Below are 71304 nucleotides of genomic sequence, written 5' to 3'. Positions count from 1 at the left end.
TCGTGAGGTGACGCCGGTAGCACAACCGGGATGGCAATTTGGAGAAGTAGAAACAATAACATCTGCTAAAAAATATATATATATTTTGGGGTTCGTCTGCGTGGTTTTATTATCGGCGCTCCTTACATCCAGGGTCTTCTTGTGCAGCGTGGCCCGCTGCTTGTGCAGTTTGTCCATCGCAGACTCCACCTGCAGGAGAACCGTCAGGTCGGAATGGGAGCACAGATCGTCAGTGCCGACAAAGGGGTTGGACCAGATGACGCCAAAAGGCGCACGTCATTTGGTCCAACACCATGTGAGACTAGGCTCTAAAGAAAGCTGTCTCGGGTGAGGACCAATCAACTTCAAGGACAGTGCATACATTATCAGAGTTATGTTTTTTGTTTGCATTATGACTGCAGGTATTGTGGTTTATGCAAACATGACTCCTTGTAAAAAATAAGGTGTCAGTTTTGTTGCCAGATAAAAGGGTAAAAAAACAATTATCATATTTTTCTACTGGCAAATGAGGTTCCCTCGGTGACTTTGTGTGGCCAAGTTTTCTGTACAGGACAGACCCAGGTGTTATGGGTGGACTGAGACGACTGGCAGATGCCACTACCTGTGCTTCCCACTGCGCCGACGTGCTGCATTTTAGCCACCCGGTGCACCGCTCGTTGTTGTGAGCTTCGCTCCTCCGACCTCTTTTGTCGTTGGAAGGCCACAACAATGATGGCACCAGTTATCCGCTCCACATCCTCCTGTACCACGTTGACCCGTTTCCTCTTTAGCGCCCGTTTAGCCCCCTCTATCTAGCCAAACAGAAGCTGCTTGGACATGTGGTGACTGGGCATGCGGTCTACGTGACCCAGCCAACAGAGCCTCACTCTCACTCCAACACACACACACCCAGATACTCTCTCTCCAACACACACACTCAGATACAAATACAAGATCCCCCGTATAGCCTTGACAGACAATTGGGGCAAGTGCTGTTAGCGAGCACCTATGAATACCGGCAAGGCACACGAAGAGGTGGGTGGCCAGCACCACGCCCGGCCGCCTTTGTCTCCCCAGTGGCGATGTTTACACACACCGCACCAGGTACTCATTTGAGGCTGAGTCGACCTAGAGGAGGCCCAGCACCGGTTCAGCTAATCGTCACTGGGTGATCGCCGTGAGCGGGAATCGAACTCGGCTCGCCGGGTTCGTAGCACGGCGTAGCGCCAACCACTACGCTACCGCTCCACTACACCCACACGCGCGCGCGCTACCTGTGCCCAGGTGCGCTACCTGTGCCCAGGTGCGCTACCTTCTTGCGCTGCTCGCGTTGCTTCTCGCGGAACTCCTCCAGCTTGCGCGCCTCGTCGCGCAGGCTGGTCGCCAGCTGCATGTGCGCCGAGCCCAGCCACTCCAGCTCTGCCAAACACGTGGTGGGGAGGGTGGTGGTGGGGAGGGTGGAGGTGGGGAGGGTGGTGGTGGAGGTGGTGGGGAGGGTGGTGGTGGGGAGGGTGGTGGTGGGGAGGGTGGAGGTGGGGAGGGTGGTGGTGGAGGTGGTGGGGAGGGTGGTGGTGGGGAGGGTGGTGGTGGGGAGGGTGGTGGTGGGCAGGGTGGTGGTGGTGGTGGTGGGGAGGGTGGTGGTGGGGAGGGTGGTGGAGGTGGGGAGGGTGGTGGTGGGGAGGGTGGTGGTGGGGAGGGTGGAGGTGGGGAGGGTGGTGGTGGAGGTGGTGGGGAGGGTGGTGGTGGGGAGGGTGGTGGTGGGCAGGGTGGTGGTGGTGGTGGGGAGGGTGGTGGTGGGGAGGGTGGTGGAGGTGGGGAGGGTGGTGGTGGGGAGGGTGGTGGTGGGGAGGGTGGTGGTGGGGAGGGTGGAGGTGGGAAGGGTGGTGGTGGGGAGGGTGGTGGTGGGGAGGGTGGAGGTGGGGAGGGTGGAGGTGGGAAGGAGGGTGGAGGTGGGAAGGAGGGTGGAGGTCATGGTGAGGGTGACAGATTTTGGCAAGAAGGGGGCAGGAGGGCAAGTTGATAATTATTTATTTATTTAACACTTTTGCTGAGCAGCACAAGCATAGTAAAGTAATTGTATTTTTTCATTTGCTATACAGCCAGATAATACGACAAATCGCTAACCTTAAACACCCAGTCGTTCATATAAGTTGAAGGCAGTATAGCACTATAGTAATAGAGCAAGTGCAGAATCACTGCACCGGAATTAATAGCTTGAAAGCATTCAGCGCGGGGCCCTTGAAAGTGCGGGGCCCGTAGCTACACATGTAGCTACACACGTGTAGCTACTTTTGCTACTGGGATAAATCCGGCACTGCAACCTCCTCATCCCGATAACGTGTGTTGCGCGTTCCTGACATATTCTACGACGAACTCCCGAGTTCCCTTGCCCTCTCCTTCCACAAAACTCCGACCATCATCTGCGCACGCGACCGGCAGTCTAAGTGCTGACGACTTCATTCTAGCGTAGTTCCTTTTCATTTTTTTTTGGACGAAAGCCTCAACTATTTGCCCCGTTACAGTGTGGCACGAACGCTTGCTGCTGCATTGTCTCAAACGCAACTTTGCAGGGCGACCACTTCCCGAAAGTGTGCACACCACCGCATTGGCAACACACACACACGGGAGGAGCAAATGTGCCGTGCTGCAGAGGACCACAGCGTCTCGATTTAAAGCTTTCGTGACTGCAGGGATTCATCTTCGTGGTTCTTTCGGTAAAGTCACGTAGAAGGGAAGTAATAAAATAATAAAAATAAAACATAATAAAATAATTCTCACGACGTTTCGGCCACAACGCAAGCAGCCGTCCTCAGGTGAAGACCAGGTCTGTCGGGGAGACAGCGTCTGAAACATTCAGACGCTGTCTCCCCGACAGACCTGGTCTTCACCTGAGGACGGCTGCTTGAGTTGTGGCCGAAACGTCGTGAGAATTATTTTATTTTGTTTTATTTTCATTATTTTATTACTTCCTTTCTACGTGATGACTTTACCGAAAGAACCAAGAAGATGAACCACAGCGTCTGTTCAGCGGATAGTGGCCGGAGAGCGCACGCGCTTTTGCAACGCAATCTCCCTCCCCCGCCGCCCTCTACCCCTTCCAGGAACTTGATTTCGCCAAACAACGTGGGCGCAAGCGGCCCTCTCGGGTTCCTCAACAGGAAAAGGGTCACTTCTGCAAATCATCGTCGAGGCTGTCGTGTTTTACCGGCTCTTATTTTTATTTTCTGTTCACAAGAAGCGGCGGCAGGCCACAAGGATTGCTGACTCAAGACTGCCGGCATTTCATTGGCAAGGACACTGACCAATAAAATTAACCCGTAAAAACAAAGTTTTTCACTATAAATCCCTCATATGCGTGGCGGCTAGAGTCCTCTCGTCCTCTGGCTTGAGATGGCTGCCACCTATGGGTCAGATGATTGCCTGCCACCATTAAGCAATTGGTAATAAAATTAAAATAAAAATTTCCTAAAAAGTGTAAAGTTATGGAAACATTTTTTCACTAAAATAAATTGTCACGCACAACGAGTCTGTGCAAAATGTCAGCTCGATTGGATCACGGGAAGTGGGTTAAAAAACGACCGAAACATTTGCACGGTCGTAAGCGCGCAAGCAAGCGCGCAAGCGAACTTAATATAAAGGACTTCAAAAGGGTGACGTTTGCTCAATTCGACTCGCTAAACGCGCTTGTATGTATGCTGAACTTCTTTCGCACCGTACGTAATCAACCGTGATTATCGGAGGTGCGGGTGGAAGGACAACAAACTCAACGCAGCAAGCAGCTCTAAAGAAACGAGTTTTTGATCCAGATTTAAAAGTGCAAAGCTCAATTGGCGTCCTGATATCGGCACTTGCTCACTCGCCGCTCACTCACTCAATCACTCAGCCACTCACTTGCTGTTCACTCACTAACTTACTTACCCACTCACACTTAACCATTTGCTCACTCACTAACAGAGGTCGCAACCGAGTACCCGATACCCGTACCCTACCCGATACCCGGCTACCCGTACCCGGCCGGGTACGGGTACCCGTTTGCGACCCTGGTGCGGCCGGGTACGGGTACGGGTAGGCCGTGAGTCACTGGTGAGTAACCGTTTGTCACTCATTTTCCAACGTCTTGTCTCTTCTAACAATTCAAGTTCCTAGAATCAACCCACCCGCGCCTGCAACATGGCTTCATCCCAGAGGTCGCAATCGGGTACCGTACCCGTACCCTACCCGATACCCGGCCGGGTACGGGTAGCCGGGTATCGGGTAGGGTACGGGTAAAGAATCAAAACCCGTTTGCGACCTCTGCTCACTAACCCACTGACTCAACGATTTACTCATTCACTCACTCGATCACACTCATCTACGCACTCACTCTGCCAAATATTCTCACACTGACCTGCTCACTCACTCGCTCATTCACTCATGCACTCACCTGCATAATCACTCACTTGATGAACCACTTCATCAACAGCCTGTTCGCTTGATCACTCAACCACATGCTCAGTCAAGTCGCTCTCACACTCATTCACTCACTTGCTCATTCACATACTCACCCAACACTACACTCATACTCACGTTGTTTCATGGTGTCAAAGGACTTTCGCAGAGCACTGTGATACGGAAAATATATGGCAAACACAAAACAAAATCAGCATTAACTCACCCTAGCATTTCCATAGCATCGCCGACCTACTAAATTTCCCACCAAATCCATTGCTGCTGCAATAACTACGCACACATACACACAGCAGTCTACTAAATGAGTATATAAAACCCGCATTAAATGGCTGAAAACATCTTAATGTACAGAGGGCCGCAGAACTTGGGCAAACGTTGACACACGGCTCGCCGCCTGGCTGCTTTCCGGCGAGTCTGCTGTTTCTCGGCGATTCTGAGATGCAATTTACGTGCACGACGCTCTGATGAAAACGAAAAGAGTCAAACGGCACGCAACTTGGGTATTGGGTCCCGGAGGTCACTCACTTAAGCTCTGTGTGCCCACCAGCTTTCCGGGCCAGATGAATGAGATCCTTTCCGTAGCGATCCTCCAGGTTTGCTCTGGCGGGCAGTCGATGGGCGCACACACAAGGGAGACAACTAATCAGCCGGCGTCTTAACGAGGCCTCCTTCCCGGTGTACAGAGAGGTTCTTGTTTTCCACCAGAAGTTATTCTTAGGTAAATGCATTTGGATAAAAAAAAACGGCTGCAAGCAAGCCTAATGGAGAAAGGGGTAATTTGCGTACGTTTTGCTGTTGTGAAAATCTCACAAATATGATAGGACTAAAGAATATTTGAGAATTATTGACTTGTAAGAATGTAATTGAACTTCTTTCGCACCGTACGTAGCCAACCGCGCTAATCGTAGGTGTGGGGGAAGGACAACAAACGAAACACAAAAAGCGGTTCTAAAGAAATGAGTTTTCAATCTAGATTAAAAAGTGCGTAGCTTCAGTGGCTTCTTAATGTAGAAAGGAAAAGCGTTCCAGACGGCCGCAGAAGCGGATCTGAAAGCGCGCGATGCGGTAACCACCGTCTTTGTTCGATGGCGAGCCAAAATCCGCTGCGAGGATGATCGAAGTCCGCGTGAGATGGTTTATGTTCCTTGGAGATGAACAAGGTGTTGTGGTTCATTTGTGGCAAGCACTTTGTGTGATGAGTTCGACCTTATATATTCTGTCGGCAACCGGATTTGCGACCGAATGCAAATTAATTGGAATTTAAGTTTACAAAATTGATGGAAACGGGTTTCCCAACGTAAGCAACCACAAGTTTTGATGGCTACATGTGCATAACGGTTAATTTACTGCCATATTTTTGTACTTTTATTCGCGACATTAATTCGATTTGTGCTGCTGACATCACGTCATGCGATGAAGATTTCCTTTCGGAATGCGGAATGCTCGCAGAGCTGCGCATTGCCCTGGGCGCGAGAACGGCCCGTGAGAAAGACATCACAGAACTACTACTGAGATCCCTTTAAATAACTTCTTTAAAACACCAAGAAAATGCTGCACTCTCCCTCATTTTGATGATCAAACATTCTGGGCTGAGGACCGTTAGCTCACTATACCTGAGCAGTTGAATCACGGGAGGCTAAAACCCACATTCCACTCAGCGACGTGGCCATCGAGTGTGCAGGCGGTACAACTGCATCAGCATTCAGAGAGCACAAAGGCGCAGCTTGGCTCTGGTCTATGACATACGGGGAAATTGGACAGGAGGCCACATTTATTTTGAGAATCCGAATCTTTATTAACCGTGGAGAAATCCGATGAGCTGTGAAGCTCTTTCTCACAGGGTTCCAGTCGGGGTGGGTAAGAACGTGACAACAACTTTGCTCACAACAATACAACAAAACGATAGGGAGTGCAAGGTACAGGAAAGGTATGCAAATCACTACAATTAAATAGTCAACTTTTGTTTTATTTTACCGGACAAAGCCCACTGCGCTATTCTATTTCAGAAGCGACCTGGCCACAAGTGATAGCTCAACGAAGTGGCTCATCGTGTGGAAATTCATAGCAGCCAAATACTCTGAACTCATGTCGATTAAAAATGTAGAGGGAAAAGCCGGAGGACCCGGAACAAAATCCACGCCACCACGTTGAGAGAGACATGCACACTTTAAATATGCAGGCGATGTGGGCTAACATCTCGCCATTCACAGCAGCCAAATAATTGAATTTTTTGCACGAGTGCCCACACTTCCCACCACCGATTCGAACCGTGGCACTCGGTAGCCCACCCGATTCAAGAGCCGAATGGCTCACAGGGCTATACCTAATAAATAAACGGAAGCCCTGGACCAGCACTGTGCATCCCGCTGAACCCAGATGGCCACCTCTCTGCGTCACCTGCTTTTGATGAGATCCTCCACGTCTTTGCACATTTTGCGTCCATCCGTGAGTCGGGCGACGAGGACATCGTAACCCACGGTGCTCGTGAAGTCTGCGCACTGCGTCAGGCACCATCAGCAGGAGCAGCACAGGTAGCGATAGTGTCATGACAGGAGAGTCAAACCTATGGTGCGAGTGGACTAGTGGCCACGGGAGGTAATGACAGGGGAGTCAGCCTACGGTGTGAGTGGACTAGTGGCCATGGGAGGTAATGACAGGGGGAGTCAACCTACGGTGTGAGTGGACTAGTGGCCATGGGAGGTAATGACAGGGGGAGTCAGCCTACGGTGTGAGTGGACTAGTGGCCACGGGAGGTAATGACAGGGGGAGTTAGCCTGCAGTGTGGGTGGACTAGTGGCCACGGGAGGTAATGACAGGGGAGTCAGCCTACGGTGTGAATGGACTAGTGGCCACGGGAGGTAATGACAGGGGAGTCAGCCTACTGTGTGAGTGGACTAGTGGCCACGGGAGGTAATGACAAGGGGAGTCAACCTACGGTGTGAGTGGACTAGTGGCCACGGGAAGTAATGACCGGGGAGTCAGCCTACGGTGTGAGTGGACTAGTGGCCACGGGAGGTAATGACAGGGGAGTCAGCCTGCAGTACGAATAGACTGGTGGTTACGGGAATGGTCGAGAATAGGAGCGTGGCCAGGTGACGGAAGAGGATGGTGGAGTCTGCCGGTGGAGCAAGCGTCTAGAACCAGCGAGAAGGTTTCGGGAATGGGGGCATGGCCTCTGCATTTAAGGGAAATGCGCGGGAGACTCGGGGCTGTTGCAATGGGGCTCTCCGCCTGTTCAAGTGAACGTGTCTTCAATAAAATAAACCATCTCAAGAAAGTGTGTCAAGTCGTCATTACAATAGTATGAGTACTGCTAGCAACAGCGGAACCAAGTTTACGACCTCAAGTACAACCAGCACTACGGATGCCAGCACCAAGCATTGCAACCACCCAAAATACAAAGATCCCCCGTATAGCCTGAACAGACTGCTGGGGCAAGTGCTGTTAGCGAGCACCTATGAAGGCCGGCACGGCACACGAGGGGGTGGCTGGCCAACACCACGCCCGGCCGCCTTTGTTTCCCCAGTGGCGATGTGTACACATCGCACCAGGTACTCATTCGCAGCTGAGTCGACCTAGGGGAGGCCCAGGACCAATTTAGATAATCGTCACTGGTGTTAGCCATGAGCGGTAATCGAACTCGGGTCGCCGGGTTCGTAGCACAGCATGCGAACCACTACCCTGCCATCGCCACCAGCACCAATATTATAACCAGTGCAGTCCTGCATATATTTTCTCTAAGGCTGCTCTAATATGCGTATGTTCGTAGCGGTGAGTGCAGCAAATGTGGCAATTACACTGCCACACGTCAGTATTTTAGTAACATGAGTTAAGTGTATACGCGAAGTTCCTCTTGTGTTTATATTATATATCTGTAAATACTGGGGTCTCACTTGAAGCAGGTATATAAAGTGGACTGTCATTACTAATGAAGACTTGGACAGCATAAAATTGCAGTATTTAATCTGCAATACACTTGAACAAAGTTCCTAAAAACACAAAACAATATAAAAACGGAGATTAAAAACGATGTAGCTATAAATGCAGGTCGGAGCTTCATCTAGCAGGGGATTGACAACTGTAAATTATAGCAGTACTGTAACTCCATACGTTCTGCTATAAGGAAGGTGATTGAAATATATGAAGCAAGCCATGAGGGATTGATGCAAATGATAAATGTTCGCAAGAGAGTTGAAAGTATCTGCATATGTAGCCAAGTCTAGGTTTACAAAACTGGTAATGAAAAAACATTTAGAGGGCCTGATGTGGGTCAAACCATTGTAAATCAACGTCTAGGAAAAGTTTGAAGCACGCTGAATCCCAACGTGACATCTGTGGAAATACTGAACATCTGTGAAAAAGAGCTTCAGAGCTCATCGGATTCCTCCAGTATAAACACATATTCTGATTCTGTCATTTCAACAACCCATTTTTTTCTGGAACTTTTTGGAAATGTCCGTCACTAAAACCAATATTTAACACGTAGCATTAGGAGTTAGCTTTCGCGACCAATATTATCCATAAGAGGATTGTTTTGGGTTACATCGCGTAAATATAAGACCGAAAATATGAGGACGTCTCCACAATTCTGGCTGCCGCCTGATGATGCTGGTTGTCGTAATTACCGGTGAAACGTCACGGAAACTCGAATTGTAAATGTTGTGGGTTTAATCTCCAACACTGCGGTGTGCTGATCTAGTAACTAATTGGCACGTTTTGGTTACGCGACAAACCTTACTAATTGGCTGTGTCAGGTGGTGGCGGGTTTTACGACACATTTATAGTTACGCGATCTAACCCAAAAAAACCCTCTTATGGATAAAACCAAAAATGATGCTGGCAAAACCCACAAACAGCAACAGCCATGATCGATCCACTGCTGAATGAAAAGCTTCCCAAGCCGTCGCCATCTCTCACGGTCCTACGATGTCACAATCCGCCAAGCAATTGCGGCGATGGGCACGGGGAGGCCTTCATCCAGCAGTGGACAGGACACGGCTGATGATGATACTAATGTTGAAACATAAGATAAGGGTTTAATGTAGGCCAACTGTTTATGACAAATTTTTAATGCCCGATAATTTTTTTTTTGCTCTTTGACAAACTGATGGCAAGTGTCAGTGAAGGGGGTCTGTGTCGACACTCACCCAGAAAGAGTCCTTGAACCTCATTGGCATCATGCTGGCAGCACGAGAGGACAACCGGGAACTGAGAAAGCCTTGGTCACCACGAGGGGTTATTGTTTTTTTGCATTGCAAGTAGGCGGTGACAAAGGGGAAGTAACGAATCGTTGCGCTGGGATAGGCTGCCGTTCCCGTTTCAATGAATCGACAGCCGTGACACGTTGGCAATTCCTAAATAAGATTATGTTTTATATAACATACTTTATTATGTAATTAATAACGTAGTTGCGACGTGCAGAGGGTGATGATTTTATATTCCTGGCCAAGGCAAAGATCAGCTGAGAGCGATGTCTGCACCAGTCCTGGGGATTGCCCCTTCAACAACTTGCACCAGTGTGGTGAAGTATAGTCGAGCAGCACCCCCACATCTATCACTGACAAGGCTTGGAGATGCCTCCATCCAGTGGTGGCTTGGCAGAGGCCTCTAAAATATTCATATCGACCAAGGCTGAAATACATTTGGAAAACCGTACCCAGGCGGAGGATGCAGTTTATGAACCTCTTCGCCGTACCCAATAGGACAGGAAGGTGGATGCAACACGTAGGGAGCGAGGAGTTGATGAGACGTAAATTATTTACTTCTCCATGAGATGTTTTGTTGGGTTGGATCGCGTGAATGTGTCGTTAAACTCGCCACCAACAAATTAGTAGGGGTTGTCACGTAAACAAAAATATGGCAATTCGTTATTAGTTCAGCACACCGGTGTGTTGGAGAATAAACCCACAACAATTACATTTTGAGCACGTTTCGCCGGCAAATACAACCAGCCTCACCAAGCGACGGCCAGAATTGGTCGCGAAAGCCGACGTGTTACACGATTTACTTCGATAAAACCCCAAGCGGTCTGTCTCCCCATGACTTTCCCCATCTGGAGGCATTTGTTATCTTGGCCGTCACCGATTGTCACTCGGTTGTTCCACAATGCTGCAGAATGTCTCACCCAGCTCCCTCATCTTTTCGGGATGTGCAACGCAACGAAATGCCCCCCCCCCCACACCACCCCGAGTGTCTTGGCTCGCTTGGTAATTCGCTTCTCGCGTCTCCCAGCGGTCCCAGGTTCCCCTTGGTCCACGTTTCCGTCTTCGCTGTTGTAACTTGACCCAAGACTGAAAATACTGTCAACACTAAATAATCAACGGCGGTATAATCCATCTACTGCAGCATGAAGGTCTTCCGTCATTCCCAACATGGGCTGTGTGGTCTTGATGTGAAGCTTGTGACTGCAGGAATCCATACTCTCTGGCTCTACGTGACTTTACCGAAAGAACCAGAGTATGGGCTGTGTGATCATACTCTTAGTTTTTTTCGGTAAAGTCACGTAGGTAAAAAATGAAATTAATAAAAATAAAATAATAAAAATCACGACGTTTCGGAGGCAACACAAGTCTCCGTCATCAGGTGGGACCGTCACAGCCAGATTTGCTGTATCAAGTGAGGCAGGGATTCCAAGATACAAGTTCTTAAATACATGTTAAGGGGGTGTGATGATACTTTATCACGCTGGCCAGTGTGTGTGTTGATGGCCCAAAACTGGTTCAGATATCACTTGCCGGTAATGTCATGCGTAGCCAAGGATTATAGTAGTTCGCTAACCACACCACCCCACCCAGTGTAATGATTATTATTGTCACGCCACTGCTACCCTTTATCCTTTTCTTAAAATACGCACGAGGGCCCTTTGAGGCTGAAGTGGCCTCAGTGTAAGAGATGAGTGTGCATTGAACGCGGCCAAGTGTTTTTTTTAAATGTGCGCCACGAGCTGGCTCGATGCGCAGGGGAGGACGGATACCGCCGTCGTCAAGAGCGTTGGGGGTTATGCAAACTGTGGGGCCCGTTGGCAGATGAACGGCAAAACTGTAAACTCCTCGTGCTGCGGTGGAGCACGATCCTGTGGATGAGGTGGAGACGGACAGACCGGCCCCGATTGGCGGCGCGAGTTGACAAAAGGAACTGGGCAGGAGACACGAACGAAGAAACAGAAACGAGCATCACGTGCAGCACACGCAGCCATCGGATCAATCATTTTATGCTTTAATCCAATGACGTCGCCCACTTTTGCAAAACATCACAGTACAGGACATCACCTCCAGTGAGACATTTAAAGAGTGCATTCTTGAACACGCAGCCTTTTAAAATTCCACGGGGAGGAAGTTGGGAGGCGAACAAAATCAAAAGGTTATTTTGCACGCGTACGCGTGAAAACTATATGGTGGGAGGTGGGGGGGCTAATCTGGCATCTAGGTTGGAACGCGTAGGGAAAGGCAGTGGTGAGAATGGGCCACCCGAATCCACCCCCCTCCCCCCAAATCGAGCCTTTGGCCACGTCAGGATGCTTTAGCGATGCTAAATTGTCGCTCAATTTGCATGCGGACAACTCCACCCCCGTGCGTACACAGCAAGTGGGCCCATGCAAAACAGCACCAAGTTAGGCCTTCAAAAACCAATTCCCTTGGTCCTGGGCCACAAGGCGTGCGCAGTGGACGCTGTATCCCACCCGAGTGTCGGAACGTGCACGCGCTTGTTCCGCCAAATGGTTGTGCACGTGCTTTGTTGAAATTTAAGATTTGCACTCACTTCGATCGCTGCCGAGATTTTTGCAAAGTTGCGACATTCATGGCTACAAGTCGCCCATGCATTATAACGGTCCACCGTGTAACTCTATCTAGTGCCTCACGCAATGTAAACGACCATGGACCTAATGGGGGGGAAAAAGACAAAAAAGAAAAACACACCTAATGATAGAGTTGCAACCCATTTACATCCCACTCGACAATTTGGAAAATAACTTAGGCATTCTAAAATTGCTTTCCCCCACCGGCAGTGAGTCCGACGGAAACACATCGGGCAAAAACTCTCAAGCAGAAACCAAGAGCACAGTGGACCGGCAGCATTAACAGCACGGGAGATGAAACACGGAGCATGCCGTCCAAAGACGTACGCACGCCATAAGCCTCGTGTCCACAAGACCACCTTCTCTGGAATGGCTTCCCATGTGCAGGATTCACTTGTGAACAGAGGAGGAAGTGACATCATCCTGGGGGGGGGGGGGCCCACCTCCCACTCTACTCTCTGGAAAAACCACGAAGCCGAGGGCCAAAATATTACACCGACGGCAAGAAGTCATTTGACAACCGGGCAACATTTTATTCTTGACGCAGAACAATCGGTCCGCCTGTCACGACACGGCTGTTGGGGACGTGGCTTGGCGACGCGATGACATGTTTCGGCGTGAGCCGTGCCCTGCAGGGTGGCTTCATGCTACCGCGATGTTTAAAGCGCACAGGAGGCAGCGGTGTCGTGTCCAGAGACCCGGCAGCGCAATGCACCCCCCCCCCCCAACCACTGCACTAACACGAGTGAGCCCCTGTCCCTGGTATCAATGGAATTGGGCGACTTTCGTAGCACGGGCTGGGTGAAATATAAATTCACTAAAGTACAATAGTAATTTTTACTCTCTTACCGACATATTTAATAACCTTAAACACGCATATGTGTGTGTGCCTATACATACATAAAATCAATTACTTGACTTTAACACTATTTACTTTCGTGGATCGGTTGTGGTTCAGATACGAGTGAGCAGCTCTACATTTAAATTGGTTGTATTGGGTCCTGTCCTTTAAAAAAAAAAGGGCTTCCCTTGTTTCGGTTTTGCACGAGACTCGTTAATACCGCTACGGTTCATCTGAAACAAGGCAGGAATGACATCGTTCATGAGTTCTTGCTTCTTTTCTCGTCTCCGTGCCTTCATCACGAATGGCTCTGAGTTTGGGACGCCATGAATTCCTACATCCACATCAACCTTAGTGTGTTTACAGTTTGTAGTAGCTTCAAAACAGTATAAATAATTGCAATAAGGAACAAACTACCGCTGTAATCATACCAACAAGCGTGGACAGTGCACTGCGAGATGGGTACAGGTAGCCAGAGGTCAAGAGAGTACATTTTAAATTGTAAATCCATTACAGAATGCTAATAACACCAAAACCAGTTAACGATGACTAAATACACTGGAGACTAGGGCGTCGATCACCAATCATTAATCGTGTTGCAACCAGAGTAATCTGCTACGCAATCCATTAGCACTGCTGCTGATAAGCAAGGTAGTGAATTGCAGTACGCAAATTACATTCCGGGTTACATTCTATGACTTCGCGAACGTCATCGTTTCCTCTCCCACCCCCCCTCCCAATTGCTGATCACTCGCACCGCCGCTCTGGCCGGGGTGACCACGCGAAACAAACTCTTCGGGACACACGCGTCCCGTACACAAGAGAATGTTAAAAACAACCTCTAAAATACGCGTACATATTTACGTAATCAAAACAGGAGAGAGAAACAAACAAACAAACAAAAACACTTCGAATAGTGAGAAAGCAATCACAGAATAATTCCCTAAAATACGTAAGCAGCTTCTAATCAGAAGGCCGGGGCTGTGACTCGGAGTTTTACGGAGAACCGAGAGGGCTTGAGGTTGCCGGCCTCCATGCGACGGCGGCTCCGCCAATGCAGCGGGCGCTGTGTATGGATCACGCTACGCACGCACGGACGCAGGCACTCGCACTCCATTGCACGTGTTTACAGATCGACACAAAACATTAAAACGCAGAATCGGTTGCTACTGCTGCTGCGGCCAACTTCGCGGGGGGAATTGGTGTAATAGGAAGACGACGACAAGAAGAAAAACAAAAACAACACAACATGCAGAAAACAAAAATCGCATTGCCACGTCTTGTTCACTCAACCCCAAGTCTGGACGCAGTTTGCACAACAACCGTACGCTTGCCCTCATGTTCCCTTTGTTGAAAAACAAGAGAATTTTTTTTACCTCAGCAGACTTTAGAAGACCTGGCTGCCACCTGCTGACAGGCCACCCACACTGCTTTCTTGAGCTGTTAAGTGATGCACAGCTGAGCGATGCAAGGAATCCCACAGTCACTAAAAGCTGACAATTTTTGGAATGTGGGCGACCTGACGGTCTAACCTTGCTCAGGATTAACTCTTTCCCATTCAGAGACATCTGCACCACTGAATCTCGGAACGTGCAAGCGGTCAGCGTTCATTTCAATTAGAGAGGCGTAGCGCCGCTGTTTTTAAAGACAATATAACTCACCGCAGAGAACTGTAGCGGCACAACCGCACTGACAGCTGGCGTCAAACTGTGCCACATGCCCTCCCGCGTTGGCCTTTTACTTCTGATTCCGCTCCGATGGCGTGCCCGTCGCCAACGTCATCGGAACGGAGTCGGCAAAAAAACTGATGTCGTACATGCACGTCATCGGAATGGGAAAGGGTTAGGAAGAGACAATGACAAAAACAAGAATTGGGAGTGACCACCGTAAATGTAAATTTACACCAATATTCATCGTACCTGGTTCCGTCCATGTGTTACAAATGCTGCTCGACAGCATTTGCTTTGTGGTCTGGTAACACTCAAAAGCGTATTCATTTTCCCAGAAGTGCTTGCAACATTGTGTACTTATTTGAGGCTGAACAGACATAGGAGGGGTCCAAACTGATAATTTCAAGTCCTATCAATGTGGGATAGGATTCAAGTTGGGATTTCCGGGATAAAAAGGCGCAATAAGTGCCATGCCACCCCTGCATCGAATTTACGGGGATTTTAAAGGGCTTCAATGTGGCTGCAGGTTGTTAGCAAGAGGCAATGAAGGCATTCAAACCAAGATATTATGCCAAAGAAAGACGCTATACAGGGGGCATCGGCAAAGAATGTGCAGGGAATCGTGCACCAAGTATCGGAAATCACGTGGCATTTGTGCATCGCCGGTATCCTCCCACAATCCCCTGCATGACCACGTTCGGGAAATAACTGGGTGGTATTTACACCCGCGCTCTAAAACCGCACGACGCAGCATTATAAACCGGTGAAAAACTTGTCCACCGCGAAGCGTCGGAAGAGAGGTGGGGTAGTTGTAAAGGAGTACAGCGCGGGGCAGGCGGGGGGGGGGGCGGCGGTGGCATGGGCTGCATGGCTGTGTGATGGGTGGACTGACGAACGTACAGATAGACGGACAGGCATTGAGAGGCGCCTGCAAGGTGCCCGTTCAGTTAGGGGTGAACGTGTTCCTTGCCGCGCTGGTAGCCGCCGTCGCGGCCGCGTTCTGCACCGTTCGGTTGGACATGACGCCCGTAGCGAATTCCTGCTGCGCCTTCTCGAAGCTGGCGCCCGTCTGTCGGTACAGCGAGTGCACCTGCGGCACGGGCGACAGGGGCGGGGGCAGGGCACACAGACACCGTCAGAGGGCAAAATGCCAAAGCCGAAAGAAGAAAAAATTATGCGTGGACTATTCGCGACAATAACGGTAATGCTCGAGGGCAATTGTGCAGCGTGCGTGTAATATCGCTTGTTTGCTACGCATGTGTCAATCGACACCACGAACACCTTGGCAAACGAGATGTTCCATCTCGGGGGATTAAAGAGCAGCCCATGGTAGAGACGTCGGGAATTGGACAGCAGCTCTGCCGAGGTCAACACATTTTGGCCAGCCAGGCTCGGGACAACAAGGTGGGGGGGTCCCTACGACCACGGATTTGGTTTTATAAGTTTTGGGTCCCAATTACCAATACCACTTTTTATCCTAAAGTTTTGTTTCCCAGATCATCTTTTCAAGAGTCATCATGCACCCCCCCTCCCCCCGCTCCTAATACAGACAGGCAGCCAGAGCTAAAGCATAAATGCATTCGATCATAGTGGAAAAGAGTTCAACAAAGAGTAGTAAAGGCTGGGGGACATGCATGGCGAGTCATGGTCAGGGGTAAGGCTCGTGCCAGATGGATAGTTGATAAGCAGAGGAGTTGGGCACTCACAACAGCTTTCCCCTTTACCACTTCATGCTCAATTTCACGTTTGGCTTTTACAGCAGATCCCATCCATATGACCGCTCAAGACATGGGCTAAATCTCAGCCAATTCATGCCTTTCGCAACTGGGGCCAGGACCTGGGCCAAGATCATAATCCTGTCCTGCGGTGAACTAAACGTTTAGCTTAGATTGCCAAAGTGCTCATTTAAATCAAGAGAATAATTTGGTTAATATTCACAAAACGTAATCCGTTTTCAGGACTATATTCTTGCCAAATATTTTAGGGGAGCTCATCGCCACTGCCTTCAGCTTTTTTGGACACTGCAGACAGTAACGTGTGACAATCAATTAAAGCCAATCGCAAGCCACCAGATGGACAGGCTGGTAGACCAAACATCAAATATGTATATTAAGTTATAATATGAGCCTGAAATTAAATCACCCTGACAGCCTGACAATTATAGATGCCCACTATGTCTGTACCATCGTCTTAAGATGCAGATGAAATGAGCCGACACATAAATACACGTTGTACTATATTGTCAAGGAATTGGTCAAATATCCAAATGTATGACTCTCCTCAAAGTCTTCTGACTGGGTGAAGCTTTCATCTGGAAATATAGGGAATATTTATGATAATTTATGATTATCCCTACAAGCCATAGGGCTGTCTGCACGGGCGCCCACCTTCTTGAGCATGACCACGGAGAGCACAGCCGACCCGGTGAAGAACGCGGCCAGCAACATGAGGATGATGCCGACGCCGATGCTGTGGTTCAGCGCCTCCAGAGACGCGATCCAACCGCTGTGAATGACACGGCGACGCGCAACAGTGTGTGGGCGTGAGCCCAACGGTGTGTGCGTGGTACCCTCTAAGTTCCAACCACAGCACGGGTTAACACAGCAGTCGCATATAAACCACATGGGCCATATGAGAGACGCGTCACAAGTGCGTCATATGGAAAATCATGATGACCACGTTGAAGTATTTTATCATTTTTACAGCTCCTGTCAATCCACTGGTGTATGAAGGCCACCCAATGCCACCATCGGGAGTTGCTTGACCATACTTCACCATGCTGGTCAGCATGGGTTGGTAAAAGGAGTTCAGCTCAGGGATGGATTCATATATAATTCGCTACTGATGTTCGTAGCGGCCAGGAATCTAATTCAGGTTACTGGGTTCATCACATCGCGTACTCACCGCTGCACCAAACAATCCATGTTTAAAGATAACACGCGCGGGTTGGTTAAGGTGGTCACCTGGCCCAGGACCGGTTCTGATATTCACTCACCACTGATGTTAGGTGTGGCCAGAGATTGAGCTCAGGTCGTTGAGTTCACAGTGCAGTGAGCAAACAACTGCATTACCGCTCAACCGTTCTTTGTCATTAATTAAGATGAAAGCCTGTGTCAGTCAATGTGGGAAACTGAGCCTTACATTGCAATAGCAAAATAGGAGCAATTTTTTTAAAATGTACGCCCTCCTTTCATATTAATTTTAACAGCAGACGCTGAACTTTGGGATTCACCAGGAAGTTCAATCATCCGGCGTAAGGCGGCGCAACACCACAATTTGCCAGGTGCTGGGAACAGGGAGAAAGCCACACAGGCACGTACCAGTTTCCCCAGCCCGGGATGCCAATGGACTGCATCACGTGCACCACAAACTGGCAGAAGAAGATGAAGAAGAAGAGGAAGAAATTGAAGGAGCTGTCACTCCTGGAAGGGGAGGAAAAAACAAACAAAACATTAAATATTGATTTAAAGCTTTCGTAACTGCAGGGATTCATATTCTTGGTTCTTTCGGTAAAGTCATGTAGAAGGGAAATAATAAAATAATATAAAACAATACAAATTCTCACGACGTTTCGACTGCAACACAAGCAATCATCATCAGGTGTGAAATCCACAGATGATTGCTTGTGTTGCAGTCGAAACGTCGTGAGAATTGTAATTGTTTTATATTATTTTATTATTTCTCTTCTACGTGACTTTACCGAAAGAACCAAGAATATGAAACAAAACATTGTTAAAATCGTTGACTGGACCCACTTCTCAGCATGTACAATGTGTTCTTTATTGATCATGAAGCATAAGCCAAATCATTTGCCAGGTGACTTGTCAAGACTCGAATAAATGTGTTCACAAAGGAACAAATGCCCAGCAGCAAGAATGAGAGTTAGGTTCATGTAACTCGTAGGCTTGTCGTAGCTATTATGATTTGCTGACTTTCTTAACTTTCTGCTCAAGTGGCTTGGCATAATTCCAAGCAAACCCAAGATATTGGTTGATAAAATGGTTGTGATTATTATTCAACATACGGTGAGCTGAACAAAAATTGGTAATTGGCGTGTTTAAACACTTGTACACGTGACAATTTCATTTATTTCGTTATATCAGGTGATAGAGAGTCTTGAGACGCTAATTAGGTCAGATAATCATATTTAGAAACATCACTGAAACAACCACTTTTATAAACATGCGTTTACAGTTTTTGGCTGCAATAAAGTTACACTTGATAAGCCACTTCGTTGAGCTACCATTTGTGGACAGGTCACTTCTGAAAAAGAGCTGTAAGTAGCTCAGTGAGCCTTACCTAGTAAAATAATAAGTTACGTGACCTCACTAAAAAAATATATTCTGAATTAAACGAAACAAATATTAAAAAGTAAAAACTGGGAATCTGGAGACCCTTAAGTAAGGCTTACCACCCCCCAAAAACGTGGTGCGGGTACCGACCTGAATGCCTTGTAGACCGGCCGGAACCAGCACACAAAGGAGCACGGCGTGAAGAGCAGGAACCAAAGGATGGCCATGCCAAAGTCGATGCCACGCGCCGTGTTCACGCAGAACCACGCCAAGCAGCCCAGCAGGTTCAGGAACAGCGTGACTGCGTGGACTTCAGAACCAGAATCACAATATGTATTCAAACTGCAGGAATCCAATGAGCTAATAAAGCTATTTTTCGTAGATGTCCCGCAGGGGCGGGTAAGAACCACACAACAACTTTGCCCACGATATGCAAGCTCAAGCACAGTACGTTTGCGTTGTTTGTGGGTTCTTTAATGAGTAGCCCAAATAACTCATTAGCTAGCGATGATAATCGCACTGCAGCGAGCGTATTCGCCACGTAATAATGTGCCTCCCCGCAGCAATTTCATGAATTGTCACCCTTCAGGGCAGTGATTATTTGCAAGAATCAATTCCTTTTTGTCTCATATTGACCATCTCCGATGGAATTGCTTCTCGTTTATAAATTTAAGAAAATATCACTGAAAATAAATGTTCATGAATTGTAAACACCTAATTTCAAACAGACAGAAATCAATTTGCGGATTGAGAGCACGAATAAATTATATAATTGGTAACCTGACATGTCGTTACATGCCTAGTCCAACTGTCCTCAAATAACAATGATCTCAATTGTAAGTATGAACCACGAGTGATTATTCAACATTTCTATGATGGGGAACACTCTCTATATAAAGACAATCAATCTTAATGATACCAATGAGCAGTGCAGCTTCACAAAGTGGCAATCATTTTAAGCAACTCCAGAGTAATGCTGACGATAACTATGAATGGATTGAAACATTTCGTATATATTTTAATAGTTTGTAGCTTAAATTTCGATTTAAAGCTTTCGTGACTGCAGGGATTCATATTCTTGGTTCTTTCGGTAAAGTCACGTAGAAGGGAAATAATAAAATAATAAAAATATAAAACTACAAAAATTCTCACGACGTTTCGACTGCAACACAAGCAATCATCATCAGGTGTGAAATCCACAGCAAGAAAATGTTCTTGCTGTGGATTTCACACAGAATTATTGTTTAATATTTTTATTATTTTATTATTTCCCTTCTACGAGACTTTACCGAAAGAACCAAGAATAGTTTGTAGCTTAGTTTAATTTATAAGCCTTTTGCATATTCACTGGTGAAGGATTCCTTTCTTATGGGGGTTGTTTGACCATACTTCACCACAATGACCAGTACGTGTCAAAGAAGAGGGAATATCCAGGATAAATTCAGATATCACTTGCAACCAGTGACAGCTGTGGTAGGGAATCAAACTCGGGTCAATGGATTCATCGCACAGTGCACCAACAACTGCGCCTCCACTTCACCCCAATTTGTTAATGACCAACCACTACTTACACGGCAGCTTAAATATTCAATTACTAAAAAAATAAAACGGGACTTTGGGTAAACTGTCACTGATTACTTACGACAATGGTGCTCAGGCAGCTGAATACTGGCAGCCAATTACTTTAAGAATACAGAAATCCCTGAAATGGAGTTTATTTGCTCCACTTCACTGATTAATATTGACCGCAGGTAGGATTTGGTTCTCCCTTGCAGGGAGATGGACTCAAAAAGAAAACTGCCGTGTGTCCAATGACCATGTCGTTCACAAAACGCCTATCCACGCACTGCTGTGGTCGAAACATGCTGACATTTCGAATTCAAACAAAAGATTTGGTGATACTGCATTGGCAATAGTGCACAAGCACAAATAAAAAAAAAACCCTCACATTAGTCCATAACACTGCCTTAAAAATACAAAAAATACATAATCGGTTATGTATAATAGGTGGCGTTTCAGGCAACAGCCCTTCTTCACGAACCTATGTGCCAGAAATGTCACCTATTATATACCTTTATCCTTTTAATGCCAAAGTGTTACAGACGAATGTCTTGTTTGAATAAATGTAAAATGTGTAGCTTTTGGGGCTTTCGGTCCAAGTGATCCACAATACAAGTTTTTAGGGTTAAATCGCGTATATATAAATGTGTCGTGAAACCCACCACCACCCGGCACAGTCAATTAGTGTGGTTTGTCACGTTCTGTTTACGTGACAAACGTTTAGATGACAACCTTAATAATTGGCTGTGTCCAGTGGTGGTGGGTTTAACGACACATTTACGCGATTTAACCCAACAAAAAAACCTTTATTATGGATAATATTGCTCGTGAAAGTCTACGTATTAAACGGTCCCAGTGACGCCAAAGGCTGCAGGTTTGACATTTCCCCATGCATCGTAATCTCCTTTGGATTCATATTAGAAGCGTAACAATTCACCTCTCACCCCAACCCACAATTTAATTAATTGTCAGGATGGGGGGGGGGCTTCGGGCTACCGATTCAAGAATCAATTATATTTTTTTACAATTCGCCTGTTGTGCCTGCTGGGTTCATGTGAACTAACCAATAATTATTGATTCTTACATGCAGAATTCAGGTTATCGTAAGAATCACTTTTTATTGCGGAATCGACGCGTTGTTAAATGGTAAATAGAGCTGGTAAGTAAGCATGTCATGATTCATCCCTCCCTACCTTGTCAAGATTTGATTTTAAAATGTATAATTTTTTCATCATTTGTCCTGAATCAATGGTATTGTCAGTCACGTTTGACCTATTTGTGTAAAAAAAAATTCACCTTTTCATTAAGCTTTAGGATCAAGTCAGACTACGTAGGCATGGAATGAATAGAAATGCATTAACATATCGATTGAAATGTATTCTTTCACTCACAAGACAATCTTTGACTCGTGCATGTCGGAATACATTATTTATGATACAAATGATATACTAATGCTACTTTCGGTTAATAGACAGAATGTGATAAAAGAAATAAGACAATACCAAGGACACAGTACAAACTAAACAAATTATTGTTACCTGAATCCATCTTGAGACCCTAAAACTCACATTCATCAATAACACTGTGGCCTTAAAAGGAAAGATATATAATAACCAATGTTCCAGGCATTGGCCCTTCTTCATAGCACACAGAGTGTCCCGAGAGGTAGGAGACCCTAAATCTGGACAAATCACTTAATTTCTAGAGAGTAAAACAATACATAGCTGTGCACGTCACTATAAAATAACACCCCGCGTTCTGTGGGTCACATCTTCCTTCAAGGAGGGTGTGCGAGCGAGTGAATGCCGGTGCGGAAACCTACACATCCACATGTAGTAGAGCATCCGCACGGTCTTCTGGAACTCCACCGGGATCTCGACGGGAATGTCCTGGTAGAAGCACGGCCCCACAGGACACTGCGTTGGCAGCGGGGGCCAGTTGTTCTTCTTTACTGTGGAACACGGCACAGAGCGGGGCAGCCAGCTCACAACGCTTCAAGGGTCACGGGCAGGCTGAGGCACTCGGGTTATTGCCAGAGGCGAGCGGGGAGGTGTCAATACCAGGAGATGCTACTGTTGCGTTATCCCAGGGGGTTGGCAACCAAAATAAGAAGAGCGATCCATCTTCTTGGTTCTTTCGGTAAAGTCACGTAGAAGGGAAGTAATAAAATAATAAAAATAAAACATAATAAAATAATTCTCACGACGTTTCGGCCACAACGCAAGCAGCCGTCCTCAGGTGAAAACCAGGTCTGTCGCCGTGTTGTGGCCGAAACGTCATGAGAATTATTTTATTGTGTTTTCTTTTTATTATTTTATTACTTCCCTTCTACGTGACTTTACCGAAAAAACCAAGAAGATGAATCCCTGCAGTCACGAAAGTTTTAAATCGAAATTTAAGAAGAACGATCGTTTAAGAATTCGGTGGAAAAAAACCCCCCTCTAAATTTCAATAGCCGCAATGCACGTGGGTACGAGACGGTGGTGGTCCTGAATCAAAAGGGTCACGAACCAGTTCCTTAAAGAGCGGCATGAAGCTCCAGAACCGCAGGTTGCCGACTCGTGTGTTATCCCCTCGCACGTGTGACTCTCACCGGGTCCTCTAGTTTCTTTCAACACAGCAAACATCCCAATGCAGGACCCTCCTACAATGGTGTATATATACGCACACATGCACATCTGAATTTGACTCAGTGTTGTCTACATCACGAGGGACGTTTAGAAGTCATTAAGTGTATGGAGCACATAATGATTTTTAGTTGAGGACTAGTAAACATGTGGACTGTAGCGGATTGCATGGACGGGAGTTTGAGAAACCCTGGGATAGAACGTGTTTGGTGAGGGGTATATGGGTGAATGCATTTGGTTCCAAGATCAGAGGGTTAAGATTGGTGTCAAAGTAATGGGATCTGGATTCCTGTGTATCCACACAGGAGTGTGAGTGTGTGTGTCAGGGGAACTCGTTTTCAGTGACTGTGTCACTGCATGCCAATGTATCAGTACGACTGCATCCGTGCAATAGCGAAAGCACAGCTGTGTGCCAGTGCAGTTATATTTAAACTAAACTATTTAAATTTCGATTTAAAGCTTTCATGACTGCAGGGATTCATATTCTTGGTTCTTTCGGTAAAGTCACGTAGAAGGGAAATAATAAAATAAGAAAAAATAAAACAATTATTATAAATTAATGGGATCTGGATACCTGCAGAAAAGACAGTGCTGTGTTAATATGGGAGTGTGAAAGTGCGTGTCAGTGGAACTCTTTTAAAAAAAAAATAAAACAATGATTATTGTTTTATTTTGATTATTCTATTATTTCCTTTCTACGTGACTTTACCGAAAGAACCAAGAATATAAACGATTTTAACTATTTTTTATTTTACCAGGTAAGGCCCACTGAGCTATAATAGCTCTTTTACAGAAGCGACCTGGCCGCAAATGATATCTCAATAAAAGTGGATTATCATGTTAAAATGTATAGCAGCCAAATACTCTAAATGCATGTTTCTAAATGTGGAGGGAAAAATCGGAAGACCCGGAGAAAAATCCACCCCACCACGAGGAGAACATGGCAAGCTCAAAATATACAGCAGACGTCAGGGTCGGGATCGAACCCACGACCTCCTATATACCAAGCGAGGTAGTAAACATCTCGCCACCGTGGCGCCCCTTAGGTGTGGCTGCACTAGCTGCCAGGAAGGGGGCTGCTGGGACGGGCAGCTCACCGGCTCCTGGCTGTGTCTGCATCTCACGCTCGCGTCGATCCAACTCCGCCGCCTTCTTCTCCAGCTCCTCCTGCCTCCGCAGCAGATCCGCCTGTGCCGCCGCCGATGCCGAAGGTCCCTGTGGCATCAAAGTACCGGCACAGTCACCGCACCGTACCACTACCGACACTCTCTCCTCTAAATCATGAATCAGTCATTACAAGTCGACTGATGCAGAAGCTGAACAAACTTCTTCCACTCCTTGCTTTCTGTGGCCACGGCGATCGCTTCCTGTAAGTGTACCACCACTACACAGGGCACTAATGTTTACGCAGGGCAGCTGAGTAACGTTAACGATGACAGCGGCCAGCTCTTGCCTTGACTGCAACTCTTATTATTTTTCATTAAAGCAGCCTCAATTGTTCGTCAGATACGAACTCACGACCACCTTACATAATAGGTAAATGCTAACCCCGTCGAATAAATAAAAGCATTGGAACAATGTGGCTACAATACTGCCTCTTTTGAGTTGGTGGCCTAAAACAAGGCTGTGTGCATTATAGGTGCACTACGATTAAGTGATGTCCAAGGCACCATGGGAGGACCAATCGACAAATTCAAGGAGAAACACATGCCTGAAACAGTTACAGAATCAACGAATAGACAAGATTTCCCTTCCTTGTTACATTTCACATCCAGGTCATACAGTGTTGTCACATCTTTTTTCATTCAGACGCTGTCTCCCCGACAGACCTGGTCTTCACCTGAGGACGGCTGCTTGCTTTGTGGCCGAAACGTCGTGAGAATTATTTTATAATGTTTTATTTTATTATTTTATTATTTCCATTCTACGTGACTTTACCGAAAGAACCAAGATGTTGTCACACCTGTGTGCCATAACCTCCAGAGCCCTGGGCTGTATAGGGGGGCGGCTCCTCCGTGGGCTGCATGACGGCCGGTTGGGAGGTGGGCAGCACCGCAGGCGTGGCTCCAACCAAGGCGCCCTGCAAATGGACCGTGCCACAATCACGTTTCCAACAGGTGGTGGCGCAGCAAACACTGCTCAAACGGACAGCTTGTGCGAGGTTATTTTGTCGTTGTTGATTAATGAATTAGTGAAGCATGCAGTCTGTTTAAAGTGAAGTTAAAGACCCTGTTGAGTACAATCACAGTGACTGGCCTTTTTGTACTGGCATGCAAATATATGCATTTTTAGTTCATTATTGACATAAAATATTAATATTACAGCATAAAAGTAATAACAATAACACAACCATAAAAATGCAGTCTAATAGTATAATAATAAACCGAATACAGTGATTATGAGAACATTCTAAGAATTTATAAAAGTGCTGCAAAATGCATACATTAAATGACATATATAACCAAGATTGTAATAAACACAAAATATTGTTTGATAAATAAGAGTTTTACAATATGCATACCCAGGCAGTAAAGTCATAACGCAAAAAGCATTACAATATCAATGAACAATAACATCCTCACCTGCTCTTTCGCATCCTCATACATCACTCTTAACACTGCCTGCTTACCCATCTAAACAATGCCTAAACTCTCAAACATTGAACAGAGCTCCCAATCCACTTCTACTACCACCGCCATCATCAGCTTCATTAACATTGCATTGGTATTGGATTTCTCAGCAGGCTGGTGATCTCAAAGGGTGTCAAGAACTCACGCACCGGCTTCGAGCCATCGCCAAACGGGTTGTAGTCGTTGAGGGCGGGCTGGGTCTGCCTCGTCACCTGTGTCACGGCGGGGTCCTGGGGTAAAATGACACACGTACACATATTTAAGGGGTGGATGCATGCGATAGGTGGATCTTATTAGCCAGGTTTTTCCAAAAGAAATAACTCTGCTTGGTCACCAGCAGATGAACGCTATTGAAAGGATGTTGCTACCACTTTCAGGGATCCCCGCAGATAAGAGGATAGTTTTTGTGCCTGCAGAGACTACTTTAGATTGTGGAAAATGGGAACAGGTTGAATTTGTCACGCAACTCCACGGATTGGCAAAACTAAATGTGACCAATATAATCGACTTAGCACCAGTGGTGACCTCCTCTGGATGCATCGCCTTCCACGAATAGGATAACACTGCTAATAAGAGGTTCGGCAATTTTATTAATAAAACTAAATTATGTTAAGAATCATTTTAGGTTTCAATGAGTTTTTTTTAAAGATTGTATTGTTTTCTTCCACTGAAATGTTTGTCCAAAATATTATTAATTTTGGTAATTAAGTTATTATATTCATGTATATACGTACATACTTTTAAGTTCCAAAAGATAACGATTTTATCAGTCTGATTAGCATGCCTCAATGCACGAAAGTATTATTAACAATTGGCTCATCTGGTACGCATTGTAAAGATGCTGTCAGCAGATAAACAATTATACCTCTGCAGTCTCCACAATTCCTACAGCATTCAACTACTGTACATAGTCCGTTACTCTTTAGTTCTTTCGGTAAAGTCACGTAGAAAGAGACAATAATAAATAAAATAATAGCATACGACGTTTTGATTGCAACACGAGCAATCATCAGGTACAAATGAAAGAGAAAACAAATCTAGTAAACTTAGAAATATAATGCAATACAACACAGATAATCGGCTACCATAAGTCAACACCCTACCCTACCCAACACCCTACCTAGTGTTGACTGCTATGTTAGCCGACTCTCTGTGTTGTATTGCATTATATTTCTAAGTTTACTAGGTTTGTTTTTTCTCTTTCATTTGTACCTGATGATGATTGCTTGTGTTACAATCGAAACGTCGTATGCTACTATTTAATTTATTATTTTCTCTTTCTACGTGACTTTACCGAAAGAACCAAAGAGTAATTCCTGCAGTCACGAAAGCACCAAATCATGTTTTTTTACATAGTCAGTTCACTGATGTTGGTATGATAATAAATGTAAGGTTGCCAGATTAAATGTCAGCTGGGGAGTCGACATTATCGTAATAATCATTCATACCTTTGGGGGACGACAAAACGGACACCACTAGTGGGAAGCCAAAAGTGGTCAGTTTATTAAGAGGCTGCCTCAAACTTCGAGGAAGGGTAATTTCCACCACTGGCTCATCAGAGCTGCCAACATCGATGGCAACCATCCATCCCATTGCTTGTTTGAGTGCCAACACAGTGGTGAAAATGAAAGTATTTATATTCATAAAGCAGTTGAGTTTTATAGTTTAGTTTTTCATGAGGTTATGCAATGGGACTTTTGGCAAATTCTGTTGATAAGCAATTGTTATGTGGGAGTAAACTGTAGTCCCCACGCATGTGGCTAACACACCAGACTCCGCACAGAAAGATTAAAACAAACTAGAGCCAGTCCTACAGCAACTGGAACTGAAAAAGACCCCCGTATAGCCTTAACAGACTGTTGGGGAAATTGCTGTTAGTCAGTACCTATGAAGGTCCGAACGGCACACGAGGAGTGGGTGGCCAGCAGCACGCCCGAGCGCCTTTGTCTCCCGAGTGGCGATGTTTTTACGCACCGCATCAGGTACTCATTTGAGGCTTAGTCGACATAGGGAAGGTCCAGGACCAGTTCAGATAATCGTCACTGTTGGCCGTGAGAGGGAATCGTGCTCGGGTTGTCAGGTTCGTAGTGCAGCGCTAACTGCTACACTACCTCTCCCCCACAACTAGTACACACGGATGGTTACACGCACTAACCAGGCTAAATACCGCTTAGCTTCCAAAATCTGGTGAGATCAAATGCATTCCCGGTGATTCAATCAGCAATTAAAACAATACACATACAGGAATTATCATCCATGATCTAACTACTGCTTGATGATAGCCTCTCGAAAGTCATCAGTATCTCTAAAATAAAACGGTTAACGTTATACTTTAGATTTACTACCCGGCTTCGCCCGGGACTTGGATTCTTGTCTTGGGATTAATTTCACATTCCCTTATATTTCACTGAAAAACCCTGAAAAAAAATTCATGCTTGCAAGAAAGAACAAAGCCGAAACAAATCAATTGAACTATATCGGATGTTTTTCACCGAAGGAAATTCAAGCTTAACCCACTTATACGCAAAAGGTCGATTTAGGCAACTCGGGAAGGGAATGACGTGGCGAGCTGGAAATAGTAGCGTTCCATTAGAAATCCCAGACAACATCAGCTGTGCAAATTTCATGACGTCAGAGCTCAGCGTTCGAGAGTTTTTGCTGCTTCACACAAACAGATATATTTTCGGCTTTATATTTAAGAGCGAGCTGAAAATAGTCGCGTTGACTTCGAAAATCGTGACAGCTGTGCCGCGCATTTGTGCGGAATACACGGCCTACGCTGAGGGTGGGGGGGGGATGCGTGACGTCAGCAGGAACACTGCGTAACGCTGCCGCATGCGGGTGACATCACAGATGTGACGTCACCGCTCACTTGCCGTGCAATATATTATATGCATTATTGTACCCCCCCCCCCCCCAAAACACAAAAGTATATTTATATACTTTTTGCATTGTGTACAGTCTGGAAGCTATCCACATGCCAAATTTCAAGCGTGTTGCATATCGGTAAGTATGCTAAACATTTCTAACAGACACACATTCACAAATTTCCCTTTTATATATATAGAAAGAAAACAGCAACACTGAGTGCTACTGGGCCAGTTTAATTGAGCGCTTGAGTTTGACTGCCAGTGACTGCGCTATTCAGCACACATCCTGTAATCTGAAGACCCAGATTGCTATCAATGTATAATTCCCAGGCCGCCCATGACTTCCGTGACACAATTCAGAAGAACTGAGCACTGTGCATCTATGTCAGTACTAATCCAAGGTGAAGAAAGAATCAATATTATCAAAGTGCTTCACCTGTTCTAAAGTTGATGTTAATGAGTCACGAGAGTAAACATGTCAGTGTGTGCCAGGGTCAGGGTAATCCCCAATCGTCAGCTGCATAATAGAGTACACCTTAAGGAAGTAATTTTATAAAGGAATGCAAGTTAACATATCAATGACCAAAAGGTTGCAAGGTGAACTCAAACCGTACCAGCGAGTAAAATACAAGAATACAAGGCGTTCATCCGGTCCTATTGTCACTCTTGAGCTGACGGGGAAGGAAAATAATGTAAACATTTTATGCAAGCGGCCACAGGAGAGCATCGATGCCTCTGTGATGTTAGTCCACAAAAGAGGACATGGCTCTCTGCAAGTGCCACTACAGATTCCCAGATATTTTGCAGCTAAATTTCGATTTAAAGCTTTCGTGACTGCAGGGATTCATCTTCTTGGTTCTTTCGGTAGTCACGTAGAAGAGAAAAAATAAAATAAAAACATAATAAAATTCTCCAAATCAGTGAGAATTTTATTTTATTATGTTTAATTTTTCTCAAAATTACTGAGAATTTTATTTTATTATGTTTAATTTTTATTATTTTATTATTTCCCTTCTACGTGACTTTACCGAAAGAACCAAGAAGATTTTGCAGCTACTGTTACCTGCAGGCCGCGTCACCCTTAAAACAGAACTGTAGAGCTCAATGGGCTTGACTCAGTTTATACGCTGTCAAACTGACATCTGTCAAACATCAATGACTTTGACACCATTCACAAGAGAAGATCAGACAATTGTGTACCTGTCAATACGATTCTACATAGACATCGATGACTCAATGGCATTGTGCACAGCAGCAGATCGTTCTGCTAACGTGAGCACGAATCGAGATGAACATCACTTCCTGCATTCCACGGTTCTAAGATATAACAACCAGTCGTTCACCTGCATCCCTTTAAATCCCAGGTTTCAGTAAATAACGCCGCTGAAATCATTCGCAAGAGGAGACCACAGACTGTACATAGCTTAAACTAAACTCCAAAAGCTCGGTTTACACGAGGTTATTATATATGTGCCGGTGCGACAACTCGCATCAAATGTCAACTAGTTCACAAGAGACTTCAGTACGTGCATGTGTCGGTATATCTACTATATAAACACCACTTATTCCGTGGCACAGCAGTTCACAGTATGAATCCAACGCGAACATCATTGGTATCGTGACCGTTAACGACAAGCCACTGTGTTAGTTGTGGACCCGTGATGGCCGTGGGATTTAAACATTCACAGGCTCCACGCCACACAGCTTGAAAGAGACCGCTTTAGCATCCGTATCAGTATACAGCGCGTAAGCCACACTTGATGTATAAACACCATGACTATTAGCGAAGCACAGCAACGCGTACCGGCATAAATCCCAAATAAACACCGACTGCGTGACACAGAACCCAAGCACACACACACCTCTATCACTACGCGTACCGAATTTCACGATCCTCGCAGCTCAACTAAAACCACTCAAGGTAGTTACCCATGTACTGTAATCACCTCTAGCGCACCTAATAAGTTCAATAATTAAGTCATTAAGCGTCATCTCGCTCGCCGCCCGTTGTGTAACTACCCCGGGCAAACGGGCCCTCTGGCCTGGTTGTCCATGCCGGCTGAGAAGTCTCAAACCCGGTAGGGCTACTAGGCGAGACCGTTGACCCCCCCTCCACCACCCCCGCCGTAGCCTCCGGTCAACCACGAACAAAACTGCGCGTGAACGCACCCGAAACGGACTGTTGACCTCTGGGTCGGCGAAGGGGTTACTGTCGAAGTCCGACATGGTTCGTGTCCTCGCGAGCCGCCGACGGGGAAGAAGAAGAGGCCAAAGCGACGGGACGGATCGCAACTCCCCCGTCCAGGAGCCGTCGCTGAGAAGATGTCGGACGCGCCGTGACGTCACCACGGGTGACGTCGCCGCTGGGGGGCGACGTCACGTGAGGGGGGGGGGCTCGTGAAGTGGCGCGGGGGGAGGGGGGGGGGCTAGCTTAGGATTCTTGGGTTTCAATGGGCATGTGGGTTCTTAGGTTTCAACTGGCATGTGGGTTCTTAGGTTTCAACTGGCGTGTGGGTTCTTAGGTTTCAATGGGCATGTGGGTTCTTAGGTTTCAATGGGCATGTGGGTTCTTAGGTTTCAATGGGTATGCGGGTTCTTAGGTTTAAATGGGCATGTGGGTTCTTAGGTTTCAATGGGCCTGTGGGTTCTTAGGTTTCAATGGGCATGTGGGTTCTTAGGTTTAAATGGGCATGTGGGTTCTTATGGTTCAACTGGCATGTGGTTCTTAGGTTTCAACTGGCTTGTGGGTTCTTAGGTTTCAATGGGCATGTGGGTTCTTATGTTTCAATGGGCATGTGGGTTCTTAGGTTTCAATGGGCAAGTGGGTTCTTAGGTTTCAACTGGCATGTGGGTTCTTAGGTTTCAATGGGCATGTGGGTTCTTAGGTTTCAATGGCCATGTGGGTTCTTAGGTTTCAATGGGCATGTGGGTTCCTAGGTTTCAATGGGCATGTGGGTTCTTAGGTTTCAATGGCCATGTGGGTTCTTAGGTTTCAATGGGCATGTGGGTTCTTAAGTTTGAATGGGCATGTGGGTTCTTAGGTTTCAATGGGCACGTGGGTTCGTAGGTTTCAATGGACATGTGGGTTCTTAGGTTTAAATGGGCATGTGGGTTATTAGGTTTCAATGGGCATGTGGGTTCTTAGGTTTCAATGGGCATGTGGGTTCTTAGGTTTCAATGGGCATGTGGGTTCTTAGGTTTCAATGGGCATGTGGGTTCTTAGGTTTCAATGGGCATGTGGGTACTTAGGCTTCAATGGGCCTGTGGGTTCTTAGGTTTTAATGGCCATGTGGGTTATTAGGCTTCAATGGGCTTGTGGGTTCTTAGGTTTCAATGGGCATGTGGGTTCTTAGGTTTCAATGGGCATGTGGGTACTTAGGTTAATTGGCTTGTGGGTTCTTAGGCTTCAATGGGCTTGTGGGTTGTTAGGTTTCAATGGGCATGTGAGTTCTTGGCTTCAATGGGCATGTGGGTTCTTAGGTTTCAATGTGCATGTGGGTTATTGGGGTTCAATGGGCATGTGCTGTCAATCCCAATGGAGAAATTACCTGGGAATCGCTCAATAGGGATTATGCTCAGCAACATCGCCACCTACTGTGAACGCTTGGTGGGGCGCTCCTAAAAAAAGGCTCGGGACTCAACGAGGCTCTCCCGGATAAGCACACACCCGTTCTTCGTTTTCAATTCGGAACTGTCACATTTTCCCGTGACACATACGGCCGAAGCAGTGCATTGATGACAAACTGTAAAGATAACCCTAAACCCTTAGCTGTACATAAAATTAATTTAGAAGCAGTTGCCCTTAATATTGAGTCAACTAAAGCCCAGGGAAGGTATATGATTGGGTGAAAATCTGGTCTATGATTGGATTGACACTATGTGCACAATAGAGTCGGAGAGATGTATTTTCATACATGTGGGGGACAGCAGTCACTTTGACTTTCATTTAGACCTTGGCTTACGCATGCGGTCAAACTAAGGCAGGCAGACAAACCCAGCCATGTATCAAGGGGAAGCCCAGAAAATATGGAACGTTGGACCAAAGCTGTGCTAACGTTGATCCAAAAATTTCAGCCACGTACTAACGTCCACTCAACGTTGGCATGTTTACTGGGAGGGTGATGGGGGTAATCACCTCCCTTTGAGACCACCAACCCGCACCACCCCTTCAGTGCGTGAAGATCCATTACCGGAGAAACCTGTAACTTGGGTCCTGGGCCAAGCAAAGTATATCCAATTCTATGAATCATGAAAATGTTTGTACAAAAACAGAAACCAAAAACATATTGCATGACTTCCCTCTAACTCTTGCTCGTTAATTTCCCAAAACTTAGCAAAGCCACTCAATTATCCCATGAGGTTTCTGACCGAGTTTTCAGTGAAGCGTGCCATGCTGCTGCTGGGTAGTAACAGGAAGTAACCCCCATTTAAGTATTTCACTTCATCATCAACCGTTTTCTATCCACTGTTGAACGCCTCTCCACATCATCGTCATGCATCAAGGACGTGTAAAGAAACCAGCCTGCCTTATCATCACCAGCCATGGGCAATCCACTGCTGGATGAATGCATTTCAAATCCACTGCCATGTCACAATCTTGTGATATAATAACCCATCTACCACCTGCACGATTTCATAACTCCATCTCCTCGGAAGACGTTGTTCTTGTATGCGTTCCATTCCTTTACTGCCATTCCTATCATATAATTCCAGAGCCAACTTACTCTTTCTTAACGGGTTCAATATCATTATCCAGTGTGTGTGTATTTGTCTCGATGTAATTCCAAGCAAGTCTCTCCATGCTTTTTGTGAACTTTTCAGTTCCAATCCATTTCGTTCACCATATTCATACTTCTCCTTATTGCCAATCACAAAGGTTATTCAATGTATAATCACTGTTTTAAATAGAAAATTCTGCTCCCAGTTGGCATTTATTCAGTTTATGTAATGTTGAAGGTGGAGGTGCCCCAGTTCTGGTTCAGATATCACTCACCACTGATGGTAGCTGTGGCCAGGAATCAAACTCGGGTCGTTAGGTTCATTGTGCAGTGTGTGAACTATTGTTACCGCTCCAACCAAGGGTGCCCTTTGTTAAACACCTGTGATGAGATCTATAGCTCCAATCACAACCAGGGGAGGGGTATCTCCTTCACCACCACATCATCATCTCAAGGGTGTGTAAACTGGTATCCACCTGAAGCTGCACCACTTTGTAGCGAATTAGAAGTCGTTCTTCAACCAAAATCACCCTGAATGAGCCCAATCTCGTTGGATCTTGGAGGCTAGAGGATCGAGCCGGGTAAGTGCTTGGAAGGGTGACCACCAGTGCATACCAGGTGTTGTAGGCATTCCATGTTGAGGTCTGCGAGGTGTCAGGAGATAGACAGCCGTACAGCACAGATATATTGGGTTCAATACCCGATTTAAAATGCTATTTGAATTGTATATACACTGTTAGTATTTGGATGGAAAACTACCTCGAAATATCAGGTATTATAGTTGGGGCTGTGAGGTGGCCAGGAGATGTGTATAACGAGGGATTCTTAAATATATCTGTGCAAAGCTTTCAGTGTTACCCATTGGTATGTGTGGGTTGTTTTCAGGTACTCCAGTTCCTCCCTTCATGCCAAACGCTCTTTCGTGGAATTGGTCAAACAAAGCAAGAATGTGGGATCCTGCTGAAAAAGTCCAAGACTCAGTGAGGCTCTCTCCAGGTTAAGTTGACATTATTCTATTATTGACTTCAAACTTTCGTGACCGCAGCAATTCATATTCTTGGTTCTTTTGGTAAAGTCAAGTAGATAGAAAATAAAAATAATGAAATTAAAATTAATAAATTGAAAATAATAAAAGCAAAAAAACCCACGACGTTTCGATCGCAACACAAACGGTCTTCATCAGGCGGATGATGAAGACCGATTTGTGTTGCGATCGAAACGTCGTGGTTTTTTTGCTTTAATTATATTCAATGTTTTATTTTTAATTTATTTTCTATCTAAGTGACTTTACCGAAAGAACCAAGAATATTATTATATTATTAAACTGGAACTTGTCATAGGAATGTGGAACTTCCAGAGCCAACTAACACTGTTCACACCAAAAAATTGAAAACAAATCATAGGACAGGACTACTGTAATGTGTTCACTTTATTTTAAAAATAGAATCAGTTACGCAATGCATGCTTATCTAATATTGTACATAGCTCTAAGTCATTGGTCAACGCAAACTGATGATTGCAAGTGCAATTCTGCATAAGTTTAAGAACACATGATATAGACCACACATGACTTGTACCGTTCCAGTTTAGGCCATCTTCATTCAAAAATGGTAAAGCAATCAGTGTAAGACAACTCTGTGCACATTTTACACATATCCTTGGACATATACATAAAGTAACCCGGTAAACATGGAACGTTAGGCCAACGTTGCATGAACGTTGGTCCAATGGTTCTAACCGCATGCGAACGTTGGCCCAACGTTGCCCATGGTATACTTCGGGTATATCCACAGAAAAATTGTTAACTCCAACTACACCCATCCAGGTCACCTTTGGAAAAAAAAACTAAATCTTAAATTCTAGATTTGAAGTTTTCGTGACTGCAAGGATCCATACTCATGGTTCTTTCGGTAAAGTATCGTAGGTAAAGAAAATAATAAATGCAAATTAAAAATAAAAATAAATAAAATTAAATCACGACGCTTCGATTGCAACACAATCAATCGTCATCAGGTGTGAACACCACAGCAAGAAAATTTATACTAAAGTGGGAGTGATTTTTATTGATTATTTCTTTACCTATGTGACTTTACAGAAAGAACCAAGAGTATATAAAATAAAATGTATTATCAGCTGGTTAAAGGACCCAATGTATAATAACCCCATTCAAGTTCGGGGAACACTGCTTTACCCCCAGCTTCATGGTGAAAATGTAGAAATGTAACATTTCCATGCCCAATAACAGTGTGAAAATCACTAGGGCCATGTGTTTTGGCCATTATATCGAGATGTGAATATGACCTTACGCATATACATGGTTAATATTTTTTTAGAATGACATCTGCAATGTGTTTAATATGAAATAGAAGAGAATAATTATGCCAGGGATTATTACGTAGATTAGTTTCGTTTTAGTTAATCGTGTGACCGCCACAGTGGTTATCGCCCTGCAATATGAAGTTGGAGACTGCATCAGATGCCCAGCCTGATCTAAGCCGAGTGGCAAGTAATATCTGAACTGGTCCTGGGCTTCCCTTTTCATAAACCCGCAATGACCGGCATGGTGAAGTAAACTCAAACAACCCCATGACTGACATGGGGAGGCCTTCATCCAGCAGCAGATTAACAAATAGCATGTAAATTATTACCTGCATGAGTCTACGGTACATTTAACATTCTCAACACATCCGGAACACCGCAAACACATGCATAAACATAGTGAAAAAAAACACACTTTGTAAATTGTCCAGCATGTGCTAAATGAGACGCAAACAACCAAACGTACACTGCAGTACCTACATTATAAATGCATATGCCAATCCAAAAAAACCGATTAAAAGTGGACACAAATAAACTAAGAATACCTATTCTACATACGTACAATTCATAAAATAAAAAAAAAACTGTAAAACGCAACCCAGCAGTAAGTGAGCCCATGTGGTTCCACAACTATGACTTGGTCCTTACAGCTGCTGGTAGGACAACAGCAACCATGAATGACGCACCTGCAAATATAAGCAATGGGGCGACATGAGCAGCCGCTCAAATACCTGCCCAAGTGTTCAGGTGCAGCCCTGAAATTGCTTGCTCAGGCCACCATTGGCGGAGGGGTTCACTCCACTCGGGCGAACGCGAGAGGGCATTTTGGTCTGCTTTTCTACACTGACCAGATGGATTGAAAAAAGGTGGGCGTACCCACACTTTATCTCACTGCACGCGACTTGCCGATCTTCTCATTGTCTTGGGTGGACAGAGGCAGGGAAATTTGATGGAAAAAAAACCTGCCCGTGCGGCTAGACGCCGCCATCTTGGACAGTAAAGCGATGGGCGGGTTCGGAGCCGGCCATTTCCGACGGGCCGCGTGCTGTGGAGGGTGCGGCAGCTGCTGCTGCTGCCGTACTGGGCAGTGCCGATCGCAGCCATCGACTTCCTCATGTTAAAGACTTAATTGCGGCTGGTGGCGACTAGAGCGCCTTCACCTGGCGTTTCGAGGCGGCGTTCCAATCAGTCCACTGGACGGAAGAGGAGGAGGCGCTGGTCGCTCTACCGACCGTGTTAGATAACGACGCTCTGGCGGTCTTCAGGTCTATTCCTCCAGAAAAGAGAGCAACGTTGCAAAGTGCGTATGCCGAGATGGCGGAAGTCTATGAGCCACCATCAGACACACGGAGGAAGTTTATGCAGCGTAAGCGAGGTAGTTCAGAAACTCCCCTGGCCTACCATAGTGCTTTGATGGCGTTGGCCATGGCTGCCTACCCCGCTGTGACACAAGAGGCCCTCGACCTGCTTGTAATGGACCGTATGCTAGCGCTGGCAAGGGACATGGGAGTAGTTCTATCTGCGTGCAGCCACGAGATGCAATCGTCCCGATGGGCTGCTAAATGCCTTCATGCACACGAGAATCTGCAGTGGTGGTCGCAGATGGCGGCGTGTACGGGTGACCCTAGTCATGACGGGGAACCACAGGACTGGTCACCGGCCAAGGTTGTCGGCATTCCGCCTGGGGACGAGTCTCCCGACGGCGATCTAGCAGCTGCGGCTTATCGATGGGATCGGAAACGGGGTGATGCTGCTCGTCGCCGGGGGTCCGTAGGACCACGTCCCCGTGATGATCGGGGGTCACAAAGGCCGGCCGTCACCTGCTACCGATGCGGCCGGCTGGGTCACTTCGCGAGGGAATGCCGGAGTCGTCCTCGTTCTCCATCTTCAGCTGCGGCTCCTGCTGCCCCTCTGATGGCTCATCCTCCAAACCCGCAGGCGAGTCGGTACACATCAGACACACGGCCCATTTTGCAACCTCATACATCTCAGGTCATGGTGCCGTTCGCTCACAGCTAGATTCGATTGTTAATTCCGGCCATTCGGGTTCGGTTACACGGAATTGGCCCAATTCGCTCACACAATGGAAGAAATTGGGCGTTGGGTGGTCGCGGCGGCGGCTGCGGGATCCTCGATGGTACCCGGTTCGATACAGGGAGCATCTTGGTGGACACGGATGTAATTTTTCAATTGTTGTCAATTCCCGTTACTGAAATCGTTGATGCTTGTGTTGCGGCTAATGGGGGCAGCATGGGCATCATTGGCCAGTTGGATGCCCTCATTGTTATTGGTGATGTTGCCGTATCAGGACCGGTTTTGATCTCTAGGTTGTTATCTGTGCCCTGTTTGTTGGGTACTGATTTCCTTCGACATATGCCCGTTAAGATCCTGGTCGATCAGGGTTGCTTGGAGATGCCTTCGGGTCGCAAATTGTTTTTTTGCCGTCCCCATTGCTGCGTTCGCCACCGGGCGCTGCAGTTCAGGCCCTCGTTGATATCAAGGTAGAGATTCCGCTGGGTTCCCAGATGCTTGTGCCATTGTGCTATCGTAAGGGGATTTGGGTGTGTTGATCCGAAGGCTGGGATCCTTTTGACCCCGTCTAATACCGCAACTCGAGGTCTGGTGCTTTCTGGCGCACAGACAATAATTCGCTCCGAGCAGGTCCCGTTCTTGCAGGTACTCAACAGGGGGCCGGACGTTGTGATAGTTCCCGCTGGTACGGTGTTGGCTCATGCCACCACCGTGTTTTCGGACCATGACGAGGTTGAGCCACGGCGGTTGGTGGGAGCGGCTCAGCCCTGCCATGTGCCGGATGAGCGATTGGTTGCCGTGTTGTGTGGAGAGAATGCGTCCTTGTCCTCTGACCAACGGGGTAGATTGTGTGCCCGATTATGCGAATTTTCGGACGTTTTTAGTAGGGATGAAATATTGATATGGGTTACGTCCAACCCTATTCGACAAAACTCACACTGGTTGAGCCCGGTGGAGAAGGAACGCGTGCAACGGGCGGTCAACGACATGCTGGCCGCCGATATTATTTCCCCGTCTAATAGCCCTTGGGGCGTGCCCGTTGTGCTTGTCCAAAAAAATGGTAGGCTCAGATTTTGCGTCGATTTCCGCAAGCTGAATAAAGTTTCGGTAGCCGACGCATATCCACTTCCGCGTATGGATGACTCTCTAAATGCCTTGTCCGGCGCACGGTATTTTTCCACTCTTGATCTGTCTTCGGGGTTTTGGCAGCTACCCCTGGACGACTCATCAAAACCCAAAACTGCATTTAGCACACCTCAAGGTCTCTTCCAGTTCAACTGCCTTCTGATCGGCTTGAATTCGGCCCCGGCCACCTTTCAGCGGTTAATGGAGCTAGTTTTGACCGGCTTACAGTTGGACAACGTTATTGTGTTTAGTCGCACTTTCGACTAACATCTGCGGCAATTGCGCTCCGTTTTCGATAGAATGCGCTCTGCTAACTTGAAATTTAAGCTGGCCAAATGTCACTTGCTGCAGAATTCGGTACGCTATTTGGGTCATATCGTTAGTTCTGAGGGCATCACCACGGACCCTGAAAAGACTGCCTGTGTCCGCGATTGGCCGGCCCCCACGGGTTTGGGGGATGTGCGCAGCTTCGTGGGATTTGCGTCATACTACCGTAGATTCGTGCCGCACTTTGCTACGGTCGCTAGACCATTGCACGCGTTGACTGCTAAAAATCAGAAGTTTAAATAGGGTCCGGAGGAAGAGGCTGCGTTTTCTGCCCTCCAGGAACAGCTGACTAACGTGCCCGCGCTCGGGTATCCTGATCCTTCGCTTCCATTTCTCCTTGACACCGACGCTAGCGATACGGGCATCGGCGCTGTCCTGTCTCAAATTAAGAATGGTGTGGAAAAAGTGGTCGCGTACGGCAGCCGTGTCCTTTCGCCTGCGGAACGTCGTTATTGTGTTACCCGGAGGGAACTTTTGGCCATTGTTTATTTCGTCTGCAAATACAGGCCTTACCTTTATGGCAGGGAGTTTGTTGTCTGCACCGATTATGCGGCTCTACAATACTCCTTGAAAATCGAGCAGCCAGCTGGCCAACTCTCTCGTTGGCTAGAAATTTTGCAGGAATTCTCTTTCAGCGTTGTTTACCGTAAAGGCTCTCGCCATTCCAACGCGGATGCTTTATTGCGACTGCCACAACTGCCTCGCTGCCCGTGTTTGTTTGGGACGAGTCGTTGTGTACCCCTTGCCTTACAAGCGTGTACGGCAATGTCTGCTGTCGCCGCTTATAAGCCTCTACACGGGTGTGCCGGATGACAGCGTGTTGCAGCTTCCTCACGCCGTATGGATGCGCGAGCAACTGCTTGACGACTCTCTAGGGGATCTTCGGCGTCGGGCAGGGCGCGCGCAGGTGACTTTCCCTGCTGGCGAAGGTGGTCGGTTGACTTTTCACGATGGCCTTTTGATGTGGAGGGAGGATACATTGGATCGTTGGCGGGTTGGTTCATGCGCTGCATGGGGAGAAATTGTTACACCTTGGAGTTCAGAAGTCGCTGTTGACATTGCAACGGGATTACTATTGGCCGGGAATGACGGCCGATGTCTCCAAATGGATCCAATCTTGTACGGCTTGTGCTCAGAGGAAACCGCCGCAGCAGAAAGTCACCCGCCGCGTATCAACGATTTGGTGGCACTCGATGTCTTAGGGCCCTTTCTGGTCACATCTAGAGGGAACAAATTCCTTTTGGTGGGTGTCGAATATTTTTCTCGCTGGCTGATGGCTTGGCCGCTACCAGACCAGTCGGCGGCCGCCATTGCCGACGCGTTTTTGAACGGGTATGTTATGGATAAGGGTGCTCCCAAACAGCTGCTTACGGACCAGGGTCGGAACTTCTCCTCTAAATTGTTGCGTGAGCGAGATCTGCGATGCTTTGGGCACTAAGAAAATCAGAACGTCGCCGTACCACCCGCGTGGCTAGAGGAGAGGGAGGGGGCGTGGCTAGAGGACAGGGAGGGGAGGACTCGTGGTCGGTGTGGGAAGCCTGGGTTCCGGACCGCATCGCTGCTCATCCTCGCCACGGACCACGTGGCGGATCCTCCAACGGAGCTCTCCCCTCCTTCCGGCACGCCGTCAGTCAGCGGCGAGGCCGGGAGAGTGAAGTGAGCCGTGGGGGTAACTCGGAGAGGGACGCCTCATCTACGGTGTTGAGAAGAGGGAAATCACCCGGAGGGGGAGGGAGCAGAGCTGTGCCGTACTACCGTTAATTAAAGAAGCACAAGCATCGTTGTGGAAGTATTTTATTACGTATGTAAAAATATAATTTAAAAAATTACTTACGTGGAATAGCGACTAAATATAAATGACCAACCCCACTGGTGAACTGGTAGGATCTGTTTGTGTACGCAAAGTGGCATGTCACGTAACACAACGTTCTGTTTAGCCAGTGTATGTTTCAAACACGACCCTCCTGAAAGGGAGCCTTTAAAGACTCAGTAAGGCCCTCCTGGGTAAAAATTGTAAATGATTTAATATACATAGTGCTGCAAACGTAATAAGCTAAATTGCCGCTTTTGAAATGGTACACACAGGTTTGTTGGTTTTAGAAAAAATCCCATATCATCATCATCATTATTATACGTATTTGACATATGCATAATATCTTAATAGGCTCTCACCTATGCATATACAGATAGGCATGCAGTACTGATATGTATGATGCTCAGTACAGTAGATCACTGATTACAACATGAATTTTGTTCAAGAATAACTCTGAAAGCGATTATTTGAATTTATATTCAATGTTATGTGGTAAGGGCATGCAACTGTAGCCTATAGGAATGTGAAAATATGCTGTAATGGTCATCTCGGTAGTCTCACTAAATTCTCATCAATGGTAGCAGTGGGATATTTGTAAAAAAATACCTCTAAGAGTGATATCAATTTGGAGAGAGCAGTTATCAAATTCCCTAGAGCTGAATTTCTCCTTGCCCCCCAAAAAAGAGATTTCTGATGCCAATGGGCTGTTATAAATGTCATCTATGTACAGCGCTCGAGTCAAACCACAACTCTGTATAATGAAAGCACCGCGTGACACTGAATCTCCATCCGATATAGCATCTTCAGCTGTTGAGAAGTCAATTACTGCTTTGTTGGCAAGGAACGATGAACCCAAGGAATTCTATGGATCGTCATGATTCTGGGTGCCTATACGATTAAAAAAACTTCATCATGTTCTTACCATCTTGTCTGAATTATTTCTTGGTTGTTCCATCTTTTTTGCACCATTTCCTTTGCTCCATTAGCCTCAATATAACAACGTATTACTCTCCTATGTGTTTGTGGGTTGTTCTGCGTGTTGCTCGGCACCGATGTCTGAAGTTTCGCAGAACTGAAGTCAGTTCCCGAAAAATTCACTTCCGTAAAAAAAAGTTCCCAGCATGTGAAGTGAAACGTCGGGATATCGTGCCGAACAAAACGGGGTAACGTGAAAACACATTGGAGAACTCCACAGCACAACCTCGAAGATCGATTGCATTGTTACAGCACATCGCATGCGATTGGAAGTAATCCATTCTTGAATTAACAAAAAATCAATAGACGTATTGTAAGTGTAAAAATAGATTACAACCAACGAATCCATTCATCGTTACAAGCCGACTTCCTGCCTGCTTCTGATGCATGTTAATCCCAATGGCCCAATCAAAATAAGGATTTGCAACTTGCGACAACAACAAAAATATTTTTCTTGTATTCACCGTGAGCATTTACAGAGCCCTTCTTTATATTCTTAAATTTAGCAGTTGTACCAAAGCTTCCAACCCAAGAAAATGAAGAGGCCTCACCTTATACGGCTACTCACAGAAACCATCCTCACAAAAGAAAGAGACATCCTAAGATGCCGGGGGTATCCCAGTCAGTAGTGTCCCTATGGAGGCTGCAGCCCTCGCTGGATCTTGCTCGGCTGAGGGATTGTGGGTAGGTGGGCTAGAACAGCTAGATGAGGGGGGGGGGGGGGCACTTGGTGCCCGCCTTACAACTCTCTCTGCACATGTTCGTGGGCCCGACAGGAATTTCTAAATGTAAGACTTTAAAGAAGACTCCTGGTGGATGCTGACATAGAACAATTTAATGCCTCAGTGCTGCCACCTCTACTTATGTTGAACTACTTTCACACCGCATGTAATCAACAGTGGCAATCAGAGGTACATCACAGCATTGCTTCTGAACCAGACACCATTTAAACTAAATATAATAACGCATTATTTTTGTGGTAGCCCTCATATTTAAATTAAACTCCTCGTATATATATGACCCTCTTACCTGAAATTGGCTTATTCATAACACACTCCACACATATTAACGTCTCTAGGTTAAAATGTAGTACTAAATTATGCGATATTTCTCTGAGACGACAATGGCCAAAATGGCAAACGATCCGGAATGTTTAACCAGCGACAAAATCTTGCCATAGAATATTCAAACTTTGCTCTTTACTATGGGTCTCCAGACACTGAGCTGACAAGACTGCCAGACCACATGCTATTGCGACATCACCCACTAGTACTAAATAAGTGCTTGGCCTCAATTCCACTTTGTCCATCACCGAGTCTCTAAATGGTGAAACTATGTAATCGGCTAAATGTTAAAACTGCTCGTCGCTTCAAAGCCACAGATTTGTTTAGCAAAGTCTCACTATGCTGATGAGACCCAGAAATTCCAAAACGAGTTTTTTGCTCCTCAACAAAAGCTGCTGCTTAATATTGAATTGGAAAGCCAATAGGCTGATGACTAAAATGCATGTTATTCGTATGCAAAAATAGAAAACAGTTATGTTTATATTCTGTGTTTAATCGTCACTGACATAGTTTGAGAAGTACCTATTGTAGATATGTAATATTTTCCCTCACTCAACGATTTGATAAACCGTCAAGAATGAAGGCTTGCTCTTAAATTCCTAAGTCAATTAAATTTTTGTCCACTGTATTGCATGTAAAATCTACAGTGACAAAAAATCACACGCTGCTGAATCAATGCATGTGTAGTGACGTAAATGGAGTCACTATGGCGTATAGCGCCAGCTACTGTCACAAGAGTGGAACGGTGCATCTTGGGCCTCGCTCTGGCACCAGATTGGGGATGGCATAGAAGCGGGCCTGGAGGGTAGGGTTCTGGTGACAGTCAGAGAGAGGGCAAGTAAGGACGTGACAGTCTGGGTGAACCCGAGAGGGCACGTGACCGGGACAGGGTAGCGAGGGGGCCCAAATGGTGGCTTGAGGGACACGTGATGCTCGGTCGAGAACCTTCTGGTAAGAACCAGAAGGGTTGTGGCCGAAGGCGGGGCGAGGCCACGCTCGGGAGCATAAAAGGGAAGTCCCGAGAGCAATCGCGGCTGTCTTCTGGAATCAACCCGTCGGTGCTACGTCTCTTTGATCCTCGGTCCTCGGTCTTAGGGCTTCGGTTTTTAAACTCGCCATCGTGGGTCAGGCAGTGTATTACTGACTGACCCGGTTATGTAGTTACCCCGTTGTGGTCTAGTTAACCAGTCTACGTTTATGTAAAAACCCTGTTGGGGTGTTATAATAAACGTGTTGCCTCCAAGTTAAAGTGTGTGCCTTTGTGGAAACCACTACACATGTATTGTAAGCGTAAATAGTGATTCCCAGAGCTTTCCAGGATGTTTTCGTGTTATACTGCGTGTTGTTGTTTGAATTTCAGAATTACATTTCCTAACAATGCTCTAAGCAACATGGGAGCAAAACGTCGGGCACCGTAGAAAATGGTACGCCGTACAATGCAGCGCAACTGTGAGAAACTACGGCAGTCGAACCGATCTCAATGACCTCCCGACACATTCTTTAACGACAAATAAGCGACTCGTGAAATTGTTACATTCCTGGCCTAGAGATAGCAGCCGACATCATTGTGGGCAGCAATCGAGCGCTTAACTCTAATAAGCTTTTACTTGTGCAGAAAAAAAATGACACTCAAATTAAAAAGCACGCTATGTCTGACACACACACACACCAAGGCAGGGAATCTTGGACCACTTTATCTGGCCCCTTTATGAACGTGGCCCCACAGCTATTATTGCAACCATTAGATACACAGTGACCATCATTGTCCACTCACCTTCCAGGCACTCGATGAGAAAAACCAAAGCAATTGTGCGATGACAACATCACGACGCCATCAGCTAAAATTAAAGAAATTTAAAAGTAATTTATACTTCAGAGCATGCAGCTCGTAAAGCTGAAAGTTGTTGGTTCAAATCCTCATCGGGGGTTGACTGGGCTAGTCATTCCTCTATTGTGGAATAAAGAAGTCAACAGTTGTTTTCTTATGGATTAACTCACCCCCATCATAAAAATGTGCAATTTCCACCACTGGCCTAGAGCTAGAGTGTAATGCCACCCCATGCTTATACGAGTGGGCAACCACTACAACTCGTGGCCACAACGGAATAAACAAATATGACCAGATATTGAGACAACATATTAAGTGGTGGTTTCTGGCATACGCCTTCTTTTAAACAGCTTTTTTTACCCAGTCTTTAGTGCAATCACGACGGGATCTAGCAGAAGGTGGTGGAAGTGATGGCAATGGATGATGGCAGCACCAACCGCGTTAGCGGTGGACGGCCTCTTGACTTGCGTGGAATAAACGATGATGGCACCTTCAGCTCCGCTGTCACTCCTTAATAGAGAACTGCTCCTCCTCCTGCGGTTTGGGGATCCACTCTCCGTAGCCGAGCCGCTCCAGGCTCTCCCACAACCGCTGCTTGGCCATCTGGAAGTCGCCCGCAGCAATCTTGGCCTCGGCATAACTGCCGCCCCCTGGCGGCTCCCGGTGATTGAACTTGTGCCACGTGAGGGTGAAGGCCTTCGATAGCGCCCGCTTGGATAGGCGGGACACCACCAACGCGCCGGTCCTGGGAAAAGTAGGTCCCCACGATACGTTCACGGCGAATTACATTTTTAAATAAATAATATCCGCAACATTGGAGGTGATCGGGTGACTGTAGAGGTCAGAGCGCTGAGCTGGCATGACTGGGACCCCGAGTTTCAATCCAGGCTGGTGTCCGTGATTAACCTGGTTCTCAAAGTGTCGTGAGTTGTCACCACTGATTGCACAAAAAACCGTGACACTAAATTTCGTTCTGCACTTAATTCGGCAGAATTGTGGCTCAAAAATTAAGAATATCAGTTTGATTGTAATGCGATGGACATGACTCTTGTGTGCAGAATGGGTGGGAAAGTGCTGCCCTCAATTGTGTGGACCAGAGGTCACTTCAAGGGATCACAGAAGTAGCTCTGTGAAGTCAACTTCCGTGGGCCATTTTACTTCCCCTGCACCTCCAATTAGCACGGTTGGGTACGTACGGTGCGGAAGAAGTTCAACATACATACATAATAGCTACGCAGAACTGAGCCTGTCTAGTGCCTGGATGGGCGAATACCATCCACAAATAGGTTATCATAGGCGGCTGCGGGGCTACGTGGCAGGCAAGAGGGTGGTGCAGCAAAATCCATTGCTGTACTGCAATTCTATGCTCCCCACCTTCACAAACCCACACTGATGGGCACGGTGAAGTATGGCCAAACAACCCCCACGACTCAAACGATGTGGGAAGGTCCTCGTTCAGGGGTGCATTTGAAAAACGGCTGCACATGCATCGAGCACCAGATCAATCGGTGGGATAAATCCAATTGGTACATTCCATGTTCGTGCCATTCTAATACCGCAAGGCTATCAGAGAGGCTCTATGAACACATTTACATAGTCTTGCAGGAAGGGGAAATGCTCCTACATAGTTTTACCCAATTAGGTAATTCGGTATTTTGACAATTTGGACCGTGATCCTGGCACACACAAACGGCTTACTCTCTTTCGAATAACGTCACGGAATCTTTATCGGCCGCTGTGAAACAGACGCCAGGGGTGGCATTCGGTCGGTGGGTCTCGCGATTCCCAACTCTGCTCCTGATGGGCGGTCGGATGACCCGACGATGACGACCGACGACCGACGACCGACACACGACGCGACACCTTACTGGTCCAGAGCCTTGCCCTTGGTGCCATCCAGGATTTCCGGCCGCTCGTCCCCGAGGCTCCAGTTGGCGCTCGTCTCCTTCGTCTTGCCCACCTGCCTGGCCGAGTCGTACACGCTCACCCGCCCCACCTGCCGGTGCACACACGCGCGCACGCACAGACGCGTGCAGCCATGCACGTCGTATGCATGCAGGTGTCTCGCACAGTGCCCATCTCGTTGATTCCACGCAAGTCAAGAGGCCGTCCACCGCTAACGCGGTTGGTGCTGCAATTATCCATTGCCATCACTTCCACCACCTTCTGCTAGATCCCGTCGTGATATTTGTTCATTCCGTTGTTGCCACGAGTTGTCATGGTTGCCCACTCGTATAAGCATGGGGCGGCATTACACTCATGTTCACAGCTCTAGGCCAGTGGTGGAAATTGCACATTTTTATGATGGGGGTGAGTTAATCCATAAGAAAACAACTGTTGACTTCTTTATTCCACCAGAGGAATGACTAGCTCAGTCAACCCCTGTGCACGCATGGCTGGTTGGCAATTGGGCAGTCCTTTACGCCAGCAGTTCCCAACCTTTGTTTGGCCACTCTAACCCCTTGTTGAATATTGTTTCTACCAGTACCCTCCTTGCCTGACCCCAACATGGTTCTGAGAAATAAATGTATGAATAATGAACGTAAACACTTAGACCTATTGTACATTTTGTGAGGTATCCTAACTAGCTAGTAACTGCAAGCGAATAAAAACAAATTCAATAAAACATCTGGATGCATGACATAATTTGTTCATGCTTGGTCGTTACTCTTGGAAACCACATTACGATCAATGAGTTGAGAACGGTCTTTAACATCATTCTAGGTTACCATATGGAGAAAAATGTTAACGTAATTATTTAATATTGGCAGATTCATACATTGTTATTCACCAATGACTCTCATGTATGAAATAATTTCACACATTGATTAATCGTCTCACGTACCCCCCGGGGACATTGCCGCGTACCCCCGGTTGAAAACCACCGCTTTACGACTTCGAGTGGTGCGAGTAGGGAGATGTTCTTTATACGGGCACGGCAATGGATTCTGACGTCTATCCGTATAGCGCTTTGAGTGTATTGTCAACACATAATGGGCGATTCAGCTTGAATTTTACTCTGGCCTCTCTGTGTGTGCTGGGGAGAAGGGCCATTGCCCGAAATATCGTCTGTGATGTGATGAGTGTGCTAAGTTTTGCCGTTCTTCCTGAAAAGGTCTTAAGAATCAATGAGACTTTCCTGGATGAATGAAGGGCATCATCGCTACGTTCATATCCAAGTCTCACTGAATCTCAATAACTATTTGCAGGAGTCTTGTGCTGGGATGTTGAGCCAATTACATTTTTAAAGAAGCGTTTTGCATGCGGGTAGGAAGCTGATACACAAAGCTGCACACAGACTGGTCACTGTGTTGTCAGCACCTGGCCACGTCACAGTCCAGGGCATTTGGGATCCTCTTGGCACACAATGTAAATCTGCATGATCCACCTACCCACCCCCCCTGCAAAGCTCTGGAATAAAGAGAGAATTATCTTGACGTGTTTTTGTTCTCGGGTTTCTTTCTCGCTAAAGGTGCTTCCTGTGCGCATTGTTTTTCGTTCCAGGGTGTGCCCTTTGTTCTCTCGTTGGGGAAATCCCAATTATTTGGACGTTGTAAAAACAACGAACATCTGACAAAAAAGCAAGTGTCATCAAAATCCACAACGCTAAAGGAGTGGGTGGGGGAACACAAGTTTTGTAAAGGGATGAACAAAAGGATGGCAAGAGAGATATGAGATAAAGATGATGCGAGGGTTTACAGAATGTAACTGGGAAGTAGCCAATCATAAGCAACAGCGATGAGGTTGGTCTTGAGCAACAACTTAAACAGAGGGATAGATTAAGATTTAATTCATTAGTAGCAGGTCACTCCAAATCCGCAGCCCAGGGTAGTGGGAGGGATGGGCAGCGGGAAGGATGGGCAGCGGGAGGGATGGGCTGTGGCGGGTGTGACGCGTTACCCGCGGGTGGTGCAGGGAGAAGCCTGCGGGTGCCACGCTGTTGAAGGTGGCAGCTTCCTTCTCCATGCGGCAGCACACGGCACGCGCCAGGTGTCCGTGGCTGTACAGGTAGCCTGCGTGACACACAACGGCGACCGCCCATCCGTGACCGTCAACCGATGAGAATTGGCGAGCATGTCCAACGGTGATTGGACGTACTTTTTAACCCTGCCAGATGTAACCGGTCGACTGTCAAATTCTAAACTCTTATGCCGAGCACAGATGTACGTATGTTGAACTTCTTTCGCACCATACGTAGCCAACCGTGCTAATCGAAGATGCGATATTGTAAGTTAATCATGACTCTTAATTTACATGCACCGATTCTCCCTATTATCCATGATTTTCTGCCTATTGTTCCATCCCACATTGCAGAAGAGCTTCCTATTATCCGTAAATCGTTTGTGGATGTTGAGTGATGTGGAAAATGTTCATTTATCATCCGCGGGGTAAAACGTTATTTTTAAAATACATCTGCAGATGTGGGTAGATGCCTTGGCATCCTCATTAGCATTGGAATGGGCATTTGAACAGGCGCTGCTTGAACCATGCATGAAGCTGTGTCCATTCATGGACAAAGCTGTGTCCTTTTGATTGTCCATTCAAACACCCAATTGAAATGCTAATGAAACATTCCAGTAATTGACTTTTGTGTTGGAAAGCGAAATCTATCGCACTTCTCCCTGAAGGAGTCCGAAACTGCCTATTGATTTATCGAATACAGTGGTGGGGAGATGTTATCTTTCTCGCCTGGTACGCAGGAGGGCGTGGGTTCAATCCCGACTCTAACGACACCTGTATATATGGAGTTTGCATGTTTTCTCCGTGGTAGTCATGTGGATTATTCTCTTAGAAACATGCGCTTAGATTATTTGGCTGCTACTATAAATTCCTACATGTGATGATATCAGCCACTTCGATGAGCTGGCATCACGTGTGGCCAGGTCACCTCTGAAAAAAAGCTCCGTGGGCTTGACCAGGTAAAATAAAAATTTGTCATTTAGTGGTAGAGTCCGAAAACTCGTCAATAACACTGTGACGACGTTTCACGCAAAGGCCCTTCTTTACAGCAGAGCCTCCCTGCCTCACCCAGAGTGACGGAGGAGAGGTAGATTGGGTGCAGGAAGTGGGAGAGCAGCGCTCCCTGCAGGCCCAGCGTGTTCCAGCGCAAAACCTTGTCGCTGCACGACATCGTGCGCAGACGCTCGCCGCGCTGCACCCCGTCCCATGTGGGCACGATGTCGCTCGACTCCACTGGGATGGTGCCCTCGCCTGTGCCAACAATGTTACCGCCCAACGTCGTTTTAATCATAACCACCATCAACACCACGATTGTCATCGCTGCCACGATCATCAACATCATCGCCACCATTATTACCAATTCTCCATTTCATTCCAATGATAATACAAACCCCAATTAGAATGTTACAATAAGCCCCAAAGTAAATGCTACTGCTTATAGGCCCTGTTTATTCCACTGCCAGCCATCCTCACTGCTCAGCTAGCCCTGCGGTTTGTCCGTCCCACGGGTCGGGCATGGGACCCGAAAACTTTAACAGAGGACAAAATCACAAGATGCACAAATGTTTCAGGGCACCAGACCAACCTTTCCGTTCTGGCCAAGCCAGAACTTTTGTTGGCTTCATCTTCAGGGCAAGATGTTAAGTGACTCAAGCAAGAGGTCACGACACTACAGGTTTAGTCGCTCACCGTTCTCGACCTTGGTCCGCAGCTTGCCCTGCTTGTTGTTGTCGAAGATGGGCGCGTGTGTGTGCGGGTCCCCGGCTGCCCCATCGCTGCACGTCTTGTCAAATATCGCGCCGTCCCCGCAAGGTGCAGTGCTGGAACATGAAGGGATGGGTGGGGAGACGGTGGGGGAGGAGAGGGGGGGGGATGTTAGAGCGCACATAGCCAGCCGGCCAACTCTAAACTATTTTTTATTTTACAGGGTAAGGCCCACTGAGATATTTAGCTCTTTTTCAGAAGCGACCTAGCCACAAGTGAAAGCTCAACGAAGTGGCTTATCACGTGGAAATTTTAAAGCAGCCAAATATTAAACGCGTGTTGATTCTAAATGTTGAAGGAAAAAAACGGGAAGATCCAGAGAAAAATGCACGTGACCATGGGGAGACCATGCCCACTCCAAATATACAACAGGTGTCATGGTTGGCATCGAACTCACAACCTCCTGTATACCGGGTGAGATAGTTAACATCTTGCCACCGTGGCGACCTGATGGGTTCCATCCCTTCAAGCCTGCTCTATTCTCTGCCACCGCAAAAGCTTAAATACACAATGCTATGAAACTTACATGTCAATCCACTGCTGGATGACAAGTTATTATTGTTATTTGGAACTTGGGAAAAAAGATGATGTGTCAGCAATACAAAGGGCAGAACAAGGAGACAAGGTGGAAGTGAAACACCATGTCCTGCAACATGGTACGGAATAGTGTAAGCAGTCAAACTGCCAGACCGCGTTCGTGCTACGTTATGGATAAAGCGAGCACGGTTTCCGAGCCACGCACTGTGCCCTGTGGATTGTTAGTTTGTTCAAAACACACACATACACACCTACAGAAGGGCAATGTTAAAATGTTCATGTTTTAATTGTCGCTCATCCGCTGGCGTGCTCTGCACCCATGCCGCCGTGGTGCGTGGCAGCCGGGCCCCACCTGATGTATAGGTGGAAGCTAACGTCCGCCCGCACGCGCAGTTTCCCGTCTTCGCCCGGGACCAACACGCTGGGCTGCGCCCCCACGGGGTCGTAGCTCAGCAGCTGGTGATACAGGAACCTTCCAGAGACAGGAAGGGGAAGAGGAGGAAGTGACGCGGTGCGTCGTGCGTCAAGATACAAAAAGGAACCAGGTCGCATCTTGTCGGTACGTATTTAACTTGTAGCTATGCTGCTCGGCACGATTATGAAGCTTTGTTGAATTCAATAATTGCGTGAACAGCAATAATTAGGATAAAATTAGAGGCTATGTACCCCCATCGAACAATATTTTGGTCGAAGAAATGTTTTGACTTGGATCCATAGAATACCGTAGCTACATAGCGAGGCATGAATTGTCGACCTTCTGCATGTGGCTCACGAGCCACGGTCTGGTCACCGCTTATGGACAAAAGGTCACGCGGTGGCTTTGTTTTCCTGCAGTTCTGGACCAACTGCTCGTGCACGGAAGCAGGGCCCCAGACAGGAGGGTGGGGATGATGGGGCAGTTTATCACGAACCTTCAATCCAGGGGTGGGGGCATCGGAAAAGGTCGAGAGAGGGGGGGGGGGGGGGAGAGCCTCAGAGGGGGCCACATACAGGGACCACGCAAGGGGACCCACAGATCGGGCCACGTGCGGCATTTTGCCCTGGCTCTGCCAACACAAAAAAAAAAACTCTTGGCAGCGCAGCGCGATGGAAGTCTCACCGCATAAATCCGCGGCGCGTGATGACCTCGGCGTGGCTGTCGTTCACCGTCTCCCCGCTCAGGCTCAGCTCCTCGCCCTTCACGCAGCGGTTCCCTGGGGCGGTGGGGGGGGGGGGGAGCAGTGGGAGTGGAGGGGGTGGTGCCACAGCAGAGGGGCGGTCAGAGTGATGGCGGCGCCGACGCTTCTGCTCGGCTTTACCGCGCCGGCGCCCGTTGCACTCGCGAGTCGCGAACCTCACCGCCGCTGGTGAGGGTTATGAGATTGATTGCATGGGAGGCATGGAATGAATAGTAAATGATAACGATGATGATTAGCGTTAGCTAAATTATTCTTATTGTTTTACAATGAGAGATTATGCGGAGATTATGCGGAGTAAGAATGTAGTGGTTCACCTCCCCCCCCCCCCCGTTCTTGAATAAAATTTAAGCCCTGAATCTCAATAAGCCATACAATCACATTAACCACCAATAGCCCTGGTGGTTAATGTGAGGGTTAACATTCACCCCCAGGGCTATGAATAGTGTGAGCGTGAAGGTTAGCATTACAGTTGGAATTAGGATAAACAGAGTAAGACACCCTAGAAGTCGATAAAGCCAACAATGGCCGAGCATTATCTATCCATCTCGTGTCATCGTTATAACGGAGGCTTGACGTACACGACAAACGATTCCCACCTTTTGTGATCTTTGGCATCTGTCACTGAGAAAGCCATATGTCTAACTCACACTGGCCCACGAAATGATCCTGTTTTCCTTCCCTATCTCCATCGCTACGCGTCACGCTGTTGAACTTCTTTCGCGCCGTACGTAGCCAACCATGCTGATCGGAGGTGCGGGGAACAGACAACAAACTAAACACGAAAAAAAATCTCTAGGAATTAGTTTTCAAACTAAATTTCAATGTGCAAAGTTCGCAATAAATAGGTTATTTATCTAGATTTAAAAGTACATCGCGCCAATGGCTTCTTAACATCAGAAGAGCTGAAGCGCATCTGAAAGCACAGCGATGCTAGCCAAAAAGCCGGTGTTCGCGTGATGGTCTATGCTCCTTGATGAGATCAGCAAGATAGTGTGGTTCATTTGTGGCAAGAACTTGATACGATGACAATTTAACTCTCCGCGTGCTTCCTCAGCACAGCAAATCCCTGTTCAACGTGAAGCAGTTTGTCGCTCAACGCGTACCGCGCCCGCTATAACACGAGGAGGTCAGCGCGTGACCGACTACTCTTCTGAGCGGCGTGGGCGTTGGCGGTGTTGTTCGGTGATGCTGGTAGGCTGGTACCGTAGTAAATTTGGTAACGATACTGTCGTAGTGGTACTGTAGTGCTGATGCGTGCTGTGATACACGGCGTGCCTCCCTCTTCCCCATTCTTTGTTTCGGCATCTTTGTTGGCGTGGTGTCATTTCACTCCCTTGTGTTTTTTCACTCGCCACATCTCTCCCGCTCGCGCACTTTATATTGAAATAAATGGTTCGTCACGCAGAGCATATTTATAAAAATACTGTAGAAATACCAAAAAATGTAAAACAGTGTACTGTACCGTCAAATAAAAACAATGAGAAAATTACGGGCTGGAACGGCACCCCCACATTTACCATTATTCCTTATGGGAAAATTACTCTTCATGCTGAATGCGAATTTGCTATGTGTGGCAATTTTTCAGGAATGCAAACCCCTGCGTTAAGTGACCAATCTCTGTATATCACGGTGGCGAGATGCTAATTGACTCGCATGATATACAGGAGTCCGTGGGTTCGATCCCAACCCTGACGCCCGCACATTTGGAGTTTGCATGTTCACCCTCCCCGTGGTTATGTGGATTTTTCTCCGGGTCATCCCTGTTTTTCCCTCCCACATTTCAAATCAACATCACGCATTTAGAGTATTTGGCTGCTAGAAATTCCCACGCAATAAGCCACTTCGTTAGGCTATCACTTGTGGCCAGGTCGCTTCTGAAAAAAGAGCTGTATAGCTCAGAGGGCCTGACCTGGTAAAAAAAAAAAATGATAAAAAAAAATTCAGTCAAAAAAAATTTGTAAAAAAACATTTTGTAACAAAAAATTTGTAAAAAATTACATTTGTAAAAAAATAAATCAGTGGGGTCCACCTGTGCCGAAACTGACGACTCTGCCGTGATCGTCGTTGCCTTCCTTCATCACAATCGCCGCCAAGATCTTGCGACCCGTAAGGAGGTGCTGGCATGCGCTTGTCATGCTGTTGAACGCCTGGTGGCTCAGCAGCGCGATTTCGTCTTCGAAGGTGCGCTTGCCGGAGTAGTTCTGCCATTCGCGCGCACGTCGATGACAGGGTCACGCGATAAATTGCATCTTAATTTTAGAACTTTCGTGACTGCAGGAATTATTATTTGGTTCTTTCGGTTAAGTCACGTCTAAAGATAAAATAATAAATTAAATCGAAACGTCGTATTCTATTATTTAATTTAATTTATTATTTTATCTTTAGACGTGACTTAACCGAAAGAACCAAATAATGATAAATTGCATCTTTCCCACAATGACAAAACAATAACAAGCTATCTCGGGATATGAATAGGCACGTAAACAATGAGTTATTTTGATTAATCCCTTAAAATGTATTCGAATGCTGATGATACACGCATTCAATCATGCGTGTAGAAACTGATTATTTGAACTTGGTTAAGACCACATAACAAATGTAACATCAGGCGAACGGAGGACAAATGAGACTGAACAAACAGGGCAAATAACGCAATGTAGCTGGCGCGATCCGCGCGTGGGGACAGACCAGTGCGGACGCCATTGGGTCAGAGAGGCCCAGGGAGGCCCCGTCGGTCAGCAGAGACCTCAGCACCGCCTCGGCGACGTCCGTCTTCGCTTGTTTTTTGCTGTTGCTCGTCACGGGCGGGAAAACGCAGCCTCCAACTTTAGCCTGCATCACGAACCTGCGGCGCACGAAGACAAAGATTCCCCGTATAGCCTTAACAGACTGTTGGGGCAAGTGCTGTTAGCGAGTAGCACCTATGAAGGCCGGCATGGCACAGGAGGGGGTGGGTGGGTAACACCACGCCCGGCCGCCTTTGTCTCCCGAGTGGCGATTTTTACACACCTCACCAGGTACTCATTTGTTGGCTGTGAGCGGGATACAAACCCGGGTCGCCGGGTTCGTAGTGCCGGATTATTATTTTTACGGCACATCGCAGGAGATGGTCTGGCCAGCACCAACGCCCGGCCGCATTTATATCCCCTGTGATGCCGTTAACACATCGCACCAGGTGTTCATTAAAAACCGAGTTTGCATAGACGAGGCCCAGGGCGGGTTCTGATATCGTCACTGATATTAGCCGTGGCTGAGAATTGAACTCGGTCACCGGGTTTGTAATACAGTGAGCTGACCACTACACCATCCCTCGCCACACACTAACCCATGCAAACGTATACACCGCCATTAGAGATTAAATAACTCATTATGGACAAGCAAGGTGTTGTCATATTCTTGGTTCTTTCGGTAAAGTCGATCGAAACATTGTGGGTTTTTTGCTTTTATTTGTAGTTATACATTTATTTTATTATTTCAATTTTTTATCTACGTGACTTTACCGAAATAACCAAAAATATGAATTCCTGCAGTCACGAAAGTTTTAAGTCAAAATTTAAGGTGTTGTCAATTGCACAATTAGACTGTAAGTCCAGCTCAATCAGAAATGTTATTTATTTTAGCCTCTGTGTAGAGGATAGAAAAGTGTGACAGTCAAACGATTACAAGAGGATTAAGAAGATACTAATACAAAGATACTAATAAAAACATTTTACGTCCAATTTAATCATTATATAAACACACGCGTGTGTGATTATACTTGTAAGGTACATGTAAACAAAAGCATCGTTAAAGTTTGCTTGTAAAATTCTGTCCGTTACCATGCCACCGAGATGAGATGGAACACGGCGTAGCGCAAAGCATTTTCCAATGACGCATGAATTCTCTTTTTACGAAAGCCAAAAAAATAACATTGAAGGAAAACAAAGCCAACGACAAAGCCGTTAAATAAACAGGCCCTGTCTGCCTTCACAGGTGACGCTGCCAAATCTCTACCTCAGTAATCCATGATCCTTGTCCGACCTCAACGCATTTAGAAAAGCCAGCTGTGATTGCGCGATGGATTGGCTGGTGCCAGTCACGCACATGGACATGTGCAGCCCTTTTGTCACACCGATGCTGGCCGTGGGTATCCCCCAATGCCGTGCGGTTCGTGATGGTTATTTGACAAGTTGGGCAAGCCCCCCTCCCTGACTTACGAATGGGTTTCTTTACTGAAACCCGTTCGCAAGTCGATTTGTTCGTATCTCGGAACTCACGAATGCACTGCATGTAATTGTACATAACGGTCAATGTTATCAAATGTGTCACGGTTCAACAAAAAAGGGAGGCATTGTTAAACTCTCAAACAAGACGAAATATTGTACATTTGCATGTCATACTGTAATACTGCACAGTAAATAAAATAAAATAGTAACACGAAAAAAACCCAAAAAAAAATCAGTTTTAATTTCCCTTGAGTCCTGATGCTGGATCAGCATAAGGCTAAGTGGCACAATACACCGATCCTGGTCCTCAAGCCATGCAATCAAACTTTACAATTTCATTGATCACACCACTCCTTTGCAGTGTAATTATGGTCGACTTCATAGGCCCTTCGCATGTTCGACAATTCGAGCCTTGTCTTTTATTATCGTTTTTACGGTCGACCGTGTAAGGCCTAATGCACGTCCGATGCTCGTGGGAGTTTCGCCTTTCTCAGACCGCTTTATTACGTTCAGTTTCATCCCCACAGGAGCTTGGGGACTGCCTGTGGTTCATCACGTTAGTAGTCGTGGGTTGGTGAAGGCGGAGAGCACAGACGTGTCAGGTGGGTAAGCAGTAGATCAAACAGCTCGCAAGCGGAAAGGTTTTGCGTTCAATCCTGGTTGGGGGGTTGACTCAGCCCATCATTCATTTGGGGTCGATAAAATTGGTACCACTTTGTGGGGAGGTCAACAATAGTTTCCCTATGGATAGACTTATCCCTGCCAGCGGTAGACAAGTGTAGGGGTGTTAGAGAGAGAGCTGTTATGCATGGCAGCTTATGGGAAACAAACACAGTGGGCGGGGCTACGTGAGTGCACGGGGGGGGGGTGCTCTCAACGACGTCCGCACCAGGCAGCCCGGGGCCCCACCCCTCAGCGGGGGTGGAGTATAAAGGGGGATGTGTCAGAGGGCTCGGGGCAGAATGTTAAAGCTAAACGAGTGAAGAGCGAAGATCGTCTAGCTAGAGCCCTGGACTCCCCTGGGACGCCGCCCTTGTCAGGGCCGCGCAGGACCGAGCCAGCGGCGTGGTCCCGAGAACCAGAGCTAGTGCTCTGGGACTCCGGGTACCGTAGCCTGACTTACCAGTGTCGGGCCAGACAGCCTCCCCTAGCCCGTTAGTGGAGGACTAGGAGGTAGGTCAGAGATAGCTAGCAGTGTATTCCCAGCTAGCCGGGTGAGGGGGCCGATACCCCCTCTAGTATTGTATGTCCACAGTTGTGACTACTTGTACGGAATAAATACGTGTGCCTCACCAACGGTGTCCAAGAGTCATCAACGGTACTTCACAAGCACCAACCAGAAATGCTCATTTGACAGACCAGGTGGCACAAAAGTCGAATTCAGCATTGGATCTTTTTTTGTTACACGGCCCAGCGCCGAAAACAACCACAGCACAACCGCCCCAACCGCCGCCGCTGAACGCTACCACCCCGCATTGCAAACAGCACCTGGGGTCGTGCGGAGGTCCATACTGCGCCACCATGGTGAAGTCGCAGGCGAAGCCCTTGGCTTGGGCCAGCTCGAGGAGGGTGCTCACGGGGTTCTTGTTGGTCATGAGGAGGATGTCCCTCACCGATGAGCCCCCCGCCGCGTCGCTCGCGAACATGGAGGAAGCGGCGTCGCCGGCAGGCAACGTGCACGCGGCATCATCGCTCACAGGGTATCGCAGCGTCGCCTCGGCCCCGCCGCACAAGTGGCGCTGCAAAAAAACACGCACGCGGACGCACATGGCATGCACGCACGCACAGGAGGGCAGAGACGCACACATGACACCGCGAGGGGCACTTGGGGGGGGTGGGGGGGCGCGCGCAGATGCGCGTAGTACGTAAAGAAGGCCGCAGAGAAGTACAGGTGCACACAGGGGTGCACGCAAAGGTGCAAACTGGCACACAGGTACGCATAGGTACAGTGATTCATAAGGACACACGGATGAGTCCAGAGATGCATGCGGACACTTATATGAATAAAAGGACATGTACTAAGAGACGAACAGAGGAGCACAAGGATGCGCGCAGACACACAGGCATATACACAGTTACACAGACACACACGGATGCACACGGATACATGTGGACACATAGAGGTGCACATATACGCACGGACAAACAGGTAACCACAGATACAGACATGCGCAAGACCCACCGACGTGTGCAAAGACAGACATACGAGAACCAGCAGTGGCATAATCACACCGGTAATGTAACGATTCACCTCCAACCTCGAAATCAGCGACCATGTCTACAGCTCTACATTTTCATAACTTCAAAGTGTTTTGCAATACTAATTATTACTGGCCAAGACTAATTAGAGAATCACTCGAAATTGAGAAAAATACAAATAATTTTAACCGCTCTAATAGCTACAGACTTAGCACAGCCTTGAAGCGTATTATTAAGGAATGCACAATACATATTGCAATTCCTTATAGAGGAGTCACATGCTAATTGGCTGATTACTGATCTATTACATAATTGCAATACCGCCCCCCCACCTCCGCCTCTGATTTCGAAACCTGATGGGGTTGAACAATGATGACATCATCCTGCACTATTTAAGACCGGAAGCAGGTGGATGGCTTCACTATTCGGGCAAATCGCCCGAAGATGCTGGATGTAATTACCAGCGAAACGTCGTACTACTCAAATTCTAAATGTTGTGGATTCACTCTTCAAACACACCGGTGGGCTGAAAAAGTAACTAATTGGCATTTTGTTAACGTGACACATTTTTTACTGATTGGCCGTGTCGGGTGGTAGTGGGTTGCGACACATTTATAATAACGCTATCTAACCCAAAAACCTTTATTATGAATAATACTGGTCGTGAAAGCCTACGTGTTAAACTGATCTCTCCGTGTGTTTCACTCTCTGTGTCTCTAGAGGGGCCACGAGTGAAGAGGCTGCTGTCTCGATTGAGCCTCCTCTTTCTGTCTCCTCCCTAAAAATCTATATATAAAAGTCAAAAATTGTCTGTGGGTTTGTGTGTGGGTTTGTGTGTGTTTGCGCGCTTGCAAAGGATTTGGCTCTCCAACGGTGGGGTTTACGTGAAATAAGAAATAGCCAGGTACCAGGCCGTAAGCCCCGCCGTGAGCAAGCGCTATTCCTTTTTCACATCCGTCAACTTTCAATTAGTTTAATTAGCGATTTAGTGTGAATTTTGCGTGCTATCTCTTTATTTATTTATTTATGACACGTGCACAGCCATATCAACTCATGCGCCTCTGGTGGAGGGGATGGCCCATGCCAAGTCACACGCCTTCGGAGTGAGGGGGACATTTTCTTTCGCGTTAAAAATGCTATAAAAATACACTAAACGCAGAGCTTTAATCTTGACTGTATGATGTCCCTCCCCACCTCGATGCGTGCAGTTACTACTATATACAGTCGCTAGATGCTACCACTATAGGCTGTAGATATTACTGCAGAGCGGCCAGGGAGATCGTGGATGGGGGGGGGGGGGAGTCAGGGGTAGCAGCCCAGCCTGCCAAGGTGCCACCTAGGCCGGCTGGACAATCTAGGCGAAGCCGGAGGCTCTGCACAGGACTAGGCCTCACCACACCACTCTGTCAGGTGAGTACTTTGTGCTATAGAGTCGAAAAATACTGCTACAGAGTCAGCATGTACTACTGTAGTGATAGCAGGTACCACCACAGTCGGTATGCACTGCTGTAATCATAGCAGGTACCACCACAGTCAGTATGCACTGCTGTAATCATAGCAGGTACCACCACAGTCGGTATGCACTGCTACAATCATAGCAGGTACCACCACAGTCAGTACGCACTACTGTTAGATTTTTAAGAGTAGTTTTGGAATATTTTTAAGACCCGGGCAACGCCGGGTACCTCCCGCTAGTATATGATATGTCTTGCCACTCACCTCTAAACGGCAATACACTGGGTTAAACGGGCTGCGGTCGAACAGAAAAGGGGTGGGTGGGGGGGTGCCGTGCAATCACCCCGGCCCTCACCTTGTCCTTGTGTAGGGCCTGCAGGGTGTTCAGGGCGGCAATCTGCTTCGCCTGTTTCTTGCTGGAGGCCTCAGCGGCACCGTACGAAACGTCTCCCAGCACCGCCTGCATGCGGAACCTGCGCCACAGAGAGACAAGCAGGCCCTCCTGTTGTCTGTCCACGAGCCCGCACGCACGTGAGCACGAACACACGGGCGCACGGATGCCAGCGGGTACGCGAGTACATACGGAGTGAAGCCGGGCTGCAGGAGATGGGACTCTTGCCCGGGCTAGCCACTGAATTGGATGATGGAGGGCGAGAAAGAGACGGACAGGGAGAGAGATCAAGGAGGACGGCCGAGATAGACAGGAACAGGGAGTGACGGAGTCAGGGCAGAGACAAAACTGTAAAAGTAGAAGACACGGACTGAGACTAGGGTGACGGATAGAGATAGAAGGAATACTTACTGAGAGGGGAAGGCAGTTAAATGAAAGACAGAGATGGAGATGGAGAGACATGCCGGAAAACAAAGAGACAGGACTGTCAAGGACAGGGATTGAAGTATTGGGAGAGAGGACAGTGACAGACAGTTATCCTGACAGAGACAACTACTGGGAGATTGATAAACAAGGCAGCAACGACAGACTCAAAAGACTGGGTAGATTACAGAATGCACGACCGAGAGATGAGGCAGAGATACTGAGAGAAGGCAAAGAGTTATAGAGTGACAAGACAGTGAGTCTGAAAGACGAAGCTGTAAAAGACAGCTGCAGGGAAACATCAGGGACAGGACGGATATATACCACGGCATGCACGTGAGACTGGGAAACCAGGCAGAGAACTGGAGAGAAGAAAGAGCTAATTAGAAAGGGCAGACCCAGAAAAGGGAGTCAAAATCACAGAAATGAGTTGAGAGACAGGACAGTCAAACTGACACATGCAGACTTGGAAAAAAGGCATTCAAAGAGAGCGACAAATATACTCAAAGACAGAATGGAAATTCTAGCAGGGAATTTAGGTAACAAAAGGCTGATCGATAGGCGGTGCAATACAAAATAGGTCTACTGAGATTAGGTCCCCACATAGCGTACAGAGGCTGTTGTGGCAAGTGCTGTTTGCGAGCATTCATTAAGGCCGCGATTGGCACACGAGCGGAGTGGGTGGCCAGCACCACGTCCTGCCACCTTTGTCTCCCCAGCGCTAAAATTCACGCACTGCACCAGCTACTCGTATTAAGGCCGAGACGACTGAGAGGAGGCCTAGGAATAATTTAAATATTCACCGCTCTTCTTGGTCGTGAGCAGCAATCGACCTCGGGTCACCAGATTTATAGCACAGCGCATTGAACACAAGTGAGACGCAACAAAAGACAAAGGTCCCCCGTATCGCCTTAACAGCCTGTTGGGGCAAGTGCTGTTAGCGAGCACTTATGAAGGCCGGCATAGCACACGAGGTGGGTAGCCAGCACCACTACCGGTCCACACAAACAGAAACCCCGGGCGGTACCGTGGGTCGTGCGCCGGCCCCGAGCTGCTCAGCAGTTTGAATGTGCACAGCTGGCCCGTGGCGCTCGCCAGCTCCATGAGCTCGCTCACGGGCGTCTTCTCCGTCACCACAGAGTTCAGCGGGACCAAGGCTCCCAATGGGGGGCCCGCCGGCACGGGCTGAGTCCCCACGCCCTGCACGCGACGCATACACACAGCCCCGTGTGTTCGCTTGCGCGTAAGCTCCACCTCCCAATTGGCCGCAGCTCACGGCGTTGAAAGCTACATATGCATTAGCGACACATCCCCCCGTGTACTCACAGTCACAAAATGCGTAAAACCCTCCCGAGGTTGTGGCTGCTGACATACTGCCTCCCAGGTCTTTCTGTCTGTCCCACCGTGCTCATAGATATTATATTCCAGAGCCATATAGCTCCAAGTGTTCACACTTACTTACGCATTATGCGCTCCTCACTATTGGCTGTGGCTAAATGCACAGCTACATATTCACTAGCCGCACAGTCCCCGTGTACTCGCGATCGCTTAAATACATGAGCCCCTTCTCACTATTGGTCCACCGCCCTGTGTTCACAGCTACATATTCATTAGCCGCACGGTCCCCGTGTACTTCTCGCTCGTGTATCATATTTCTTTCCACCCACCTCTAAACGGCCGTACAATGGGTTTAACAGGGCTGCGGCCGAACAGAAAAGGGGTGGGTGGGGGGGTGCCGTGCAATCACCCCGGCCCTCACCTTGTCCTTGTGTAGGGCCTGCAGGGCGTTCAGCGCGGCCATCTGCTTCACCTGCTTTTTGCTTGAGGCCTCAGCGACACCGTACGAAACGTCTCCCAGCACCGCCTGCATGCGGAACCTGCGCCACAGAGAGACGAGCAGGCCCTCCTGTTGTCCGTCCACGAGGCCGCACGCACACACGCGAGCACGAACACACGGGCGCACGGATGCCAGCGGGTACGCGAGCACATACGGAGTGAAGCCGGGCTGCAGGAGATGGGACTCTTGCCCGGGCTAGCCACTGAATTGGATGATGGAGGGCGAGAAAGAGACGGACAGGGAGAGAGATCAAGGAGGACGGCCGAGATAGACAGGAACAGGGAGTGACAGAGTCAGGGCAGAGACAAAACTGTAAGAGTAGAAGACACGGACTGAGACTAGGGTGAAGGATAGAGATAGAATGAATACTTACCGAGAGGGGAAGGCAGTTAAATGAAAGACAGCGATGGAGATGGAGAGAAATGCAAAAAACAAAAAGGCGGGACAGTCAAGGACAGGGATTGAAGTATTGGGAGAGAGGACAGTGACAGACAGTTATCCTGGCAGAAACAACTACTGAGAGATTGATAAACAAGACAGCAACGCCAGACTCAAGAGACTGGATAGATTATAGAATGCACGACCGAGAGATGAGGCAGAGATACTGAGCGAAGACAAAGAGTTACTGAATGACAAAACAGTGAGTCTGAGAGACAAAGCTGTAAAAGACAGCTGCAGGGAAACATCAGGGGACAGGACGGATATATACTACGGCATGCACGTGAGACTGGGAAACCAGGCAGAGAACCGGAGAGAAGAGAGAGCTAATTAGAAAGGGCACACACACAAAAGGGAGTCAAAATCACAGAAAGGAGTTGAGAGACAGGACAGTCAAACTGACACATGCAGACTTCAAAAAAGGCATTCAAAGAGAGGGACAAAGATACTCAAAGACAGCATGAAAATTCTAGCAGGGAATTTAGGTAACAAAAGGCTGATCGACAGGCGGTGCAATACAAAATAGGTCTACTGAGATTAGGTCCCCACATAGCGTACAGAGGCTGTTGTGGCAAGTGCTGTTTGCGAGCATCTATTAAGGCCGCTATTTGCACACGAAAGGGGTGGGTGGCCAGCACCACGTCCTGCTACCTTTGTGTCCCCGGCGCTGAATTTCACGCACTGCACCAGCTACTCGTATTAAGGCTGAGTCGACTGAGAGGAGGCCCAGGAATAATTTAAATATTCGCCGCTCTTCTTGGTCGTGAGCAGCAATCGACCTCGGGTCACCAGATTTATAGCACAGCGCATTGAACACAAGTGAAACGCAACAAAAGACAAAGGTCCCCCGTATAGCATTAATAGCCCGTTGGGGCAAGTGCTGTTAGCGAGCACTGATGAAGGCCGGCATGGCACACGAGGTGGGTAGCCAGCACTACTACCGCTCCACACAAACACGGTACCGTGGGTCGTGTGGCGGCCCCGAGCTGCTCAGCAGGTTGAAGCTGCATATCTGGCTCGTGGTGCTCGCCAGCTCCATGAGCTCGCTCACGGGCGTCTTCTCCGTCACCACGGAGCTCAGCGGGGTCCAGGCTCCCCATGGGGGGCCCACCGGCACGGGCTGAGTACCCACGCCCTGCACGCGACGCATCCACACAGCGCCGTGTGTTGGCTTGCGCGTAAAGCTCCACCTCCCTATTGGCCGCAGCTTACGGCGTTGACAGCTACATATGCATTAGCCACACATCCCCCCGTGTACTCACAGTCACAAAATGCGTAAAACCCTCCGGAGGTTGTGGCTGCTGACATACTGCCTCCCCAGTCTTTCTGTCTGTCCCATCGTGCTCATAGATATTATATTTCTTATCCATATAGCTCCAAGTGTTCACACTTACTTAGGCATTATGCGCTCCTCACTATTGGCTCTAGCTAAATTCACAGCTACATATTCATTAGCCGCACAGTCCCCGTGTACTCGCGGTCGCTTAAATACACGAGCCCCTTCTCACTATTGGTCCACAGCCCTGTGTTCACAGCAATATATTTATCAGCCGCACAGTCCCCGTGTGTTCAGACTCGCTTAAATACACGAGCCCCTTCTCACTATTGATCCACAGCCCTGTGTTCACAGCAACATATTCATCAGCCGCACAGTCCCCGTGTGTTCAGACTCGCTTAAATACACGAGCCACTTCTCACTATTGGTCCACAGTCCTGTGTTCACAGCAACATATTCATCAGCCGCACAGTCCCTGTGTATTCAGACTCGCTTAAATACACGAGCCACTTCTCACTATTGGTCCACAGCCCTGTGTTCACAGCAACATATTCATTAGCCGCACAGCCCCGGTGTGCTCACACTCGGTTATGCGTTAAGCTTTCCTCGGGGCCCACAGTGTGTACAGTCGCACACTCATTAGCATATCTATTAGCTAAGGGGCCATCCATTTAATACGTACGCACGGCGTACGCTTGCGTATGGGGGGTCTACTGACAATGTACGTACGCATAGGAAACTGGGGGGGGGGGGGGTGAAGCCTCGAAATTTGTCTACTTAGCCTTAAAAGGAGCCACAGTTCGGTTTCTTCAGCTGTGAGACATGTACTGCCGGGAGAGGTAGGACTGTGGGAGAGGTGTCACTTGTGTGCCACCGTACCCCTGACTGCAGCTATCACGCAGCTCAGCAAACATCAGTGGCCAAGGTACGCAACTTAATTATTTAATGCAGCCGGTGGTGGACTATCTGTTTGCTTAAACACGTGAATATTATTAATCCTTGATCGTTTCTGCGTGGATTCAATATCGGCCGTTCTATATGATTGGGGAGGGGGGGTGCGTCAAGCGTACGTACGCAGGGGGGGGGGTGTAAAAAGTACGCGTGCGTACAGGGAGGGGGAGGGGTCAAGTTTTGACAGATTTTTGCATACTTACTAAATGGATGGCCCCTAAGTATTTCCGCTCACTCGTAGCGGCGACAATCTGGGGAATCGTTGCAGCCAAAATCATGACCCAAAAGTGACTCGAGCGTTCAGATCCTGGCACGGAGTGGTGCATTCAAGGCATCTCGTGCATAAAGTCTGTAAAATTGTCCTAATTTTGAACCATACTATCGAGCTTGTGCACTGTGCATCCGATCTCTGCACTGTATCCACTGTGTACTTTGTCGTATGCAGGGTTTATAGTTTGCTCAGTAGTTTCGATTGCTCCATTACCCCAAATGTAACCTTAACCTTTTCCCATTCCGATGACACACGTGCGTGTACATCATCAGTTTTTATTCCGATTCTGTTCGGATGACGTACACGTGTAGTGACTGTGCTTGTCACTGTATGGTGCGGGGGCTTGTGAAGCCATGGCCGTTAATGTGTTGTCATTACAGGCAGCCCGGGTTACGGGATGCAGTACCGACCCTAGTGGGGTTGGGGTGAGCGCTGGTTAGCGCCGAGGCACCCCAAGCAGTGTGCGGTGCGGGCTCCCGGTGAGGGAGCGAGAGGGAGCGTCATCCAGCCAGGAATACCTTGGGGCATGATACTCTGGTTGACCTGCTGTCACGTGACCGGACGATACTGGAGGGGGGCCACTGGTGGACGGGGGCCGTGGGGCGGTCACGTGGTCCAAAGGAGCTCTCGGGAATCTTCGAGAAGGAGCTCAAGAGGCCTGGAAGGTGGGCGGGGTGGAGGGCGGAGCCAGCCCCAGCCCGGGAGCATATAACGAGAGCTTCGTGAGGAGCTCGGGGTTCTTCGTGTGCTGGTGTAACGAAGATCTACGTCGGGGAGAAGAAGCCTCTAGCCACGCGGTCCGGGACCTCGTTTGTGGTCCGGGCCGGGATAGCGAACAGTGTCTAGTTCTGCCGTAGCGTGGTTAGATGGACATTCGAGACCCAAGTGTAGATGGTGTTGTGTTACGTGTTCATCGGAATAGTGTTGCTCCTAAGATAACGTCTGCGACTCAGTTGGACTCACTACAACTGGTGTCGGAAGTGGCCAACTTTCTAAGCTGTAGCTAGCGGTGGACAAGTTATGTCTACACGTCGCAGAGTTCGTGTGCGGGCGTCGGACGACGAAGATGACGAGGACCTGATTCTGCCCACGGCCGCCGAGGACGGAGCGGAGACGCGTCCCGCGGAGCAGGTCACAGTCGGGGCGCCTCGCTTTCTGTTGAAATGCTCGTCAGGGACACGCATGGCCGTCTCGCCGACCTTCTCTAAGCGGCGTCCTCCATCCTCGTTGAGATGCGTCCCTACCCTCAACGGCGAAGGAGGGGGGCGGGCAGAGCCGTCCGGACGAGGCGACTCGGCCGCCATTTCGCAAAGGGCGGGAACACGGGCACCATTTTGCCGCCGACGGGAAGCAAGGAGCCCACCAAGCTTGAAGTGGGGACGTTCTCGTCATTCGACGTCCAGTCGCTTCGCCGTCGGCTGCCCTTTATTCAAGAATTTGTTGCCGCCAGCGGCGATTTGGTGGCATTTAAGAAACAATTCCTCACGAATGCCGACGTGGCAGGGTGGTCGGAGGCGGACGCGTTGAAGGCGATGATGCTTTAGCGGTGTTCCTCACCATCCCGCTGTCCGAGAGGTCCACCCTCACGCAGGCGTTTGACCACTTTTGAGCCTCCGCTGAACACCCGTCAGAAGTTCGCTGTGAGGCGGAGAGGGGATGGTGAATCGGCCATCACTTATAGGAGTGTGCTCCTGTAAGTGATGGCATGGTCGAGTGCCCCGGCCTACTGCTCTTTGTGAGGAGCCGGCTTCATCGGGTCGATATATTGCCCACCCCCGGCCCTCCAAAGGTGGACGAGCCTAACCCGTTTGGAGGACCGGCGTCACTGACTCGTTCAAAGACTCAATTTGCGTGATCCCGCGCATTGCACCCTCCCACACCGTCATGGGCTGTCGCACTCGTGTGAGTCGTGGCGAGTATTTGGCCGATCCTGCTCCCCATCGAGCTCACGGGCGTTGTCACACGTTGTGGGAGGGAGATCTTGATTGTGGGGATCTTGTGCGCCGGAGTTTTTGGTTCGATCGGTCGTTTTTTTTGTGTCTTGGTGTATATATTGTACAGTTGGGTTTGGTAATTTATTGCTTTATGTTGTTGGAGCACACTTGATGTTTGTTCTGTTATTTATATGTCGGTTGCTTGCTTTGGGGGGAGTTGGCAGCAGGGACGGTTGGAAGCTACGAAGGGGGGGGGAGGTGATGTAGCGACTGTGCTTATCACTGTATGGTGCCGGGGCTTGTGAAGCCATGGCCGGTAATGTGTTGTCATTATGGGCAGCCCGGGTTACGGGACGCAGTACCGACTCTAGCGGGGTTGGGGTAAGCGCTGGTTCGCGCCGAGGCACCGCGAGCAGTGTTGACCTGCTGTCACGTGACCGGAAAATACTGGAGGGGGGCCACCGGTGGACGGGGGCCGTGGGGCGGTCACGTGGTCCAAAGGAGGTCTCGGGAATCTTCAAGAAGGAGCTCGAGAGGCCTGGAAGGTGGGCGGGGCAAAGGGCGGAGCCAGCCCTAGCCCGGGAGCATATAACGCGGGCTCCGTGAGGAACTTGGGGTTCTTCGTGTGCTGGTGTTACAAAGATCCACATCGGGGAGAAGAAGCCTCTAGCCACGCGGTCCGGGACCCCGTTTGTGGTCCGGGCCGGGATGTCTAGTTCTGCCGTAGCGTGGTTAGATGGGCATTGGAGACACGAGTGTAGATCTTGTTGTGTTACGTGTTAATCAGAATAAATAGTGTTGCTCCCAAAATAATGTCTGCGACTCAGTTGGACTCACAACACACGTGTACAGGAGGATTTATTCGGATCGGAAGAAAAACTGAAAAAATTTACTTTATCAGTACGGAGGCTCCCACAATTGCCATGTGGGAGGGGCTTCTGGCACAGATTGGCAACAGTTATCATAGAGTGGGGTCGTGTCGCTATGGTTCTGTGCGGTGAGTACAATGTCTTTAAAAACAGCGGCGCCGCGTCCCTCTAAAGAAAATTAACGCTGAAACGCTTCCGCGTTCTGAGATTCGGAGGTGAAGGAGACACCCACCCTGCAACTTGCAGGCATCTCGGAACGGGAAAAGGGTTAAAATACCACCCATAAGTATCGTCTGGGGTTGGACGGTGAACAGCACGCGGTGGGTTGTGACGTCACAGATATCACCATGCTTACCTTTGTATGACCGATTTGTATTTAGATTCTATACATAAGTGAGTAGGCGTATGCCAGCAGTCACCAATAACAACCGCCATTCGCCACGAAGTGGCAGTGATGTCACCACAGTGCTTGTGCTAGGCTCGGTGCACTTTGAGGCCATGTCAAGTGTTGAAGATTCGCTGCTGGCAGGAGGTCACGGCATAGACCCAGGTGCCATGAGGCATGGCCACGGGAAAATAAAGCTAGTTTGCAAATTAATCACATGAATAATCGATTCTCACACACACGGTTCAATACGTGCATAGGAAGCAAAAATAACCAATTTGAAATCGACAAAGGAAGGCATCATTATACGCCTAGTGGCAATGGACACACATCTGTAACGTTCCGCACCGCTCCAACAACTACGCGACGGCGACTCGACAACTACAAACGGTAGCAATGTAGACAGAACCCATTCGGGCGCTCACCTCCGTTCTCCCTTGAGGCTGCTGCACCGACGCCGACCTTCCTGCCACAATCATCGCTGCGAGGAACCGGGGTAGAGGTTTCCGGGCACCGCCGTCGTAGCGAGGTGCAGCCACCGGGGCGGGCCACGCGCAGTTTGCGTGGAGGACATCGGATGCCGTTCGGACGTAGCGCACGGCACCATCGACCGACGACACGTTGGCGCTGCAGTCAGGCTCGTCCGTTTTTGGCAGCGGCTGCGCTGGCCTGCTGCCACCGGAGGTGGCCACCGTTCCTATGGGTGGAATGCGTGACTCTTCTTCCCGAAGACCTGCGGCGCCCTCCTGCGAGAAGAGTCCATCTCGAAGGAAAACGGCCCCACACTCTGGGGGGGCTTCTTCGTCGTGTTCCATTTTAATTGTGCCCAGCCGGCTTTTCCAATCTGATTCGTAACCACGCAGAGGCTCGTGTGGTCGCGCATGGGTTGCACTGGCGGGGGCTAGACAAGAAGAGGCCGGCGGGGAGAAGGCTCCAATGGCTATCGAGTTTGGGAGGTCGTGCTCACGCAAGTTGGTGGTGGCCAGCGACCACAGTGGAGCCGTCGAGTCCTCACCGTTCTCCCGTAGTAGAAACCCTTCGTTTTCCATCGTGTAGAGGGCCTTGTTCACCTCCTTCTTTGGCAGTTTCAGACGTATTCGGAGTTGCGTGACGTTTACTTTTTGATCGTCTCTCAGGCACGCTATTATATTCCTTTGGAGGGAGTCGCTCGGAATGCTCTTGTGTTGCAAGCTGCTCTTGTCTTGCATGCTGTCCGAGCAGTCCCTTGCATAAGGCTTCGTTGTTTTCAGTCTCTCCCCGTGTCCCCTTGTCTTTCCCCGTCCCCCCCTGTCTCTCCCCGTGTCTCTCCCCGTGTCCCCGTCTCTCCCCGTGTCCCCCGTGTCTCTCCCCGTGTCCCCTTGTCTCTCCCCGTGCCCCCCCTGTTTCTCCCCGTGTCCCCCTATCTCTCCCTGTGTCTCCGTGTCTCTCCCCTTGTCTCTCCCGTGTCCACCTGTCTCTCCCCGTGTTTCTTCCCGTGTCCACCTGTCTCTCCCCGTGTCTCTCCCCGTGTCCCCCTGTCTCTCCCCTGTCTCTCCCCGTGTCTCACCGTGTCTCTCCCCCTGTCTCTCCCCGTGTCTCACCGTGTCTCACCGTGTCCCCCTCTCTCTCCCCGTGTCCCTCTGTCTCTCCCCGTGTCTCTCCCCGTGTCTCTCCCCCTGTCTCTCACCGTGTCTCTCACCGTGTCTCTCACCGTGTCTCTCACCGTCTCTCACCGTGTCTCTCCCCGTGTCTCTCACCGTGTCTCACCGTGTCCCTCTGTCTCTCCCCGTGTCTCTCCCCGTCTCTCCCCGTGTCCACCTGTCTCTCCCCGTGTCTCTCCCCGTGTCCACCTGTCTCTCCCCGTGTCTCTCCCCGTGTCTCTCCCCCCGTCTCTCACCGTGTCTCTCACCGTGTCCCCGTGTCTCTCCCCCTGTCCCCCTGTCTCTCACCGTGTCTCACCGTGTCCCCCCCGTCTCTCCCCGTGTCTCACCGCAGGCTGTGGCCACGGCCGCGCGTTCGCACGCCGCCCTGACGCGCGGGGGGCGGGAGGCGAAGTCTCCTCGCAGCGTCCTCGTGTTCGCGTCCTCGTCTCGCGCCTTCGCTCGTATCCGTTCGGCCCCCACGTCGTGTGCCGTCGTTGCTAATTATCGCGCGTACAAGTAAATGAGGGTCGTTGTCGTTGTTGTTTTGAGTTTTGAGTTTTTAAACGGAGCGGCCGGAGAGTGACGACAACGAAACGGGAAGTCCGCGGGCTTCACTTCCCGGCGGTCACGTGACCACCGGGAAGTGAAGCATCACGGGAAGTGAAGCGTCACGGGGGGCCGCGTCACGGCCGTTGC

The 71304-nt window shown here is 48.2% G+C and overlaps 3 protein-coding genes across 5 annotated transcripts in view; all 3 read right to left on the bottom strand.

Moving 5' to 3' along the window:
- The window catches only part of LOC144946028 (proline-serine-threonine phosphatase-interacting protein 2-like), a 24726-nt gene extending 15118 nt beyond the window's left edge, over positions 1–9608 (bottom strand). Inside the window, exons 1-6 of the mRNA XM_078874767.1 lie at positions 9576–9608; positions 6826–6926; positions 4954–5028; positions 4546–4580; positions 1292–1398; positions 127–189 (exon numbers count right to left, since the gene is read on the bottom strand). Of these exons, the coding sequence (XP_078730893.1) occupies positions 127–189; positions 1292–1398; positions 4546–4580; positions 4954–5028; positions 6826–6926; positions 9576–9608 (414 nt within the window). The remainder of the gene's footprint in view (positions 1–126; positions 190–1291; positions 1399–4545; positions 4581–4953; positions 5029–6825; positions 6927–9575) is intronic.
- A 2015-nt stretch (positions 9609–11623) lies between these two features.
- LOC144945888 (secretory carrier-associated membrane protein 1-like) lies at positions 11624–31052 on the bottom strand. 2 transcript variants are annotated; one of them, XM_078874507.1, is made up of 9 exons: positions 30883–31052; positions 25993–26073; positions 25177–25293; positions 24311–24428; positions 22409–22537; positions 19177–19336; positions 18055–18156; positions 17122–17239; positions 11624–15824 (listed from the first exon to the last, which is right to left on the bottom strand). In XM_078874507.1, exons 1-9 carry the CDS (start codon positions 30937–30939, stop codon positions 15678–15680), a joined length of 1029 nt encoding a protein of 342 aa, XP_078730633.1. In that variant the 5' UTR covers positions 30940–31052; the 3' UTR covers positions 11624–15677. The 2 variants fall into 2 exon arrangements, with proteins under 2 accessions (XP_078730633.1, XP_078730634.1); XM_078874508.1 differs by having other exon boundaries at positions 30901–31052.
- A 3799-nt stretch (positions 31053–34851) lies between these two features.
- LOC144945887 (double-stranded RNA-specific adenosine deaminase-like) lies at positions 34852–70321 on the bottom strand. Of its 2 annotated transcripts, XR_013639725.1 has the most exons (16): positions 69412–70321; positions 64263–64435; positions 62785–62902; positions 62053–62225; positions 60567–60684; positions 58046–58296; positions 55041–55197; positions 54382–54553; positions 52274–52367; positions 51527–51646; positions 50563–50693; positions 49942–50124; positions 48814–48926; positions 46782–46909; positions 45351–45658; positions 34852–40926 (listed from the first exon to the last, which is right to left on the bottom strand). XR_013639725.1 is itself a non-coding variant. In XM_078874506.1 (15 exons), the coding sequence occupies exons 1-15, from the start codon at positions 70192–70194 to the stop codon at positions 45418–45420; spliced, it is 2955 nt and encodes a 984-aa protein (XP_078730632.1). In that variant the 5' UTR covers positions 70195–70321; the 3' UTR covers positions 40933–45417. The 2 variants fall into 2 exon arrangements, 1 of the variants encoding a protein (XP_078730632.1); XM_078874506.1 differs by lacking the exon at positions 34852–40926 and having other exon boundaries at positions 40933–45658.
- Between the last annotated feature and the right edge of the window lie 983 nt (positions 70322–71304).

The sequence above is a fragment of the Lampetra fluviatilis genome, chromosome 39 (assembly GCF_964198595.1).
Source record: "Lampetra fluviatilis chromosome 39, kcLamFluv1.1, whole genome shotgun sequence".
Taxonomy (NCBI): Eukaryota; Metazoa; Chordata; class Hyperoartia; order Petromyzontiformes; family Petromyzontidae; genus Lampetra; species Lampetra fluviatilis.
The sequence above is the reverse complement of the archived record's forward strand: the minus strand, read 5'-3'. Positions and strand labels throughout refer to the sequence as shown.

Excerpts from the sequence above, each read along its gene's own strand:
- LOC144945888 (XM_078874507.1), bottom strand. The coding sequence starts at position 30,939 with ATGTCGGACTTCGACAGTAACCCCTTCGCCGACCCAGAGGTCAACAGT. Across the intron at positions 26,074-30,882 it reads AGGTCAACAGTCCGTTTCGG|GACCCCGCCGTGACACAGGT; the intron begins GTGCGTTCACGC and ends ATTTTACCCCAG. Across the intron at positions 17,240-18,054 it reads ATCCCGGGCTGGGGAAACTG|CGGTTGGATCGCGTCTCTGG; the intron begins GTACGTGCCTGT and ends TGTCATTCACAG.
- LOC144945887 (XM_078874506.1), bottom strand. The coding sequence starts at position 70,194 with ATGCAAGACAAGAGCAGCTTGCAACACAAGAGCATTCCGAGCGACTCC. Across the intron at positions 55,198-58,045 it reads GGACCTCCGCACGACCCCAG|GTTCGTGATGCAGGCTAAAG; the intron begins GTGCTGTTTGCA and ends CGTGCGCCGCAG. Across the intron at positions 50,125-50,562 it reads GCGGACCAAGGTCGAGAACG|GCGAGGGCACCATCCCAGTG; the intron begins GTGAGCGACTAA and ends TTGTTGGCACAG.